The sequence below is a fragment of the Arvicola amphibius genome, chromosome 14 (assembly GCF_903992535.2).
Source record: "Arvicola amphibius chromosome 14, mArvAmp1.2, whole genome shotgun sequence".
NCBI classification, from domain to species: domain Eukaryota; kingdom Metazoa; phylum Chordata; class Mammalia; order Rodentia; family Cricetidae; genus Arvicola; species Arvicola amphibius.
In genome coordinates, this window is record NC_052060.1 from 21,890,069 (window position 1) to 21,962,157 (window position 72,089).

The window sequence follows — 72,089 nt, forward strand, 5'->3', positions numbered from 1 at the left end:
TTGAAGAGTAAACTGTGAGATAATGTTCTAATTACAAAAAACGTAGGAAATGACAGATGTATAAAAGTTTGAAATAACTACATTAACTTCTTAAAATTAGAAATCTCAAAGAAAAATTAAAGGTATTTAACATTTCTAAAAATAAGAACTGTTTCTAAAATTGATGGAAAAATTTCACAATTGACTAAGTAAACACTATTGTATGTTTAAAACTATATAGAAATAACCATACTTAAGAATTAGAAAATTGAATCTGTAATGAGTTAAAGAATGACCTTTATTTACTTCTTTAAGATCATTTTAATGATATTTATTATTAGACATAATATCTATTATTTGTTTTTTTAAGACTCTACTTAAATGTTAACTCCAATATGTGCTTCATTTAGAAACAGCACACTATTAAATGATCTTCCTGTTGGAAAATATGTTATAGAATGTTTTTTAAAGCAATAAACTTGCAAAATTACATTGTTACTCATGGTTTAGGTCTTCACCAGATGTTTCTAGCTTTTTTTACTTTTTCTTAAACAATAAAATAAACTCCTATGTAATTTGCAAAAGTAGCAAGGAAGCTTTAAGCAAAACAATATTCCAGACTGCATGAGAGCAGCCGACCATGTGAGCCGAGCTGCTCACAGGCACTGGGTATTGTTGTGGCTTCCCTTCATGGAGTTCAAGAGAAAGAAGACTCCTTGCTAATGAACATAGTGAGTGTGTTTCTCTGCTTTGATTGACAACTTACATAGGTGATAAGGTTGTTTTTCTAATGTGCTTTACCCTTCCCATAATGCATCTCATATCTTATGCATACCCAATTACACACAGGCACAGACAACAAGGAAGAGTTTCTCCCTAAGGGTTCACTTTAATATTCAGTTTTTCTTTGTTATCATGGAACCAAACAAAGTACATCTACCCTTGGATCAGGAAATATTAGGACAATGTTTGAACAGAGCTGTTCATGTTTTATTCTTGTTCTATGCTTACTCCCTTGTTTCAGAAGGATGTATTCATGAGCTTGATGCAGGCGGACTTCTCTGATACTAGTGGGTTGTTAGGTACACATGTTAGATGCAAATAGCACTCTAAAGATGCCAAGTAAATTATGATAATATGACTGTGTACATAGAACAGACTAAGTAAATTCCCATGTTATTAAACTGTTTTGTGTGCTTTTCTGTCTCATTTTGTTATAAAAACTACCAAATTGTTTTTTATAACAGATAACATATTGCTTATATTAAAAGAAAAGCCTTAATCATGTTTCGATATCTAAATACATTGTTTAAACAAATGAGTATTCAACCAAAGAAACTAGAAATGTAGAAAAGGAAAAGATCTCCTGAGTAAAGTGGGAGCATGGGGACCTTGGGAGAAGGTTGAAGGGAAGGGAAGAGGCAGGCAGGGGGGCAGAGAAAAATGTAGATTTCAATAAAAATCTATAAAAAAGAGGAAATAAAAATATAATGATACATCAAACTAAAGATTAATTCAAAACTGAATGGAATAAATCAGAAGAATATATAATTCAATATATTTTTATTATTCCATAGTTCATGTAATATTTTATAACCTGGTAAAGTATCACTTGGAAAAGTGATACCTGGATAATAGATATAATAGGTTCAAATAAACTAAGTAAATGAAACCCACGAAATGTGCTCTGATATAAAACATTTAAAATCAAAATCATGCTATAAATTATGTAATAATACTAAAGCTCATAAGCCTAGTGTTAGTTGTCCTCAAAACAGTTGATACATTAAATATGTTCAGTTTCATTATTAAGAATAAAGCATGGTTGGGAAGTGGGCTGGAGAACAACAGGGGGCAGAAGGAGAGGTGGGGGGAGAACAGTGGATAGAATTTAAATAAATTAAAAATAAATTAAACATTTTAAAAAGAAATAAAATTTGATTAATTAAAAATACAATTATCTATGACCTATAAATAAAAGGACTCCAGTGGTGTTTGTAATATACATTTCAAAATGTCTTCAAAACATACAAAAAACAGAGTCATATTCAAGGAGAATATCTAGTAAGTGGTTCCAGAAAACACTAATAGAAAAGTAACACAGTGTTTATGTCAGTGAATATTGTGTGTAAATATATTATAATAATTATTTTTATTTTTTGAATTTGTAATTGCATCATATCTAACATTTCTTTTATTCCCTTCATTCCCTCCATGTATCCCTTCCTCTCCCTTAAATCCATGACCATTTTCTTTAATTATATATAGAAATGTAACATGCATATATTTCTAAATATGTACCTACAACCTGCTCACTCACTCTAACATTACTTGCATGTACATGATTTCAGGACTGACCACTTGGTGTTTGGCTGTCTGAAAAAGACATAACAATGACAGCAATGAGCACACTAACATGGAAGGAGGAACCTCACAGGGCCTCAATTCTAGAGAAAACTACAAGCCAAATGATTGTTTTTCCTATTCTAAAATATTATTTTACATGGGAGGGGTGAGCTAATGACATTCCAGGGAAATACTTTTTCAAATGTTTCTCCAAATAAAAATATATGAGGTCCTCTTAACATTTAAATTTAGTCTTTTCAAATAAAATTCATTCATTAAAAGTGTAAAATTGAAGAAGCACAAGAGTCCACATGTACAACACACGCATGCATGCACACACGCGCACACACACGCACACCTACACACACACACACTTTGAATCAGGCTGCAACTGCTTCTTCGTGTGGTGACTGTTTACAGTTGGTCTATTTTCTATGCAATGCCTCCTTAGCTTTGGACACATTTTCCCCTAGATAAACATAAAAGTGCATCCTAATTAGACTTCACTGGGGTGGTTTGAATTACTTCATCCATTCACAAAAACAGATAGAAAAACGATTACCTTGGGAGATGAACAGAATGATAGTTTAGGTTACCATGGTGATTTTTAGTTTGGGGTTAGATTTCATGGAATTTTCAACCACCCAGCCTCAGAGCCAGGACATTAGTGATATTCATGAGCAAGCTGTTTATTTTAGTGCCATTGCGGCTGCATTTCTGCTTTTATTTCTTAAAATATTTTTTCTAACAGTATTCTACCTGCAAAATAGCTTAAGACACTACTGAATTATTTAAGAGCAGAAATAATTTTTGTTCAATATTGTAAGGTTATTGTCTTCCTTTACATTTATAGACTATTTGTTAGGAACATGACTCCTCAACTAAGGAATTGCATGTATTTCTAACCCATTATTTATATGTAGACCATCATTTATTTCTTGAGAATAGTCTATATAAATGACCTGTAGATGTTTACATGATGTCATTACAAGCACATCATTTGAATACCTATTTATTAGATGCTTTCCTCCAACTTCAAGGTGCCTGTAGACGATATGCATGGCTCTTCCCACTAAAGAATTAGAATCTATTGTATGGATTCTGTAACATGTAGCTGGAGTTTTCTCCCCCCTCCCCTGACAGTCTTTAAATGGCAACTCTGAGGCTTAACATTAATTGCAAGCTGCTTGACCTGTTAAGTCATGCTTATTATTAACTAGCTCTTATGATTGAAATTAGCCATTTTCTATTAGGCTCATGACTTCTTGCCTCACATCTTGGTACCCCAGGAGCTACTGGTATCTCCCCTACTCTATCTTCTTTCTTTCTGTATCACTGGTTGGATTTCCCACCTGTCTCTATTCTGCCTGGATATTAGCCAAATAATCTTCTTTATTAACCAATGGTAACACTACGTATTCACAGCATATTGAGAGATATCCCACTTCATTTACCCTTTTCTGTCCAAACAAAAAGAAAGGTTTTAATTTTATTATTTTATTTCATTACTTTTAAAAATACCAATCCAAATTCCTACTTTCTCCCCTCCTCTCACTCCCCTCCCACTCCCTCCACACACCCTTCACCCACCCTCTTCCAAACTTAAGAGAGGGCAAGGCACCCTGCTTTGTGGAAAGTCAAAGGCCCAAAGGTAATACTAAAATTGCACATAAAAATAGTTATCAAGAAAGAATTACAGTTATATTATTTAGTCTATCTGTATTTGGTGAATTTAAAGAAAATACTTTATCATATAGCCTATCTTTGTGAGTCTAAAGTTTTATCAAATTTATCTTTTATCATAACTAATGAAAACTTTAAATATACTTGTCTAGTCCTCAACTCGATCAAAGACCCTAAAAGACATATTACCTTGAATAAACTGTAAATACATTTTAAGCAACTTCCAAAATTCCAAAAATAACAGAGATATCTCATTGCCTAGACAGTATCCCAAAGTTCTTCTGCAATATTAGGACATCCATTTTCAGCCTATAGGCCTAGAGTATCTGGAAAATTTCTCAGTGAAGCAGAAAATTTGAAACTGTTGCACTGATAGTGGCCTTTTGTCAACCAATTTCCTTTGTGTCCTCCAGAATGTCTGGCCACTTCTTTTGTGAAGCAGGAACCATGAGGACCATCCCATACTGTTTCAACAAAGTTTGATAATCATTTTCCTTTGGTCCTACATATCCAGTTCATACAGCATACATACAATCAAGCAGTTCAGGCAAGAGTAGTTTCTTGTCCAAACAGCTAGCCTTGTCACGTCACAAAAGAACTCCGTAAGGAGTTTCTTGGATTCCCATCTTCCTCTTGAAGTATATTGTAGTGCCAGTATTTAAAAACATTCTTCATTTAAAACATTGAAAAGAGGGGCAAACTCCACAGGAGTGGGACTGAACCAGCCATATAGGACAATAGGGGCCTGAGGAAGCAAGCTCCATGGGAGCAGAAGGAGCTAATCCAGTCTCAGGAGCCAATCCAGTCCCTGGACACTGACAGATCAGGATTGAGCCTGGGACCTGGTCCAGAGTCAGCGATCTCCACCCGAACAGATACAGTGGAGTAACTGCTGAGCCAGTGAGAGAGAGACAGACCTCTGAGGATCTGGACGTGAATCTGGGATTTTCATGGAAGTAGACCTAAGCCAGGACGCCTGTGGGTCTAGGCATGAGTCTAAGACCTCGCAGGAACTAGGCCTGAGCCATGACTTCTGCCAGTCTGGGCATGAATCTGGGATCTCCAAGGGAGTATTCAGGAACCAGAGATCTGCAGGGCCAGACATGAGTCTTGGACCTCAGAGGAAGTAGGCCTGAGCCAGGACCTCTGTGGGTCTGGGCATCGGTCTAGGACATCAAAGGGAATATGGAGGAACCTGGAACCTCTGTGGGTCCAAGTTTAAGTCTGGGACTTCTGAGGGAGAAAGCCTGAGCCAGGTCCTCTGTGCTTGTGGGCACACCCAAGCCTGGGAACTCCAAGGCAGTAGATCAGAGCCAGAAACCTTTGCAGGATCAACTCCAAGCCAGGGACTTCTGCAGGAGGGGATCTAGACCAAGATGTACAGAAACAGGTCAAAGGTAGTAGGCTAGGCCAAAGTAAGCCTGAGATAGCAAACTCTAAGTGAGCAGAGAAAAGCACAGAACACTGAGCTATCTCCAGTTACACGGAGTAACATGGAGAATTTTGGCATTGACTATACCACAAGGAACAACCATATGAGCTTTGGATTCACTGGCACCTAGAAGATTATTCAACAAACTGTCAGACAGCCTCAACCACACCTTTTAGAGGAAAAGATGGGTAGAAAAAGTAAGAATACATGCAACACCACAAAGAGCAACACAACACCAGGAAATCCTAAAGATTCTACAACAGCAAGACCTGAACAACCAAATATAGATGAAACAGAAGAAAATGACTTAAAAATTAACTCAAGAGAATGTTTGAACTCTTAAAGAGGTAATGAGAAATTCCCTTAAAGAAATGGAGGAAAAGTCAAACAAAAAATTGGAAGATATCAGCAAGTCCCTTAAAGAAAATAGAAAACACTATTCTGAGTGAGGTAACCCAGACCCAAAAAGATGAACATGGGATGTACTCACTCATAATCGGTTTCTAGCCATAATTAAAGAACATCGAGCCTATAAATTTGGGATCCTTGAGAAGATAATAAGAAGGTGAACTCCCAAAAAAAGATATAGTAATCCTCCTGGATATTGGAAGTAGACACGATCGCCAGGCAAAATTGGGAACTTGAGGGTTGGGCAAGACTGGGCCAAGGGAAGATGGGGAGAGAAAAGTGTGAAGGGGAGAACGGGGGGAGCTCGGAGGAATGGGGTGCTTGGGATATAGGAAGGGTGGATATGGGAGCAGGGAAGCATATATCTTAATTTAAGGAGCTACCTGAGGGTTGTCAAGAGACTTGACCCTAGAGGGGTTCCCAGGTTTCCAGGGAGATGCCCCCAGTTAGTTCCTTGGGCAGCTGAGGAGAGGGAGCCTGAAAGGCCAGTTCCTATAGCCATACTGATGAATTTCTTGCATATCACCATAGAACCTCCACCTGACGATAGATGAAGAAAATGACAGAGCCCCACATTGGAGCACCGGACTGAGCTCCCAAGGTCCTGATGAGGAGCAGAAGGAGAGAGAACATGAGAAAGAAAGTCAGGACCGTGAGGGAACAACCATCTGGCGACAGATGGGGAAGGTGACTGAGCCCCACATTGGAGCACTGGACTGAGCTCCCAAGGTCCTGATGATGAGCAGAAGGAGCGAGAACATGAGGGAGAAAGTCAGGAACGAGAGGGGTGCGTTCACTCATGGAGACGGTGGGACAGAACTAATGGGAGATCACCAACTCCAGTTGGAATGGGACTGATGGATCATGCGACCAAACCCGTCTCTCTGAATGTGGCCAACAGCGGGGGCTGACTGAGAAGCAAAGGACAATGGCTCTGGGCTCTGATTCTTCTGCATGGACGGGCTCTGTGGGAGCCTTCTCAGCTTGGTCGATCACCTTCCTGGACCTGGGGGGAGTTGGGAGGACCTTGGTCTTAGCATAGAGTGGGGAACCCTGATGGCTCCTTGGCCTTGAGAGGGAGGGAGGGGAGGTATGGGTGGAGGGGAGGGAAGGGAAGGGGGAGAAGGAGGGTAGGGAAGGGGGAGGAGGATGGGAGGGAGGGGGGAGGAGGAGGGAAGGAGATGGAAATTTTTAATAATAAAATAAAGGAAAAAAAAGAAAAAAAAAAAGAAAACCCAAAAAATGAAATCAAACATATGAAAGAAACTATTCAAGACCTGAAAACTGAAATAGAGACAATAAAGAAAACACAAGCTGAGGGAATTATCTAAACAGAAATCATGAGAAAACAGTCAGGAACCACAAATGCAAACATGAATAGCAGAATACAAGAGATGGAAGAGAGAATCTCAAGCACTGAAGATACAATAGAGGAAATAAACTCATCAGTTAAAAAAATCATTAAAACTAACAAAAGCTTAACCCAAAATATCCAAAAAATATGGGACACCATGAAAGGGTCAAATCTAAGAATAATAGGTATAGAAGAAGGAAAAGTTCAACTTAAAAGCACAGAAAATATATTTAACAAAATCATAGAAGAAAACTTTCCCAAACTAAAGAAAGATATTCCTATGAAGATGCAAGAAGCTTACACAACACAAAATAGACTGGATCCAAAAAAGTCCTCTCACCAATAATAATCAAAACATTAAACATACAACGTAAAGAAAGAATATTAAGAACTGCAAAGTAACATATAAATGTAGACCTATCAGAATTACACCTGATTTCTCACCGGAGACAATGAAAGTCAGAAGGTCATGGTCAAGCGTTATGCAGATATTAAGAGACCACAGATGCCATTCCAGACTACATTACCCAGCAAAACTTCCAATCAACATAGGACAAAACAAAATATTCCATGACAAAACTAGATTTCACCAATACAGCCCTACACAAAATACTAGAAGGAACACTCCAACCCAAGGAAGTTGGCTACACCAACAAAAACACAGACAATTGAAGGTCTCATAGCAACATATCCCAAAGAAACGGAAAATGCACAAATTAACATCACCAAGAATGAAAACTAAATCATCTCTTGCAGTATTTTTCACATTCTGGTGGCTACCTAGGCCAGGGGTCTTTAAAGGTTGCTGTACTGAAATTCCCACTCTCTAGATTATAAAGAAATGAGCAGAATAAACTTCTGTTGTTTATAACTTAGCCATTCTATGGTAATATTCATATCAGAAGAAAAATGAGGCAAGACATTGTGGAGAGATGATTGAAGATTAAATTGCTTGCCTTTATTGCAGTTTATTAAAACGTATTTGAATTAACCAAACTTTAAAAATGAAAAAAAAATCTCATATCTTAATGAATATATTGAGAAAATCATTTTATATTCTTATTTAAATTACTCTAGGTGAACCCATGTTCAAATCCATTAAGTACTGCATAGTACCTTAGGATCTCACACATACTTGACTTACTAGTATACAATGGTACCCGAGGAGCACAACGTCATAAAAGTAAATTTTTTTATAATTTTGATTTTTATTAGAGAATATATCTAAAATACATTATCCATTAAGTTATGATATACTCTGTATCACAACTATACCAATTTTACACTTTATTTGCATCTCTAAAATTCAAGTCACTAAGTTACAACATAATTCAAATTTAAGATAACATTGCTACAAATATATAAGCATATTAAAAGTTTTTTTCTCTAATATAACATCTTGAAACAGTGAACATTTATATAATTTATAATCATAAAACTGTAACTATTTTACCTGATTTGTTTAAATTATCTCAGTTTGTCTCATGATATGGACTTATAACCAGTCATTCTAGTTTCCTATGTTTTAAAAATAGCATTTTAACAAACAAGCCTGAGTACTCATTATCCTATGGCTGTGAAGAAAGGCAAGAAACCACATCTGTCTTTTGCATTAAATTGCTATGACTGATTGGGTGTGCCATAAGTCAGCTACTACCACACTTCCACCATGGGAGACACCTGAGTCTTCTTCACATTTGATTAATAAGCGCAACAGGTGAGAGATGCAAAGGTGGTATCCAAATCACCAAGGTAGAATTGTGCTCAGCTACAGAGAGGCGGCCACACTTCTATTGTTTGGACTCCCGCTACAAGACCATTTTATTTAAAGGATGCTTTGATCTTTCTGTTCTTCAGTGGTTGAGCTGGGCGCCAGTTGTCCACCATTGGTTCTTCAGGTTCCCCCTCTGTGTTGAAGTTCAGTCCACGGAACTGAGACATCTGCTCACTGCTGATGGTGATGGGTTCCTTGAGCACGATCCAGGTTACACATTCCAGCAGAGGCGGAGTGGTCAGAGAGCCAGGGTACGTCCAGTATTCAAAGTTTCCAGGAAGAAGGGAGCAAGGATCAAAGTTAGTGAAGGCAGCACTCTTCCTTTTTGTTTTAATGGCACTCAGGACATCAAGAACTTTCTGAAGGCCTTGTGTAGCAGGTCCAACCTTCAAAAAGATACCCAAAACAGCCAGTCCATCTGGTTGCTGTGCAGCTTTCCCAAAATCACCATATTTGGTGTTCCAGTGAACCAAGTGAAGCTCTGCAGCATATTTTGTTTTGTTCACAGTGTGCTCAGAGCCATGCCCATCGGATGAGCCCCAATGAAAGTGAAATTGGATCAATCTGTAGGTGCCATTGAGGGGTCCTCCTTTCAGCACTGAACAGTCCTGGGAATCATCAAACACAACGTTGAAGGAGTGGCCATTGTTGAGAATCTTCTTGGAAGTAGCTTGATCATAGCATACACTCAGAGGCCGGAGGGCAGGGTCATACTGGGCAGTCTTGGTGTCAATGTCAACCGGGGACTGCCACTCTCCATTTGCAATGGGGAAGTCTTTATACCAGTGATCTGGTCTGTTGTGCCCGCTGTATCCCCAGTGGTGGGATATGGTTGCGCCAGTGCTTGGGGCAGAGCAGCAGCTGTCCTCTCTCTAGCGGTCTGGCAGTGTGTCAAAAGTAAATTTTTTAAACTGGCAATATACAAACAGAAACAACTATCATGCAGTCAATAAACAGGTTTCATACTAATAAAAAGGAACTTGAAAATGTTGATGACTTTCAGTTAATTATGCTTACTTGAACGTGTTACATAGTTAAAATAAAGCCACGTAAGTTAAGTGATTTCTCTGAAAAAATACTTTATAAACTATTGGTTACAACCAATCACCTTACATTGCTGAGATTTATGTATTCAAGCATGGGAAACTAAGAAATAAGTTGGTACCAGGGAATGTGCTATAGCTTTGATAGGCTTGACTATGTTGGTTTTTAGAAAAATATGGAAGATTTGGGAACTTTGGACTGGGAAAGCAGCTGAACATTTAAGCAAGAATTAATGGGCCATGTTAGTATGAACTTGGAAGAATGTCGTGCCTAAAATAAAATGGACTATGTAAGTAGGCTTCAAGAGGATTCAAAAGGGAACAACAGTAACACCTGTAGGAAAGACCCTTCTTGTGTTATTTTAGCAAAGACTCGGGCTGATTCTGCATTAACTTTCATGCCAGAGATGTCAAGAAAGCCTAATATTGACTCTGTTGAAGTGATTATTGGCAATAATTCTTTTACAGGTCTACAATGAAAATTAAAAAAAACAAAATAAAAACATGCAGTTGAAAAAAAGAAAAAGAAGGATCATGAAATGTGACGTTAGAGTTAAGACTTGTCTTGAATTGATGAGACTATTAAAAAGAGCCATGATGTGAACTGAAATAAATGAAAGGGAGTACTCCTGGAACTACTCCACCCAGCTAATCTTCCAACTTGCACATGGTAATTTCTGCTCCTAAACAACACCAAATCAAACCCTCTATGAAAGCTATTCAAGGGTGAGAGGGACCACTCAACTTGATAGACAAACATGACAGTGTCATGCATGAGCTTCAGAATTTAAAGACATTAAGTATTCTGTGACTAAATGGGATGAGGAATATTACTCTATGGATAGGAAAAGTCGCTGAGGCCAGGCATATGGAAGAGGTCCTTGAAGGGAAGTTTGGAGAAGTCATTGCATACAACTATAAAAGTGGACTCAGAGTGGGATTGAAGACCCAAAAATGTTAGAGATGCCAGCACCGTGGTATATATGAAAAGGAGAGGTTAGCATAAGAGTGGAGGTAACCTGTTGTAAGAGGCTGCCTGTTCATTTCCCAGCTGCCCAGACTCCCGAAATAATCACACAAAATCGTGTTATTTGCAATACCGTTTGGCCAATAGCTTAAGCATATTTCTGGCTAACTCATATCCTATACTAACCTATCTCTATTAATCTGTGTATTGCCACATGGCTGTGGCTTACCAGGTAAAATTCTATCTGGTTGGTGTCTGTCTCCAGTGGGAGCTACATGGCTTCTCCCTGACTCTGCCTTCTTCCTCTTAGCATTCAGTTTAGTTTTCCTCACCTAGCTAAGTTCTGTCCTGCTATAGCCCCAAAGCAGTTTCTTTCTTCATTAATGGTAATCACAGCATATGGAGGGGAATCCCACATCAATAACCTGTAAGAGGATTATTTTGCTAGCATCAAGCAAGAATGGGAAAGCTATCTGTGCCCTTTGGCATCAGATATAGAATTTGCTCTGCTAGATTCGAATCTCCTGTAAAGTTTCAGTCTTGACTTTCTAGCATATCCTGGCTGGGGTACCACTCTTACCCTTTGGAATGATAATATATATTCTGAGCCATTACATGTTGAAAGCATATAATTTGCCATTTGATTTTTATAGGGAATCATACTTACAAGACTGCCTTGAGTCTTAGAAGATACTTGAATTTGGGGCTTTAAAATGGTGTTAAGGCTCTAAAAGAGTATGGTAGCTTTCTTTTCATTATGTCATGGACATGAGCCTGTGGGCTCAGGGAGTGGAAGGCAATGGTTTGAATGAGAATGGTTCTTCTTTAAATACTTGGTCACCAATTGGTGAAACTGTTGGAAAGTTTTAGGAGGTGTGGTCACTTGTAGAAGATTGGTCACTCAGGATGAGCTTTGAAGTTTCAAAGTATTCTCAGTCCTTTTTCTCTCTGACTCATGACTGTGGAGCTAGATGTGAGTTCTCAGCTGTCTTTTGCTCTGCCATCTCTTGTTGACTCTAATCCTTTGGCGCCATAATCTAACCAAGTGTTTTGGGTTATGAGTTGCCTCAGTCATGATGATTTGAATAGCATGCAAAAGCATTTGAGTCCCTGGTAAAGATCTTTTTGCTGTATCATGACATTACAGAATGGTAAATTAGCATAGATGATACCTGGAAGTTTGTCAGGGACCATTTTCCTAAGGATAGATTTGACAGGGACCATTGTCTTTACAGGGATAGCAGAGGTCATTGCCCTAAGGATGTTTACGGAGATCCCACCCCTCATCCCACTATCTTGAGAGCTATCCGTTAAAGGAACCCACCCCTTACTCCAATGCTAATGGATCACATCTGTTAATGGAACCCACCCCTTACTCCAATGTTAATGAATCACATGCTTCGGCTTACACCAGGTGCTGGCTGATGACCTTCAGTTACCCCGGCAGAGTTCCTGCCTATACCTACCTCCACCCCATTCAAGGGTATATAAGCTGTAACTTTCACCCCAATAAACGGAGACCTTGACAATAGAATCTTGCTTGGTCTCCATTCCTCTTCTTCAGCCCATGTCTTGCAGGTTAGCGCCCCTTCAGAGGACCCTGAATAGCTGACCCTGCCGGCGGGGTTACATGGAAGCAATATACCAAATAGGGCATGGCTTAAGCACATTATAATGATAGCTAATGCATTTCTGCAATAAGCATGTCATTTCATTTATGAAAATAAAGCTTTCATGATTTAATTTCCTCTTAATTACATTGCAATGACAATGAAATTTCAACATAAATTTTGAGGAGAAGCACCATAACAGTTGTGGTATGAGTTGATTAGGAATTGGATTTCAAGTGGTTTTTGTGGGGAGGCGGAGAAGGAACTCAGTTGCAATACAATATTTATAATGGGGACTACACCTCGGTGGTTGCTTTGCCTAAAATATTACCTCATCACAAATAGTGGGGCTATTTATAAAGTCCTAAGAATCTAATGTATTATGACATATGAATAACAAAGATTTTGGCAGAAGAAACAATAAAAGTCAATATTGGCATGAATTTTTTTTAAAAGGAAAAGAGAATAGCTGATTTTTCTAGAACAACAGGGCAATTCTTCAGCTGATGAGCTGTATTTAATAATATAGAAAGATAGATTCAGGACGGGCAATGAAAAGATGGCAAGGACTCAGAAATACTGACTCATGTTGTCACTGAAACATGAAGATGTTGCCTGGCAAGTAAGGAGTGTTCTTTAATTATATCTCATTTCAAGTTGGGTGCCCAGTTTCTCCTTTTAAGTTAAACTACTTTAGACTTTTTTTTAAAAAAAGATTTTCTCAATTTTTCATGTTACTATGGAAACCTTCACATCCTTTCAAAGGTGACTTTTCTTTAGGACTAATAGATTTCATAGAATTGGAACACTTTATCTAAGGTGGGTCAATTAATTCTACCATAGACTATGTGTTTGGGCACTAGGGAAGTCGAGTCTTTTCACACAGGTGAAAGGGTGACAGTCATCTCTGGAGATTGTGCAGCCATTATTCTTCTGCTTACGAGAAGGACTGCAGTGAGAAAGTAGAATAATAGTGACCTGCAGGGAAGGATGGCTACGATGGACCAGTTTTCAACCAGCTTCACTGGATGGATTACAGAGGGCCCAGATACGTACGTTAACTATACCTAGGTGTGTCTGTAGAGTGTCTCCAGAAGATAAATATTTGACACAATATAATGTAAGCAAATTGTCTTTTCTAATGTTAACAGGAATAATAAAGAATTAGCATCCACTCCTCTTGACTCTAGGTTGTCATTAGATCAGCTCTATAAATCTGACTTATACGGTAGATTGCCTGGGGTTTGGGCCTTTAGACACGATCTACATCTTGACTACAGGCTGCCTTGAGTTTCCAGTTTAGAAACAAAAGCTAGTCTAATTTCTCAATTTCTGTATTTGCTCAAACCAATATTGATCACAATTCTGTCTCCTGTACAGTTCCTGTTGTTTTAGACAACAATGTTTATTTTCTTAAGCTTTTCTTGCTCTATCAAATATGACTAATACTAATTATGTCAAAGTAAACTCTATTTTTTAAAAATAATTCTTAATATTTTATAAAATATTTATGAAAGAAGACTATAACAATTATCCATGAGTAATATTTAAATGTTCCTTGTACCATGTGGCTATTTATATGAAAACCCTGAAGTCTGTAATGTTGCTTATTCTAACACAGATTTGGAGATGGAATTTGGTGACCAATTTATTCAAGACCAGCTCTGAGAAAAATGGAGGAGCCCTCTCTGTCTAAAATAACCAATTTTAAGGGTTGAAGGAAGACAAAAGGATTCTATGGAGCATGAAAGGTTACCCGAGACCATGTGTGGGGGTTCCCAAAATAAATGGAGATTTTGCTTATCAGAGTCATCTCATTCTCTTATTCTTTCAGGGTCACATGACTCTCATTCTCCTGAGGTTAGCTTTTCTGTTTTCATATTAGATAAAAAATATGAATATTGGGCCGGGCGGTGGTGGCGCACGCCTTTAATCCCAGCACTCGGGAGGCAGAGGCAGGCGGATCTCTGTGAGTTCGAGGCCAGCCTGGTCTACAAGAGCTAGTTCCAGGACAGGCTCCAAAGCCACAGAGAAACCCTGTCTCGAAAAATCAAAAAAAAATATGAATATTGGGCCAGGGCAAAGAAGATTTTTGAACAGCATCTCATGAAAAAGATAGGTTTTTAAAGTTCCAGAAAAGATCTTGGAAGAAGTACAAAAGCCCCAAATTCAACAGCACGCAGTCCAATTCTGTTCCAAAATATCTAAGCTAATGAGTTTGTTTGGGTTGTTGCTGTGGACATTTAACTATACTTTAGAGTTTCAGTCCTTCCATGGATCAACCTGCACTGGTATATTCTGTCGATCATTTACTCCATAAGAAAACAAAACAAAGCCCAGGCTGCTTTGTAATGAGTAGAGGTGCTTGTATAGGTGTGGAGCAGAGAAGATCTGCATAAGATGAGACAGATCCAGATCCAGGTAGGATCAGGAAAAGGGTCGGAAACAGCTTCTTCTAAGGAGTAACTAAAACTACGGAAAGGCAAAGTGACTACAAAACGGAAGTAAGTAGCACTGAGCAAGAGGCTTCATTCTAAGCAATGTGACCCATCTTCGGGCATCATAGGTTATACTTACAACATAAGTAGAATGGATTATCACGAAAGGTGGTTTGGATTATCACATAAGGTGGTTTCTGGAAGCAATCAAGAGAGATGAAAGGTATAAGATTCATGAGGCTGCTACTGGTGCAAGCAGCATGGGGCAAGGTGATGGACTGTTTTACAGTGCCTGAGTTTCGAGAGCAAAAGGGGTAAACTCTAACATAATCATAAAATCCATAGGACATTAAATAAGCAAACCACTGTCAGTTATTTATTATCATTATCGAGTGCTATATTTCATGCATAACTGCATGTGCCTTACGTTCATACATCTGACAGCACAGTAAATTTATTTACACCATTACTGTGAATATATGAGTAATACATTGTGCCTCAACTTTATGACAGCTGCAGTGTCACTGCTGAGAGATTTTCTCAGCCCCTTTATCAGCTTATGTAACAATCAGGGCTTATCTCTAACAACATGTTGCATGGCAACACAACTTTATATATACATTACATATCATATAAAAATCATATATTAAAGCCATATTCAAATTTATATATATATATATTTACATGTTTTAGAAACTTGCTAAATTATCATTGAGCTTAAATACATTTTAAAAATAATATCATGTTATTTTCTTTGAAATTTAGCAGATTAAATAGTTACAGGCAAACATATATATATGTAAGCAAGTTTGATATTTGGTAAAATAAGCAAAGGAAACTATAGTAAATTTCTGAGATTTTTCTTGATTTTTTTTAGACAATGATTTTTGAACTGAGTATAAGATGAATATTGAATGAATAAACTACGTCCTATGTATGACTGAAGAATTTCTACCCTGAGAAGCCGCAAGAGAACTAATAGAATATTAACATTATAGAATGTACTTTTTAAATTGTTTAAAATACCAGTTAAAATTGTTATACTAATGAGAAATTGAATTTAGGAAATGATCATTAAGTTCAAAAATATTTTATAGAATAGCTACATATTGGTTTGATTTTAGTTTATTTTTACTAAAATGAACAACAATGAAATCAATAAATGTAAATATAGTAGAAACAGGACCAAGAAAATTTTTCTTATGTCTGAAGGACGTTATGAAAGAACTTTAATTACATGTATACTCCACTGTCAATTAATTTGTTCCTGCTATAGCCAATAAGGCATCAAAACAAAGGAAACCTGAAGCCATGCAGAATTAACTAGAAAGCTATTGCACTTCAAAGAAAAATGTGACCTGAGAATTGTAAGCAATGTAACTACAAAAGCCATTCATTCATTCATTTACACAACAAGAACTCAAGTATTTACTGAATGTCTGAGTGCCACACCATATATTGTATAGGTTAGTACACAAAGCTCCAGGTTGAGTATTTGAGACTGTAACTCTAAAGCATTTCTCTGTGTGACATCCTACTGCTGCCTGAGCTCCTATCTATATTGTGTTATAGACTATGATGTCAGCAACCTACAAGGCAGGTACTTTTATATGCATTTGACACAAACGTGGGAGATACTGATACAATGCTCTGTGGCATGCTAAAGTATTGGCTAACTCACCCCAGGTGGAGACTGATGACAGAACCAGGTATGAATATTACGAAAGTCCAACTTGCTTACCCGATGTGTTTATGGAGGTTATTTATATGGGTATAGATAGATAAGGATGACAAACAGCAGCAGAGATGACTCAAAGACAGTTTTTTTATTATTAATTTATTTTATTACTTAAAAAATCAATCCAAATTCCTACTTCTTTCCCTCCTCCCACTTCCCTCTCACTGCCTCCACATACCCTCCCCACAGCCCAATCCAATCTTAAGAGTGCAAAATCCAAGGCCCTCCCCACTACATCCAGGTTGATCAAGGTATACATCGAAAGAGAATAGGATCCCCCAAAGGCAATACATAAAGTTAGGGACAAATTCCAGTGCCATTGTCATTGGCCACTCAGTCTGCCCAGCTGTCAACCACATTCAGAGGGACTATTTGATCCCATGCTTGTTCCTTCCCAGCACATAAGGAGTTGGTGAGCTCCCATTAGCTCAGGGACATTGTCTCAGTGGGTGAACCGCTCATGGTCTTAACTTCCTTGCTCATACTCTCCCTCCTTTCGTTCTTCAACTGGACCTTGTGGGCTCAGTCCAGTGCTCTGATGTGGGTCTATGTCTCTGTTTTCATCTGTTGTTGGATGAAGGTTCTATGGTGATATTTAAGATAGTCATCAGTCTACCTACTGGGCAAGGCAGTTCAGGCACCACATTAAAATCCTAAATAGCCTAATTCAAAACGGGGTACTGAACTAAACAGAGAATTCTCAAGAGCAGAATTTCAAATGGTCAAAAGATACTTAAGGACATGTTCAACTTCCTTAGCTATCAGAGAAATGCAAAACAACTTTGAGATACCATTGTACACCTGTCAGAATGGCTAAAATAAAAAAAAAACCACTAATGATAGCTTATGCTGGAAAGGATATGTTGTAAGGGGAACACCCATCCATGTCTGGAGGGAATGCAAACTTATGCAGCCACATTGGAAATCAGTGTGGCGGTTTCTCAAAAAATTATGAATCAACCTACCTCAGTATCCAGCAATACCACGCTTGGGAATATATCGAAAAGTTGCTCAATCATACTACAAAAGTATTTGTTCAACTATGTTCATAGCAGCATTATTTGTAATAGCCAGAACCTGGAAACAACCTAGATGCCCCTCAACAGAAGATAAAGAACGGATAAAGAAAGTGTGACATATCTACACATTACAGTGCTACTCAGTGGTAAAAAACCAATGACATCTTGAATTTTGCATGCAAATAGATGGAATCAGAAAACACCATACTGCGTGAGATAACCCAGACCCAAAAATTGGAAGCAGAAATGATCACCTGACAAAATTTGGGAGCATGGGGGAGGCGGTAGAAGGAAGGGGAAAGGAAGGCAAAAGGGAAGGGTTGGGGAGAGCTTGAGGGAACGGGATAGTTGAGATGGAGGAAGAACAAATATGAGAGCACAAAAAGAGATATCTTGGTTGAGGGAGTCATTTTGGGGTTAGTAAGAAACCTGGCTCTTGAAAAATTCCCAGGAATCCACAAGGATGACTGCAGCTAAGACTCAGAGACAGTTGTATTACCAATACCTACAGAAGCATGGATGGTAGCCCATGAAAGCCGGAGCACAATACACAACATGCAAGCAGGTCACCATGCTTCATGAGATTTTTTCCCTGTGACTCAGCTGTTCTTTTCATCAGTTCATCCAGTCTTTGTTTCTTCTTGGCAACCTGGCTAGTCTTTGCTCCTTTCAGACTGCTTGCCTGACCTCTGCTTCTTATAGACTCTTGTTGGGAGACTCTTCTCTGCAATTTCCATAATCTGAGATTGATTATCAGCAGTCTTTTTTTGCTTATGTATTCTTGTAAAGGGAGGGGGCCTAATAAATCTGTTCAGTTTTTGGGACTTCCTAGAGTTATTCAGAGTTATTTTCAAATGTTTATTTTTGTCTTACTGGGGTTCTATTCAGAATGGAAATTTTACTTCCCCTTAGACTATCATTTTATTTCATCTCTGTATAAACATTCTAACTTAAGATAGTCTGTTGTTTAGTTTTCCTTTTATATCATGTCTTAAGAAGTTTTCCTCTAAGATGGAAGGCTTCAGCTTCAAGACAATTGCTACACAAGAGTGGCCAGTGAGATCTTCATAGAACGTGGCCTAAAAATCTGGATTCACTCAAATACTGCCAGGATGATTATTCCCCTACCAAGATCTCAAAGGATATGTCCACAGCTTTAAATAATCACAAGGAAGCATTACAGGTTCGTTCTATTATTAATAGGTCTGTGTCCAAATAACCCAGCATGGAACTACTCTCAGTAAACTTGTTTAAACTGTGAGTGTTTCTTGTTATCAGAATTTGTAAATCTACTGCCTTAAAATGGAAAGGAGAGACAAACTGATAAAAAAAAGTCTGGCCAAACTTGGAAAGAAAAACTTGCAGGTTCTCTCTGTCATTTCTGTTGCAGTAGTTACATTTAATAGGCAAGATGAAAGAAAAGCCAGGGTATATGCTTATGTTCATTTCAGTCAATGGAAATGGGTGACATCTTTTCCTGGGATGCAAGTGATTTGGTTAGGATCAGCAATTCAACATCTTTCCCCCAACTTGGAATTCTTAGGAGAACTTTAGTTCTCTGAGGCTCCTTGTTTCTATTGATCAAGACAAAGGAGGTTATTTATTTTTGTCCCTTGGAAGTTACACCATGTATAGACTCCAAGTAATAGCAATCATTCTATCCAGCACTGGACACATATGCCAACCTCTGTATTTAATGCTTGGAATGATGCAGTTGATCTTCTCTATAACTTTATTATGATCTTTCTACAGATATGAAAGTTCAAACATAAGTTTTCTGTGACCTTGGGAATTTTCAATAACAACAAAAATTTGATTCCAGGTGAGGGGACTTAGCTGTCATTATGCACACTGCCCAGGTCAGTGTGAAAGTGCAACATCTTAAGCTCCCTAAACAGCTCAACATTGGCAGGTCAATCACCTCAATTAGAAGTAATCACTATTCATATCTTCCTCTCAATATAAAGAAAATGAAGTCTATGGAAAAATATAGGAGCAAGAGGTAGATGTTCGCTGTCTTTCTCAATAATTCACCTTATTTTTTGAGGCATAGTTCATTGCCTAAACACCTGTCTAGCCAGCCCCGGGGAACTCCCTAACTCTTCTGCTCAGTATAGGGATTGAAAATACAAATCCCTAATCCAGACATTTATGTGCATTCTGGGAATTTAAATTAGGTCCTTATATGACAAATTCTGTACTTATTTTACAGTCTCTCCTGCCCAATAGGCATTAGAAATTAATGAAACTCTTTGAAGTGGGAATTTCAAGTTTGCTGTCGTTCTTACTTTGTTATTGATTCTTTTAGTCCTGTAAACTGTGCTGCTAAGTATGTGTTGTAAAAACAGAAATTGAACCTTTCTTATAGTTTACCATAATGGTTTTCAGGACAAAGTTACAAAATGAAGACAAAAGTCTTTATAGCTAGGCATTAAAATGATTTGTTACGTGTTTGACACAGAAACTGAGTAATACATATTAAGTACCTCTTAATTAATTTATTAACTATGCAGTGATATTTTGTTTGCGTTTTAACAAATAAAGCTTGCCTGAAGAACAGAGTGCTGAGTTAAACCACTAGAGGCCAGGCAGTGATGGCACACACCCTTAGTCCCAGGACTCAGGAGACAGAGGCATATGGATCTGTTAGTTCAAGGCCACCCTAGACAACATTAAATTGATGATCCAGCCTAAAAGAAAAGCAGAGCTCACACGAAGGTGATCCCAGTGCTGAGGATCACACACCTTTAATCCCAGCACTAGGGATGTGGAGATAGGAGCCATATGACTGGGCAGAGAGAGGAATATAAGGTTGGAGGAGAGAGGAGCACAGTGTACTCTGAGGCAACACTCTGAGGCGGCAGTCTGCTGTTGTAGTCTGAGCGTGCAGTCTGAGGACAGGATTACTCTTTTGGTTTGAGCATTGGTAGAGGTAAGTTGCACTGCTTCTCTGATTTTCAGCATTAATCAATATCTGACTCTGGATTTATATTATTAATGCCAATTAGAATCGTGCTACAAATTAATTAATTTTACATTCTTCTGCTGTTTACCTTCCCTTCTCTCCTTCCACTCTCTCTCTTCCTTCTGTTCCCACCTCCCACTCCACTCCTCTATTTCCTTTAAGAAAAGGGCAGGTCTCCCACAGATATTAACAAATATGGCTTATCAAGTTGCAGTAAGACTAAATACCTCCATACCTCCATATGAATTAAATTTGGGCAAAGTGATCCAGTATGAGGAGTAGGGTCACAAAACTAGTAAAAGAGTCATAGAAAGTTCCTACTTTCTTTATTAGAAGTCCCATAAGAGGGCATTGCTACACAACTATAACATATGACGAGTGTGTAGCTCATTCTCATGCAGGCTCTTTGGTTTTGGTTCAGTCTCTGTGAACCTTTAGGAGCTCAGGTTGATTTTGGGCTTTCCTTTTTGTGTCCTTGATTTCCTCTGGGTCTTACAACCTTTTCTCCCCGTCTTCTGAAGAATTCCCCAAGCTCTACCTAATATTTGGTTAGGGTCTGCATATGTTTCCATCAGTTGCTAGATAGAGCCTCTCTGATGACAATTATGCTAGGCACCTATCTATGAGTATAGGAGAAAATCATTAGACATTGTTACATCGTCATGCTTTTTCCTCCAGTCGTGTTTCATTCTATCCTAAATCTCTAGATAATCCAACCTGTGGGTAGTGGTGCTCCAGGCACTGCCAAGGGTACTCTCGTGGCATGGAATTTTAGTTCGACCAGTCATTTGTTGACTAATCTCTCAATTCTACCACTCTTCTGCCAACACATCCCATACGCAGGACAGACTTTAGGTCGAAGGTTGTGGCTCGGTTGATTTCCCACTCCCTCCACTTGTAGTCTTACGGGGTCACAGAAGATGGACAGTTGAGGCTATATATCTGCCTACTTTGCTAAGAGTTTTAGCTGGGATCATCCTTGCATATTCTTGAGAGATTCCCTTCTGCCAGGTTTTTACCTGACCCTGAAATGCCCTCCTTTCCAGTAGTTTCTTTCAGTACACACACTCCCAGACACCAACCTGATCTATCATGTTCCTCTATCCACACTAGCACACAGTACACTCCTGAAATCTCTTCTATTTCCCCTTCCCAGGGGGAATTCAAGACCCCCCCCCTTCACCCTCTTTGTTATCAAGTCTCTCTGGGTCTGTGGATTATAATATGGTTATCCTTCATTTTACAGCTTATATCCACTTATAAGTGAGTACGTAACATGTTTGTCCTTCTTATTTTGGGGTATCTCACTTGGTATGATTTTCCACTCATTTGTCTTGAAATTTTATGATATCATTTCTTTTAACAGCTGAGTAATAATCCAGTGTGTAAATGTTCCATATTATCTTTATTCCTCGTTTGATCATTTGAGGTTGGTCTGTTGAGAATTCTCTGTTGAAATCTGTACCCCACTTTTTAGTTGGATTATTTGTTTTGTTGATGTCCAGTTTCTTGAGTTCTTTATATATTTTGGAATTCAATCTTCTGTCAGTTGTAGGGTTGTTGACTAACTCTTCCCATTCTGTAAGTTGACATTTATATTACTGACCAGGTCTTTTGACTTACAGAAACTTTTCAATTTCATGAGATCCCAATTATTAAGTGTTGATCTTAGTGTTTGCATAATCAGTGGATTGGTGTCCTGTTAAGGAAGTCATCTTCTCTGCCAATATGTTCAATGCTATTTCCCATTTTCTCTTCTATCAGGCTTAGTGTATCTGGATTTATGCTGAGGCCTTTCAATCATTTGAAGTTGAATTGTGTGCAGGGTGTTACATTTGGATTTATTTGCTTTCTTGTACATGTCAACATCCAGTTATGACAACACTATTTGTTGAAGATACATTTTTCAGTGCATAATTTCACTTTATTTTGAAAATCAGTTGTCTTTAGGTGTATTAATTTAAATCTGAGTCTTTGATCCACCTGTCAGTTTCATTTCAATATCACGTGGTTTTTACTGCTGTAGCACTCTGGTACCTCTTGAAATCAGGACAGTGATACCTCTGGAAGGATTTTTTTAAATGTATATTACAGGATTTTTTCAGCTATAATTTTTTTCATACAAAGTTTGGTATTGTTATTTCAAGGACTATAAAGAAATATGTGGAGATTTTAATGGGGATTGCATTGAATCTCCAGATTGTTTCTGGTAAGAGAGTCATTTACACTATGTTAATTCTACCAATCCATGAACATAGGAAATCTTTTCATTTTTTGATATTTTCTCTTATTTCTTTCTTCAAAGGCTTGAAGCTCTTGTCATATATGTCTTTCACTTGCTTTCTTAGAGTTACCCCAAGATTTTTTATATTATTTGAAACTATTGTAAAAGGTGCTGATTCCTTGATTTCTTTGCTTTTCCATTTATTGTTTGCATACAGGAGGCGACTAATTTTTTCCAGTTAATCTTATATCCAGCCACTTGTCTAAAGGTGTTTATCAGCTGTAGAATTTCCCTGGTGGAAATTTTTAGGTCACTTACATATACTATCATATCATATGTGCTTTGACTTCTTCCTTTCCCATTTGGATCCCCTTGATTTCCTTTAGTTGTCTTTTTGATAGAACTTTAAATATGTTGCATAAGTATGGGAAGAGTGGAAAATGTCTTATTCCTTAATTTATTAGAATTATTATGAGTTTCTCACCATTTAATTTGATATGGGCTATCAGCTTGCTAACTATTGCTTTTATTATGTTTAGGAATGCTACTTATATCCCTGATCTCTCCAAGATTTTTTTTGTCTTTTTTTTCTCATTTTTTTTATTAAAAATTTCCATCTCCTCCACTCCTCCTCCCCTTTCCCTCCCCTCCCTTCCACCCATACCCCCCACTCCACCCCTCTCCAAGACAAAGAGCCATCAGGGTTCCCTTCACTATGTTAAGTCCAAGGTCCTCCCAGCTCCCCCTAAGTCCAGGAAGGTGAGCAACCAAACTGACAAGGCTCACAGTGAGCCCGTCCATGCTGTAGAGTTCAAGATTTTATTATGAAAGGCTTTTGGATTTTGTCGAAGACTTTTTCAGCATCTAATGAGATTTTCTTGTGATTTTTTTCATTTATAGTATGTTTATATAGTGGATTACGTTGACAAATTTTCATATGTTGAACTATCCTTGTATCTCTGAGATGAAGTCTCCTTGGTCATGGTGGATTATTTTTTGATGTGTTCTTGGATTTTGTTTGCCAGTATTTTATTGAGTATTTTTGCTTAAATGTTCATGAGGGAAATATGACTTTAATACTGTTTTTTTGAGTCTTTGCATGTTTAGGGTACCTGTTGCCTCATAGAAAGAATTTGGTAGTGTTCTTTCTGTTTTTATTTTGTGGGATAATTTGAATATTGTTATTGCTTTTCTTTGAAATTTTGTTACAAATCTGCATTATAACCATCTGGCTCTGGGCTTGTTTTGGTTGGAATACTTTTAGTGACTGCTTCTACTTTCTCAGGGGTTATAAGTCTATTTATACTGTTTACCTTATTTTACTTTAAATTTGGTAAGTTGTATCTGTCAAGAAATTTTTATATTTCTTCTAGATTTTCCAGTATTGTGGAGTACAGGTTTTTGAAGTATGACTTAGTGATCCTTTGGATTTCCTCAAAATCTGTTATTATGTTCCCTTCTTCTCTTCGCATTTAGTTAGCTTGGGTAAGGGTTTATTTTGTTTATTTTTCTTAAAGAATCATTTTTTTCCTTTGGTTCTCTGTATTATTCTCTTTGTTTCTATTGATTTCAGCCCTCAATTTGAATATTTCTTACCATCTTCTCTTCTTGGGGATATCTGCTTTTCTGTTGCTATCGTTCTAGTTCTTTTAAGTGTATATTTAAGTTGCTAGTAACAGAGCTCTCAAATTCTTCATGAAGGTACTTAATGTTATGAACTTTAGCACTGCTTTCAATGTGTTCCATAATTGAGGTATGATGTACATTCATTTTCATTGAATTGTAAGAAGTCTTCTCTCTCTCTCTTTTTCTCTCTCTATATATATTCTCTCTCTCTTTCATTCTTTCTTTTTTTTCTCTCTTCCTTTACTGAGTGGCAAATCAATAGATAATTGTTCAGTCTCCATAAGTTTATTGATCCTGATTTTTTTCCTCATTTTTTTTATTAAAGATTTCCATCTCCTTCCCTCATCCTCCCCTTTCCCTCCCCTCCCTTCCACCCATACCCCCACTCCACCCCTCTCCAAGACAAAGAGCCATCAGGGTTCCCTTCACTATGTTAAGTCCAAGGTCCTCCCAGCTCCCCCTAAGTCCAGGAAGGTGAGCAACCAAACTGACAAGGCTCACAGTGAGCCCGTCCATGCTGTAGAGTTCATGTTCATTGCCGTTGTCCTTGGTTTCTCAGTCCTCCTTCACTGTCAGCCACATTCAGAGAGTCGGGTTTGGTCCCCTGTTCCATCAGTCCCATTCCAACTGGACTTGGTGGTCTCCTGTTAGATCTGTCCCACCGTCTCAATGGGTAAACGCACTCCTCACGTTCCTGACTTCCTTGCTCATGATCTCCCTCCTTTTGCTCCTCATCGGGACCTTGGGAGCTCAGTCCGGTGCTTCTATGTGGGGCTCTGTCATTTTCTCCATCCAATGCCAGGTGAAGGTTCTATGGTGATATGCAAGATATTCATGAGTATGGCAATAGGATCTGGACATTTCTGGCACCCTCTCCTCAGCTGCTGAAGGAACTAGCTGGGGGCGTCTTCCTGGACACCTGGGAACCCCTCTAGAGTCAAGTCTCTGCCAACCCTAGAATGGCTCCCTTAAGTAAGATATATAATTCCTTGTTCCCATATCCACCCTTCCTATATCCCAACCATCCTATTCCCCCAAGCTCTTCCCATCCTCCACTTTTCTCTCCCCATCCCCCCTCCCCCCATCCCACCCCACCCCCATGTAAAAGCATCTGTTCAACTATGTTTATAGCAGCATTATTTGTAATAGCCAGAACCTGGAAACAACCTAGATGCCCTTCAGTGGAAGAATGGATGAAGAAAGTGAGGAATATATACATATTAGAGTACTACTCGGCGGTAAAAAAAACAATGACATCTTGAATTTTGCATGCAAATGGAGGAAAATAGAAAACACCATCATGAGTGAGGTAACCCAGACCCAAAAAGATGGACTCACTCATAATTGGTTTCTAGCCATAAATAAAGGACATCGAGCCTATAATTTGTAAAAAATCCTAGAGAAGCTATATAAGAAGGTGAACCCAAAGATCCTGATTTTTCTATGTTGTTTTTTTAAATCCAGATTTAATCCATGGTGGTCTGATAAGATACAGGGGGTTATTTCAACCTTTTGTATCTTCTGAGAACTGCTTTGTGCCAAGTACATGGTCAGTTTTGGATAGGGTTCCATGAGCTACCGAGAAGAGGGTGTATTCTTTTGTGTTTGTGTGAAATGTTCTGAAAATGTCTGCTAAGTACATTTGAGTCATAACATCTATTACTGCCATTATTTCTCTGTTTAGTTCTGTCTGGATGTGTCTGAAGAGTTGGGTGTTGAAGTCCTCCACTATTGTGTGGTTTTTGATGTGTGATTTAAGCTTCAGTAATGTTTCCTTTGTAAATGTGGCACCCATTACATTTGGGGTGTACATGATCAGAAATGAAGCATAATCTTGGTGGATTTTTCCTTTTATGAGTATGCCCTCCTTTCCACTAGATTTTTTTTTCAGAAAAATCTACTCTCTCTCCCCTCCACCAACTTGATCTGTCATGTTCATATCCACATTAGCCACAACAGTACACTCCCGAAATCTCTTCTATTTCTCCCTTCCAGGTAGATCCAAGCTTTCCCCATGACTTGTACCCTCCCTGTTACATAATCACTTTGAGTCTATGGATTATAGTATGGATATCCTTCATTTTACAGCTAGTATCCACTTATAAGTGAATACATGTTCATCCTTCTTATACTTTTATGAGTATTAAAAGTCCCTCTCTATTTCTTTTGATTAATTTTGGCAGGAAGTCAATTTTGTTTGATATTAGGTCAGCCACACCATCTTGCTTCTTAGGTCTTCCTGACTGGAAATATCTTTCTAATCTTTTATTCTGAGGTGATGTCTATTGTTGGTGTTGAGGTGTGTTTCTTGTGCAGCAGAATGATAGATCTTACTTTCCCATCCATTCTGTTAGCATATGTCATATATTGACATATTGAATTCATTGATATTGAAAGATATTAAAGACTAATGATTGCTGATTCTTGTTATTTTGGATTTGGTGGTGGTGGTGTGTATATGTACACATTTCCCTTCTTTGAGTTTTGCTGATATGAGAGTATCTATTCTTTGTGTTTTTGTCAGGGTGGTTACCTTTTTGAGACTGTAGTTTTCCTTCTAGTACTTTCTGTAGGGCCCGGTTTGTATCTAAATATTGTTTATATTTGACTTTGTATGAAATATCTTGCTTTCTCCATCTATGGGGATTGCCAGTTTCCTGAGTATAGTACTCTAGGCTGGCAGCCATGTTCTCTTAGAGTCTGCAAGCCATTAGTCCAGGCCCTTCTATATTTTAGGATCTTCACTGAGAAGTTAGGTGTGATTCTAATATATTTTCCTTTTTATATTACTTGGCCTTTTTCCCTTGCTATTTTAATAATCTTTCTTGGTTATTTATGCTTAGGGTTTTGATTATTACGTAGCAATGGGATTTTTCTTTTCTGATCCAGTCTCTTTGGCATTCTGTAAGCTTCTTGTATCTTTGTAGGCACATTCTTCTACGGGTTGGGAAAATATATTCTGTAGGTTTCTGAACTGGGTTTCTTCTCCTTTTTCTCCTTTATCCCTATTATTCATATGTTTGATATTTTCATGGTGTCCTAGACTTCCTGTTATTTTATGTTAAAATTTTTTGGTTTTACATTTCATATATATATGTGTATATATATATATATATATATATATATATACACACACATATATACATATATATATATATATACACGCACACATATATGTATATATATCCCCCTTTCTGTTTTCAGCATCTGAGATTCTCTCTTTTGTCTCTCATATTCTGTCAGTGATGTTGCATCTGTAGTTTCTGTTTGCTTACCCAGATTTTCCGTTTCTAGGATTCCCCCCCCCCAGTGTCTGTTTTCTACTCATTTCTTTATTTTCCTTTCCCTTTTGTTGGCTGTTTTATTCCTTTTTTATTGTTTTTATTGAGCTATATTTTTTCTCCACTCCCCTCCCTTTTCCCCCCTTCCTCTTCTGCCCTCTCCCATGATCCCCCTGACTCCCAATTTACTCAGGAGATTTTGTCTTTTTCTATTTCCCATGTAGATTAGATATATGCATATCTCTCTTAGGGTCCTCTTTGTTGTCTAGGTTCTCTGGGGTTGTGAATTGTAGGCTGGTTTTTCTTTGTTTTATGTCTACTCCCGCCAGCAATAGCAGAGTGTTCCTTTTACCCCACATCCTCTTCAGCATAAACTGTCATCAGTGTTTTTGATCTTGGCTTCAGATTGTTGGAGGTAGGGAGAAACAGTGATTGTGCTCAGGAATGACTGTCAGGCTGTTGTATGGGTCTCAAAATCCATTCAGTCTGCAGTGGAGCTGTCTTTGAGCTTTGCTGTGGCTATAATTACCATTCATTTATTTTATTGATAGTCACAGAACTGTGGGAATCTTGGAATCAGAGAAAGATTCCCAAGTATCCTTGCTCCATCTTGGTTTCTCTGAGCAGCCTAGAACGCGAGGGCTTCCTTTCATTTCACGTATCTCCAGTAATCTAACAGCTTTTCAGAGTCAGGGTGGCTTTAGGGAGGTGATTCTCTTACTCTATCTTATTTTTTTGTAAGATGTGGGGTAGCTTGGTGTGTCTCTGACCTAAGATGTGTTCCATATTGCTATGTGCCTTGCTTTTTTACCCATAATCCCTGATATCCATCTAGTGTTATGGGAGATCCCTAGATGATGGGCTTTCTTTCTGACCGCCCTGCAGAAGCAGTTGATTTCTTTCCTTCTACTTTCTTTGGAGCAGCCAGCTTTCGTAGCAGATAATTTTTACTCGAATGTCTTTTTCACAAGAGTGACCTATGGTTTGGGGCAAGCTGAAAGGACTTCTTTTTACTTCTGTAATGTTAAATGGATATTGCTTCCTATGGGTACCAGTGGAGGTGAAAGTATCTTGTCTTAGCTCTGCTTGTCATCTCCATTTGCTCCAGCAGTGGAGAGCAACAGGAGAGAATTGACAATTGGCTATTGATTTCTTTTTATCTAGGGCTTGCAAGCTTTTAGAGTCCAAGTATCAGTTCCTAAGGTGTTAATATTTGACCTGCTGTGAGTTTTAGGAAGTTTTTAATATTTCAGTTGTTTTGCTCTTAACGCTTTTATGGCCATCCTTTTGTAAAGAGTACAATATTTCATATTTTTGGAACCTTTTCAGGTTCTTTTATTCCCCTTTAAAAATATCTTCATGTTAATTAGAGATCTCAGAGCACTGGAAACACAAAGTTAAAGGTTTTTTTAGACTATTTGAGTCTTTAAATTAGGAGCAATATTTGCTTGCTATTTTCATACAGTATACACTTTACAGCTAGAATAAACTTGAAATTATAGAAAATATTTAACTGACTAAAAAAGAGTAAGAAATTTTCAAAATGTAACTTAATATTTAAATATCTTTTATAAAAGTTACCAAAAAACTTACCATAGTTATTAACTATTATTTGTATTTAACTCTAAAATCATGTTCAAATTTAATGTTGAATAAACATTGTTATTAAGATTGAGAAAGGTTTTTCTAATAAAGATAGAAGTAATTTTTTTCAAATTATAATGATAATTGATGATTTTATAACTAGAATAAATTCTGGTAAAATTTAAATTCCCTTTCTGTGTATTTATCTGAGCTTAAAAAATGAAGGTTTATGATGTGAAAGAATTCTTCTATAATAACTTCTGTTTTTCTTAGTGAGACATTGTTATTTGTAATGCTCATGTAATTATATGCCAGTGTAACTGAAGGATGTAATGACATTTCTCTTTGAAAGCATTTAAATAACTCAGGAAATTGCTTCACTGTTCTGTTTCCTGACTTAAAACCCACTTTTGCCATGTTCATTTTATTATACAATCTGTCTCAACTCATCCAGGCAAAATATATTCCACGAAGAATAATGTGCACTGAGTGTTTTACAGGTTGATAGCCATATAATTGTATCCAGTCTTGCATTTACATTTTACATAGACATTTAGCATATTATACATAAACAGTTGTGTTGATAAAGTGCATGGTAATAATGTCTGGATAAGATTCACACAGGTTTATTTTTTCCTACTTTTAGTTATTTCAGTTGACTTAAAAATCTGTTATTCAAGAATTATTATTTAATTTATGGAATATAAAATATTCATGAATTAAGAAAGAATGGAAAATAATAACTCAATTGAATTGTGAAGTACAATTAGTTTCATTAGGGCATGAAATAACAAAATAAAAACTGGATATTTGCCCTCATTAATTTAAAGAGCTTGCATAGTCTATAGCATGAGGGTATAGTCTGCCAAATTAGTGTTATTCCAGAGGACACGCTAAGTTCCTCTACTATTGGGATGGATGCCTTTCACACACGCGTTAAAGTAGCCATAGGTATAATCTTTATCTATAAACAGTCCTTTCCTCCTGATCTCAACAGTGGTCACTGGCTGAAACTTGAGTTCCAATCCATGAGAAAGGCCTGTGTTCTCAATTTTATGTTAAAATAATTTTTGAGTCCTGATTCTTATTCTTCCAGAAAATTGATCACAAAACTGCTATCTGATGTCATTTGCTTTTTCTTTGTATGAGTTTTGAAAACATTATGAAGGACCTGTGGAAGAATGTGTGACGGAGGAGTGTCTATGTGTTACTTTTATTGGTTAATAAAGAGACTGCCTTGGCCCCTTTAATAGGAAAGAAAATTAGGTAGGCAGAGTAGACAGAACAGAATTCTAGGAGAGAGAAGGCAGACGCTTCAAACAGTCGTCATGCCTCTCCTCTCTGAGATGGACGCAGGTTAAGATCTTTCCTGGTAAGCGACCACCTTGTGGTGCTACACAGATTACTAAATATGGATTAAAGCAAGATGTGAGAATTAACCAATAAGAGGCTGAAACTAATGGGCCAAGCAGTATTTAAAAGAATACAGTTTCCGTGTAATTATTCTGGGTAAAGCTAGCTGGGTAGCGTGACACAGCCCGCCGTTCCATCTACAAATGTGGACACAAAATAGAGGCTCTGAATCAAGGGTGAATCTAAGATAACAGACTTGCACATGATAGTAATATCTAAATAGAAACATTGCTAGGATGACATGTCTTTACTTCTCCTTTGGAAAATAAGTTTTCGCATGTGTTCCAAGAATGCTTAATTCTGGCCCTAACAATATATTTATTGGGCTCCATTGTAAATTAAAAATCAAGTTTGGGGTAGTGAATGTTTTTTTTTTAAATTATGCCGCTATAAATTTACTGAAAAAGTTTTAATGGAAGTGAAGTATAATTATTTTGTTTACTTGATGTACTTTACTAAATGGGTGGTTTAAAGTTTTCTAAAGTGAAATTCTCTTTCTGTCATTTTTTTTCTGTCTATGCCTATTTGTAAGATGCTCACCTCATGACCAACTGATAGCCTACTGGTGAAAGCTCATGTACAAACATCCTGCCTTCTCAGTTCAATCTTGTCCCTGTTTTACTCCTTAGTACTTTCGGTAAATTCAAGGAGATGGGATTGAACTCTGTTGTTAGTTGAGGTACATTTGGTCTCCTCAAGTGTTTCTTTCTTTAAGACTGCTTCTCTAAAGATGGGGTTGTGGGTATGGAAACCGGTGTCAACTGGGACTTAGGTAATAGATATTAGTATGATTCTAGACAATGTTTTTTTTTTTTCTTTTAAATGTCAATGTCTAGGCAGGGTGGTGGTGGCGCACATCTTTAATCCCAGCACTCCAGAGGCAGAGGCAGCTGGAACAGAGGTGAGTTCTAGGCAAGCCTGGTCTACAAGAGTTAGTTCTAGGCTCCAAAGCTACAGAGAAACCTTGTCTCAAAAACAAAACAAAACAAAAAAACCAACAAAAAACAATATCTATTCCTATCACCTCCTTTATATAGTGTCTATGGAAACTCCTAAAGTAGGAAACTGAATTGTGGAGATACATTGCCTTCTCATGAACACGGGACTAAGGCTAATAATAAAAGTCACTGGAGTGCTCTAAAGAGAATGCCCTGGTGGGTACAAAACAGCATAACCCAGTGAGTAATGCCTTCAACACAAGAATGAAATGACTAGAGTTCTCCCCCTTGTGGCCAGCTGAGAAACCTGTAGTGATAAGTCCCCAAAACTTGTCAGTATTATTTTTTGTGACCTCATTAAAAATTGTAAAATAAAGAATATTCCAGCTACATTTTATTTTATGTATAATCACCTTCACTGCCTATTCCAAAGGCAGAGTTTTCCCATGTTGTGCCTTTTTATTAACTTTTGAAATAATTCCAAGTGCTACTTTATTAAGGAAGAGACTCTTAAAATTCCCACTTTACTTTCCGCTAACAATTGTTACGAAAGTAGGAAAATTCTAGTGGACTTATTCAAATTCCTCTAGACTAATGGGCAGGGTAGTAGATGAGGATATTAGCACAGAAGGAGAAATGTAGGTAGGATTACTCATGAAGACTCAGCATCTATAAGCAAAGCTCTGTACAATTTCAATAAGGACAGAGAGGGTTGACTTTGAAAATTCCAAGAAAAAGCCGGGCGGTGGTGGCGCACGCCTTTAATCCCAGCACTCGGGAGGCAAAGGCAGGCGGATCTCTGTGAGTTCGAGGCCAGCCTGGTCTACAAGAGCTAGTTCCAGGACAGGCTCTAAAAAAGCTGCAGAGAAACCCTGTCTCAAAAAACCAAAAAAAAAAAGAAAAAAGAAAATTCCAAGAAAAGAAGCACTGCATTGATATAATTCATATTTGAACAAAAGATAAAGGAACTTCATATTTTATTGGACTTTCTTAAGTTTAAGCTTAAGTTAAGGAGGGCTGAATTACAGTTGGAACAATGCTGACAGCTTTACACCTCAGATCAAAGTTACCAGCTCAGATTGGCATCCTAATAACCATGAGCTTCAGGTGGAGAACTTGGCAAATTATGAGAAGTCTCTTTAAACTCACTCAGCCATGTCAACTTAGAGAGACTATGGAATGAGAAAAGGCCCAGCAAGGCCTCTTATTTAGTATAGGTGATTACTGCCAAAGCTGAGGAGCTGAATTTGAAATGCATGTTGTAGAAGGAGAGAACGGATTCCTGCATGACCTTGTGCAAGCTTTCTAAATACTTCATGGCACAAATGTGCAAGCAGACCTGCAAACACTCGAGCAAATAAATGACTAAATACATGCAATGAAAATAATTCAAATAAAGACACAATAGTAGTTATTTATGTGGTCATGACCTTCACAACATGAGAAAAGGAATTAAAAGGGGGCAGTTCTTTCTAAGGTGTTTCTTGGATAAACCCAGACAAAGAACCCAAGGGAGGCCACATACTCTATAAATTCTTCAAGAAAGTGAATGGGTCTCATGTCATAGTGAGGTCCTAGACTGAAAATAAGGAGCAAAGATATAAGAAAGAACGTAGGTTGATGGGGATCTCTTTTCTCAAAAGATAAAGTCTTCCCCTTAACAGTACCGTGTGCTTCCAGTGGCTGATGTTGTGACAGAATGAGGCATCATCTCCCCATCTCCTCTCTTAACCCTGTTGTCTTATTTGCAAAATGTTTGTCCTCCACTTTCTAGCCTTTTACTCTTTCTGTAATGTTCAGGAAACACACAGTGTCCAGAAAACTGGACTACAGTACCATCTTGATTTGACTCTCTTTTTATTACTTTTTTCTCCCATGTAATATTTTTATTGTTTGAGGATTTCACACATGCAAATAATGTATTTTGATGAAATACTCTTTCCCAAATGTTTCCCCTTATTGCCAATACCATCTTTTTCGGTATGGTATTGTCTTTATTATTATTTATTTAAAAAAGACAACAAATTATCTTTTTTCATCATATATACCCAACCCAAGTTCCCCTCCCTCCCTTCCTCCCATTCCCTCCACCAACCTCACCCACCATACCTCCCATGCACTCTACCTCTCCCCAGAGAGAGCAAAACACACCACACTGGGGAAGGTCTAAGGCCCTCCCTACTATATCTGGGCTGAACAAGGTATCTATCCAAAGAGAACTGCTTCCCCCAAATCAGCACACGCCGCAGGAACAAATAAATCCTGGTGCCATATCCAGTGGCCACTCAGTCTGCCCCAGCCACACAATTGTCAACAACATTCAGAGGGACTAGTTTGGTTCTATGCTGGTTCCTTCCCTGTCCATCTGAAGTTGGTGAGCTCCCATTAGCTCAGCTGTTTCAGTGGGTGAACCCATCATGGTCTTGACCTCTTTGCTCATATTCTCACCCCTCCCACTTTTCAACAGGACCCTGGGAGCTCAGTCCAGTGCTCCTCTTCCCGTCTCTGTTCCTGTCTCCATCAGCTGCTAGATAAAGGCTCTCTGGTGATATTTAAGATATTCATCAGTCTGACCACAGGGCAGGGCCAGTTCGGGATCCCTCTCCTCTATTGTTTACGGTCTTAGCTGGAGTCATCCTTGTAGCTTCCTGGGAATTTCTAGAGCCAGGTTTCTTGCAAATCCCACAATGGCTCCCTCAATCAAGACATTGTTTTCTTGCTCTCATCTCTGTCCTTCCTCCATCTTGACTATCTCGTTCCCCCAAGTTTGCCGTAGCCCCTGCTCTACTCTTCTCTCCTCCCTTCTCCTCCCAACTATGTTCCCAATTTTGTCAGGTGATCTTGTCTATTTTGACTTTTCAGGTGTTGTTACTGTTCTTTATTTTCCTCTTCCTCCTTATCTTCCTTCTCTTCCTCCTCCACTTCTCTCTTATCCTCCACTTCTCTTGTGTGATTGAAGAAGGTGGTTAATTAAAAATTAGATTTTCTCTTTTTTGCCTTTAAATAATATGAACAATTAACTCCATTAGAAACAAGTAAGAAAAGTTATTTTTACGTTAATATAGCACATTCTTTCAACTTGTTTGTTTTACCTTTGCTATTACATTCGCAGCGACCTACAAGTATTTAACTAATGCTACATGTATTTCTGCAGTATTTGAAGCATATGTTTCTGTATTAATATGTACTCATTGGAGAAAGCATAATATATATTATCTTTAACTGGGCACTAAATTATTAGTTATTTTCTTCTTTCAAAGAATAAAATGGAAAGCTTATCTTTAAAAAGGTAATATGTTAAAATAGTGGATTTAAAAAATAATCAGAATTATTGATAGTAAACACTGGTAGACACATAGCAATGGTATCAAGCACTGACAAGAAAGAAAGACGGTCTTTCAAGGTTTATCTGTGACTACATCACAAGGCATAAAATTGCCGTTGGTCTACGAAGAGTCTATGTGAATCTTAAGCTACATGGGCAACCCATGGAAGAGAAGTAATCATGTGGAAAAAGAGAGAAGGAGATAAAAATAAAAACAAGAGTGAAAAGAGAGTTGATGTCACTTACTTAGTTTGATAGGTACATGACAATAAGTAATAAAAGCTCCAGAAAGTTTACTGAGGGGATAAATGTTGGTGCTGAATTTCAACACTACACCATCGGTTTACGGAGACAGAAGACTTAACCTCCAACTTACCAATATAGGAAATGTTCTTGGCTATAAAATGGAGGCAAATATCCATATCTGACTGAGCAGTTTAGAATATTTAAAAAGCAATTTGAATATAATGCAGTATACAGCAATAATGACATATGTAACTATTTTTGTTGTCATTCATAATAGTAAAAAAAGAAAATATTATATGGACCCACATTAACATAATAAGTAAGAAATTTTAGAAATTCTACTCGAGATATGATACCTATGCTTCAAAGATGGCCTGTTTTAAAATTTTATAAATAATACAATTAAAGTTTGTGTTTTTTCTCAATGTCATTGGTTAGATCTAGCTCTCTTTTAAATTAAGCTTGAATTTCTTTTGCATGTGTTAATATACTTTATAACATGAGCCCATATATTATCAATTTTTAGAAGCAATGTATTCATTTCTCCCACATACCAACAGTAGTAATAGACTCTTTGCTGTTTAAGAAATAATTTCCTCCTTCTAAATAGTATCAATTTACATGTAGTTTGGAAAATGATTTATTGTAAACAAATCTCCCCTTTCTTTAATTGATTAATGTATTATGTTTAAAAGATTTGAACTCAGCCAGATAAAAGAATATTAAAAGAGTAAAAATTAGAACAAATATGAGTGAAAGTTAGGTAAGTTAGCAGATACTAGAGAATGAGTTAGGTATGACAAGTTTGCGCACTGTTGTTATTATGAAACACACTAACTTAGGTAAAGAAGTGAGATGGTTGATGCTTTAGACAGTGGCAAAGTGCTAGGTTAGATATAATTTATTATATCCTTAATATTCAAGCATTGCTAAGAATGTAAATCACCCATAAGGTAACTGTAAGTATAATGAAAAAAAATATGAGAATAGAAGGTCATTTTGATGAAATAAAAAATAAAAGATAGATAACATTTTAGGTTGTATTATGGATGCATGGCATGTAACACCCTATTTAATTTGTGTATTTGAAAATTTTCCATAATTAAATATTAAGCTATTGGAAAAGCTGAAGCTTAATTTCAAATATTCTATTAGGTCAAAGTAGAGTAGATATGATTGTATATAACCTTATTAGAATTCAGCAGAAAGCCTACAGCCTATTTTCTTGATATTAGAGCATTAAAGAAATTGTTCCCCTGAGCTCTCACAAAAAGGACATGATATGATGTATTTGACACTTTCAGTAAATATAATAGTGCATCTTTAACAGATGTATTTTTTATTATAGTCAAATTGATCATGAACAAGTAATTGAGCAAGAACAATTGTAAAAGCAACAAACGAAGAAATAACATTCCTAAATTGAGTACTTTGATCAGTCAGTTAAAAAGTTGAGAATATTTGTGAAATTAGGTACAATATTAAAATACACAAAATTATTTTCATTTGGATACATGCCCAAGAATGGTATAGTGCGATCATGTGGCAGATATATTTCTAGTTTTCTAAGGAGTGTTCTTACTGATTTCCAAAGTATCTCTGACAGTTTGCAAGACTCCTCTAGCAGTGTGAAAATATCCCTTTCCCCCGATATCCATACAAGCATTTGTTATAGTTTTTAAATTATTATCTGAGCATATTCTGATTGGATCAAACATGTAGATGAAGTGACAGAGAGAATGTAAGAGCCAGAGGCAGTGGATAATGACAAAACATTTTCTAGATACACCAGTTCCTTGCATACATGAAACCAAGCATGTGTGGCAGCATGCACAGACCCTGTGCAAGCCCAAGCTGGAAAGAATCCAAGAATGGGAAATGGGCATGGAGTCTCAGTGCTGGTCATAGAACTATTGGCAATTGAGAGCTTCTGAGATGATGTGGGATTTCTCTCTGTATGCTGTGAATATGTTTTATTACCATTGATTATTAAGGAAGCTGCTTCAGCCTATAACAGTGCAGAATATAGCCAGCCTGGAAGAGATATACAGAAAGAACTGGCTGAATTAAAAAGACACTATGTAGCTGATGAAGGAGATGACAGGACCTTATGTGGTAAGCCACAGTCTCATGGTGATACACAGAATAATAGAAATTGGTTAATTTAAGATGTAAAAACTAGCTAGGAATATGACTAAGCTATTTATTAAGCAGTATTGTCATTAATATAGTCTTTGTGTGATTATATGGGTGTGTGCATCTGGGAAATGAAAAAGTAGTCTCCACTACACTGAGAGAAAAGGAGAGCCATTTTTTAACAGTGTAGACCCTGGTAAGTCTATTACATGCTAGTGGAGGATCACGCTTCTAACAATACTAAGGCAGCACAAAGTGTCCTTGGTGGATTTCAATAAAAGAGATGTTTACAAAAGACGGTTAGGAGGGGTGGACTGGACAGAGTTGTGTGACAGAAAATGAATATGATGAAAACACATGATGCCTCATTTTCAAATACTAGAATATTTTAAAAGATATTTTCAATAGCCATCTATTTTGTCTATTTTGCTGTAGTAACTGAGAGATCTGGTTTTGAGATTGAATTAATGTTTCATTTTCTTCTTGTAGTCATTGATTGGTCCTCTAAAACTTGAGCCAAAGAATATAGAGTTTATATTTTCTGTTGAGAACTCTGTGAACATGACAGTTTACAATACCAAAAGGAACCCTTGAGTTTCTACACACACACACACACACACACACACACACACACACACACACACACAAATAACAAGTAAATAAATGAAATAAGATAAAAAGCAGATAAAAGTAATAGAGACCAGTCTACAAGATAGGAGTGGCTACCACACAGCAGATCCTGGGACTCACGGGAAAGCTTTATTCTCTTTCACGCATGTTTTAATACTTATTTAAGCAGAATTCATCCATGCTTTATAGCTACAATTCTCTGAGTATTTTAATTTCAAGTTGTAGAGAAATGTAGTTATGAGTGGATTGTGGCACTGTGCACTTCAAACTATGATGCCTAAAGGTAGTTTAATCACCTTCAGACTTACGTTAACTATTCCATCTTACTGCCAACCCACCCAGCTGTAAAGAAATTATAATTACCTATTACAACGATTTAAATCTAAATATATTGGATAAAACTCAGAAAAAGACACTCCCCATTTTACACTTGAATTGCTTTAAAAACTTCCTTCCCATCAGTGTGCTAAATCCATGCTCTGTCATAAAGACTATGGTCTTTTATTATTTTTCTAACCATACCTTCCATATTTAGAAACTGCAGGGTTGATATATACTTTATAATCTGAAGAGAAGAAAAAATATTCCATTTATTCTGCTATTCTTTTTTAATATGATATGCCAGTGTTCATTCTCCACAGTGTGAACTTGTGTTTTATTATGTTTATTCATTAGTAAAGCTTTCCTCATTTTAGTGTTATGGGATGAAATACATTTCAAAGTAATTTTAGGCAATGTGTTGTACATTCCTACGTTGTTACTCCTGTGTTAAAGTATCTGATAATTAGTTTTTAAATAGGATCTTTATAATATTAATAGAAAGAAATTTTGTCCCGAAAATTAGCCTTATATCACAATTGATTTAATCAGAAAATGATGAGAGATTATTTGTAACAGATGTAACTTTCTGTGATTCTCACACTCCTATATTTGGCATAGACATATCCTAACTGTGCCAAGAGGTCCTAACAGTTTACAGAGGATAATTTTTTTGAAAACCCACACTTTATTTGATCACTCTCACAAACTTTGATATTCCAAAGCTTGGGGTTCACTTAATTTCTCTAAGTGCTCCATGATTTAAAAAAATGTAGCAAGTCTGTCTTACCAATGTGAATTCAAAGTTGGTCTCTGCACTAGTCAAAGCTCATTTGTATTTAGATAACTAGCTTTATCTGTTATCTATCTATCTATCTATCTATCACCTGCTAGTCCAACAGTAGATGTCTATACCAATAGAAGCTCCAAGAATCAATCAATATCAATCTACAAATCTGAGCACTTCAGCTGGTCTTAGAAGCTCCAAGAGTCCATCAATGTGAATCTACAAAGCTGGGCACTTCAGTTGGTCTTAGAAGTTCCAAGAATCCAGAAATGTCAATCTATAAAGCAGGACACATCAACTTGTCTTCAGTATGCTTCATATTGAAAAGGAGTAGGCTGTAGTGCCAGTAAGGGAATTGACTTGCCAATGTAAGTGAGTGCAGTCAGGCAAAGAGCAAAAAACTTCCTTGCTCCGTGTTCTTTATATAGGCTGCTAACAGATATGGCCTTGATTAAAGGTGGTTTTTCCTTTCTCCAAAGATCCCAGTTAAATGTGTGTCTTCCCAGTTCAAATAATTTAATTAATAAAAAAATCCCTCATAGGTGTATCCAACTGCTTGGATTTTACCTAATTCCAGATGGAGTAAAATGTATGCTATGTAAATAAAATAAATATTTATTATTAATTATTATTATTATTATTATTATTATATTATAAACTACAAAGCAATGATTTATTGCTTCTACTTTTAAAAAATTTATTCTTCACTTATACATTATATCCCAGAGTTTTCTAACCCTTTGTTGCTCCTAGTACCCTCCCGTAGCACCTTTTACCCCAGATCCACACATCCTTTGTTTCCCTTCAGAAAAGATCGGACACTCCAGGATATCAATCAAACGTGGCATAAAGACAAGGTACATACCCTATCATATCTTAGGTGGGTGAGGTAATCAATGGGAAAGAGTCAGAGACAACCCCCATAGCTACTGTTAGGAGTTCCACAAAATCGCCAAGCTACACAACCATAACTTATACATAGAGGATCTAGTGGAGATGCATTTAGGTTCTTTGACTGCCTCTTTAGTCTCTGTCATATCAGTTTAGTTGAGCCTGTGGGTCATGTTTTCATAGGGTCCTCAACCCTTCTGAAACTACAATCCTTCCTCCACATATTTCTCAGAGTTTCCCTAGACCTATGTGATGTTTGGTTTTGTGTCTCTCAATCTGCTCTTATCAGGTGCTGGAGGAAGGCTCTCTGATGTTTTTATATTTGTTATTATTATTGTTGTTGTTATTATTATCATATTTGCCAGCCACGTTTGACTATCATAGGTCTCTTGGCTATCCATACCAAATGGTAGACTACAGACTGGGAAGAGAGAGATCTTCACCTATCCCATGACTGAAACAGGGCTAATATCCACTATATACATATATATATATATATATGTATATAGTGTATATTATATATACATCCTCGAGAAGCTAGGCATCAACAGAACAAATAATCCAATTAAAACATGGGTCTAAACAGAGAATTCTCAACAGAATTCTATAAGTGCCATGAAGCACTTATAGAAAGGTTCAGTATTGTTGAATCAAAGACCCAATTATTAATCCACACATGTACAAACACCTGATTTTTGTCAAAGAAGCAAAAAATATAAATTGGAAAAACGAAAACATATTTATGTCCCGTCGGGTACCAGTGGTACCGGCAGTCGAATAACCAAAATAGTCCTTTTATAATAAATCAGTTTTAATAAAAGGGGAAATAAGGGAATTTACAGAACCAAGGGTCCAGCGGAGTAGAAGGTAACGCGGGGGATAGAAAATGGGGCTCCTTCCGGCGCCCCGATCCTATTTAAGGGTATCCTACTCCCCTGGGGCAGCCACGCCCCTGAACGCAGGGATTGGGCCAGCTGCCCCAACATATTTAACTAATGGTGTTGGCATAACTGAATATTAGCATGTAAAAGAATGAAAATAGATCTATGTCTATTTTCTGTCTATGCACAAAACTCAAGTCCAAATGGATCAAAGACCTCAACATAAAGCCAACCACACAGAACCTCATAGAAGAGAAAGTGGAAAGTACACTTGAACCCATTGGCACAGGAGAACACTTTCTGAATATAACCCCAGTAGCACAGACACTGGGAGAATTAATTAATAAATGGTACATCCTGAACTTGAAAATCTTCTGTAAAGCAAAAGACACGATCAACAAAACGAAACAATAGCCTACAGAATTGGAAAAGATCTTTGCCAACCCCACATTAGACAGAGGACTTATCTTCAAAATATACAAAAAACTCAAGAAATTGGTCATCAAAAAAACAAATAATCCAATAAAAAATGGAGTATAGACCTTAACAGAGAATCTCAACAGCAATTCAAAACTGGCTGAAAGACACTATAGAAAATGCTTAACATCCTTAGTCATCAGAGAAATGCAAATCAAAACAACTCTGAGATTCCATCTTACACTTGTAAGAATGGCCAAGATTAAAAACACTGTTGACAACTTATGCTAAAGAGGATGTGAACTAAAGGAAACACTCCTGCATTGCTGGTGGGAGTGCAAGCTGGTACAGCCCCTTTGGATATCAGTATGGCGATTTCTCAAAAAATTAGGGAACAACCTTCCTAAAGACCCAGCAATACCACTTTTGGTATATACCCAGGGGATGCTCAATCATGCCACAAGGACATGTGCTCATTTATGTTGATAGCAGCATTGTTTGTCATAGCCACAACCTGGAAACAACCTAAATGCCCCTCGACCAAGGAATGGATAAGGAAAATGTGGTGCATTTACATACTGTTACAAAAGGACATCACAAAATATGCGGGCAAATCGATTGAATTAGAAAAATATCATCCTAAGTGAGGCAATGCAGACCCAGAAAGAAAAACATGATATAAGTGGAATTTAGTTGTTAAATAGGATAACCATGCAACAATCCACAGACTCAGAAAGAGTAAGGAAGAAGGAGGGCATGGGGGGGAAACACATGGATTGTCCTGGGAAAGTGAATTTGGATAGATTTTACAGCTGGACTTAGGGAAATTAGAGATGGAAACAGGAGGTACCATATTTGATTGGGGAAGAATAGAAGAAGAGAGTATTGGGAGAGACAGCTGGAATTTGGGACCATAGAGAGTCCATGTGGAAATCTATTGCTGTGGAAACTCCCTGGAATCTACAAGGATTATCCTAGAGAAGAGTACAGAACCTGAACCTGACAATTTCTGTAGCTAGACAAGTCACTCAGTGGTGGAACTGGGAGACCAATCCGGCTATAAAACCTTCAACCTATAATTTATCCTGCTTGCAAGATTTGCTAAGGCAATGGTGGTGCAGAACTTCTGGGAGTATCCAACCAATGACTGGTCTAACTTGAGACCCATGCCAGAAGAGGGATCCCATGCCCAGCACTGCTTAGAAAACCAGGAATGGAAGGTTAAATTATTGCTTCTTTTGTGGCACTCAGGAGTGGAGTATTTTGTCTTCTATAGAATGTAGTGACAAACTTGCAATATGGTTGTCATTTTCCAGGCAGTTCTCTGTTCTTCTAAGGACTTACCTTCTTCTTTTTATAACCAATGAATAGAAGATACTATTTCCCTTGAGTTGGATTTTTTCTGCTATTCTTAATTGTTTGAAATGAATCTTATGTTTATCAGGTTTAGAAGAAACTCCGTGAAGAGCTGAACTTGAACTCTGAGGTTCTTGCTTCCAGCTCCTATATATTGAGATTATAAGCATGTGCCATGGTATAGGTACCTGCTTTTTTGTTTGTTTTTGTTTTGTTATTACCTTCATTTTTTATATCTTTTCCTTTTGTCAGTTTCTATGTGCCTTTTGTAGACTGTAAAAACAGCTCTTTTAATAGGTCATTTTCCAAACTTAGTCCAACACTGATAATATGATCACAAAGCGATATTTTCATTCTAATCTGCAATGAGAAAGCAGCTTTGATATAGTTGAGCAATTCTCTAACTTTGTGCCCCATACTGGTCAGGTGAGATTTTATAGTAAATTTCAGATAGAAAAAAGCTGAAGTTGGATCATTGGCATCTTAATAAACCATGCTTTAATTGTTATTTGTTAACACATGTACTGGTTAGAAGGATTAATGCCTAATTAGCATAATAAAGTGCCAAAGGGTGCATCTAGTATGCAGATAGGGATGAAAAGAGCATGTCTTCTCTGTAGTGACTTTGTAATCTATATAAATTTAAACGTGTTTCTTAATTAAAAGTTAGAAAACTCCAGGTATTATTGAGTATGTGACTAAGAATCTATATTTCCTTATGAGTGTCCATCTGAAGTCTAGTTAGCACAATAGTTAGAGCTAAATCTGATCATCAATATCCAAATACCTGAAAATAGATACACTGTAGCTCCTTATTTTGCATAGACAAGCTAATCCTAATATTGTTATGGTACACTAAAACTTTATCAATACAGATTTTTTCATTGTTGATTGGCATACAAAATATTATAATATCCAAACATTTCATAAATAAATGGACAATTATAAATATAATAATGCATTATGCATATACTTTCCTCAGCTAACAATTTGTTTAAATATTTATATGATATAATTTAAATCACAGTCATAATCGCTTTCTAAATATTGAGATAATTATGCACATCATCACCTCAGAGCTATCTTTAAGCACATCATTTCGTGTTTTTGTGTTCATATGTGTATTGTATGTGTGAGTATAGGCCTGTACATGCTATGCCATGGTATAAGTGTAACCAATTCTTTCTTCCTACTTGATGTGGGTCCTGGAACTCAAACCAAATTGGTCGTGCTTTTATAGCTGCACCATCTCATGTGCTCCAAAATCTTTCTTTTACAGATGAGAAAACTGAGTCAAAAAAAGACTGATTAAGTTGTCCAAGGTTACACATCATAATGATCAGGGACTCCATCTAACCTGGCTGCACTGTGATCACTCATATTTACTCTGCTCACTCCCTGAGTGAAAACAATACTAATAATTTATACACTATTATTATGTGATTCAGCTAGGAAAGTATTTAGTCAAACTCGGCATTACAACTTTTATTTTAAAAAACAGCAATTTAAAGCTATTATTCTGGATTACTTCTGGAGGCTTCTTATGTTTACATTTGAGTTGTTCATCTCTTTTAAATGATAAAGACAACAGAGAACAGAGGAATCCGTGGTGATATCACTTGCAATTAATGTATATGATAGTCACATAGGAACAACACTGTTTCTTAGGGAACAGCTTTTTGTAATTCTAAATGAGTTTTACATATAACCAACCTAAAACACTAGGGTCTGGTGCTTACAGATTGTCTCAGTAGCTCAATGCAAACAAACTAATTGGAGGAAGTTTTGTCTTTTATGCTGAATGGTTGGAAAATATAACAGAGAAAATCTGCCCTACAGGGTAGAGAAGGGGACATGTTTATACTTAGTCTTATTGGGCTTTTTGTCACTTTAAAGAATCACTTCAGCAGTGTGTTCTGTGTGACTCATGGTTGTCAACCAGTTTCTTATCTCTACAGAGTAAGCACAAGCTGAGATAACAATTATTTTTTCCTATTAGTGGAATTGCATTGGATATTTATAATATCTTAAATTTATGCTTCCCTCTTGTATAAAGCAGGAGATTTATTAAACACTGATATACAGAAAATGATAATGCACTAATTTTACAGAACATGTGTCACTAATATGCCAATAAATTTAAGCAGCGATACAAAGCATTGAAGGTTTTCTTGTGTTATTTTCATCTATAATCTTCAGTAGATGTAACATGGAAGGATTTTCTTGTTGTTTTTTGTTTTTAATCTATGCCCATCAGTACCTCATGAGTTTTGCTGTTGCCCAGTTAATTTTTGGAGTCATTCTTCACAATACTTATAGAAATTATCATTTATCGTTATGCTGACTGCCTAGTACTGTTCCAACCTTATTGGAAATTTACTTGGGCAATGTCACTACCTGGTGTCCCTTTAGGGTTGTAGAGAGAACAGCCCTATGTCTCCAGGTGCCCTTGAGAAGAGACAGGGCTCGATAGCACCCAGAGCTTTGGCCGGGCTTTCCCATCTCACCCACTCCAACTATGTTTCATGCATCACTTAGTTCCTTCACATCTGGTCACCTGTCGGGGCATTTGCTGTGCTAATCTTTACTGATTATGTCCATTTGGTTCCAGGAATACTTGCTACTTTGAACTGCCAGTCCCACTGAGATCATGAAGCACTATCTTCTATTCATTAACCTGGGCTCTGAGACTCCACATTCCTCTTTTTACTTATTGCTGACCAGTTGAAATTTGTATTCAATGTGAGGTATTCTCCATGACTTTATTGTATCTCATTGTTTAAGGGTTTTCATAGCTGAGTGTTAATTTGACAAACATACACAAATATATGCATGAATGTATACACACATGCATGTATATAGTTATGACTATAGACCATACCTATAATTATATTTGCATGTGAAATACAACATTCTTATCAAATAATGTAATACACTTCATTCCCACCACAGTTATCTATATACCATAACAAAAGGTTATTCAAGGTTAGAAGTACAGGTTGGGAAGTGGTTTATATAATAAATAGAATTGTGGGTTCAATTTGTTAAAATGGTACTGTATTTCAGCATAATCTTCGTCACCATTGAATAATTAGTGCCAATATAAAGTAAATTACTAACATCTTAAGAGATGTCTTCTCATTGTGAGAGAAAAGATTCTCTCTGATTTGCATCAGTAGTTTTAAATGTGGCTCTACGCTAATCTGTAGTTAGGCTAATTGTCTTGTCTCTGCTAAAACATCCTAATAAGAATCTTATGGGGTTATGGTCTAGTGTCTTTTGTAAGGGAAGGCACTCTGAATCCTACCAAAAGAGTAATGTATGTACCAATCATGCCACATTATTTTATTCATCTTTCATATTCTACATCCCAACCTAAGTTTCTCCTTCCTCAACTCTCCCAAGTCTTTCCCACATCTCACGCATCTCCCCTCTTCACCAAATGTATACCTTGTCCATGTCCCCTTAAAAAAGAACAGGCCTCCATGGATTTCAAACAAACAAACACAGCATAATATGCTTCAATAAAACCAAGTACATACCAAGACATCATGGCTCGTATGATTTGACAGAGACTGAAGCAGCAATCACAGGTTCTTTGCCTATATACTATGACTTCCTGATTAGGGATTTAAGGACTCTTAAGCATGTGATTAAGAGGGTCCCTCAGCCTTCTCTTGGGTTCTTTTTATCTCATTGTTTGCCTTGTCCAACTTTGATGTGATGGTTTTTGTTTTATATGACTACATTTTATTTTGTTATGTTTTGTGACTTTCTCTTAGAAGACTGCTCCCTTTTTTAACAAGACAGAAAAGGAGTGTATTTGGATGTCAATAGAAGTGGGGAAGAAGGTTAGGAGAAATGGAGGAGAAACTGTAATCAGGATATATTATATGAGAAAAATTATCTTTATTTTTAGTAAATAAATTCCCTTTGTTTTCAGTAAAGAAAGATCATTCTAGAGTATACTCAAACATATTTACTCTGGAGCAACTCACAGAAAATTCTGACGGCTTGTGTAAATGAGTGTAGGCTTTTGTGCCACATGCATATGTAACTTACAGAAGTATGAACTTTATAAAACTCTTGTGCTATGATAAATGCAGTTTGCATATTGAAGCATTTATTTGGAGATAAACTAAGTGCCTGTCAGTGATGGCTTGCAAAGTTTGACTGCAAAGTCAGGATTTATGTAATATACTGACCATCAAGTGACTTCCAGTGTGTTTTTTGACTGGTCATACTCATGACGGGAACACAGGTCTTCAACTGAGTGAAAGGTTCAGGATAATCACAGATATATAGGCATCTTCAATGGAATTGGAACTGATACCTCATACAGGACCGAGAATTTCAGGAAAGTTAGTTCCAATCCAGGCATGTATAGCTTCTAAAAACAACCACCTATTCTTTTCTCATCTGTGTTTATGTATTCAACTCTTTCCATCCTTATTCCATTAAATATTAAGATACAAATTAAATATTAGGAATGTACATGATAATTAGGCTTTATTGATGTACTTTTTCTGGTGTTCAAATTTTTAATGATCTAGCTGTATACGTATACACACTAACATAACTAAAATATTTGATTATAAATTATTTAATTATAAACAGTTGCCCCCAAACAGTTTAAAAAGACTTCCCATAATTATTGATACTCACACTCCAAATGAACCTATATGCTGAGTCCTAAATGATACACCTTTTGAAAAAGCAATTTATGGTCACAATCTCTCATAAAGTTTGCATTTGTCTCAGATTATTAACTAAAATATACCTCTTATTCCATAGCCAGCCACTATCCAGGATGAGTGATTAATAAAAAAGCATTCCCTAAATCCATAAAGGAAAATTGGACTCAAATCTTAATCTGAACAGAAACCCTGTTTGCACATTAGAACCCAAATCCTAATCCTCCAGAAACTTGTCGGTGGTTCTTGGAATGACATCATTGTCTTGACTCAAAACCTCTGTCTCCACATTTTTTAAAAGTGATTGATATTTCTCTATGCCATTAAATGAAGAAGCTTATAAATGATTTTCCATTAAATGTATTCACAAATGGAACTAAATATTTAGATTCCCTAAAATGGAGAGGATGCATTTTAAAATTAGACTTACTGAAAAAATGTTAAGTTGAAACACTTTTAGCTCTGTATAATTCAATGGCCAGATTCACTTTCCATAGGTAAACTAAAACTGATGTAATCTAGTCATTTTTGTCTACTATGAAGCTGGCTAAATATTAAGACAGTGCATCAATTAAATTTGATTCGACTTATACAATAGATATTTAAACATGAGAGTTTTGTGGGTTTTGTTTTACTTTGGTTTGAAATAATTTCAGGGGCAAGGAATGTAGAGCAGACAGAAAGACACAGGACTCCAAAGTATTTCTGGATCCAGGACCTAAGCCTATTACTCATCCAATACCATAGGTGATCTCTAATTTTAGCTTTCTAGATCCCTGCTAAAATTTGCCAGTATCTGAGGCATAGGTATGAAAGAGAGGAAAAGATATGGAGGAGAGACGATTGTGTATTACCTTTTAAAGCATGCGCTTCACTGAACAACCACTTAACAAGTCTGCATTCCTGTAGACCAGGGTGGCTTTGAACTGCTTGCCTCTGCTTCCCACCACCACCTGGCTTGATTTAATTTATAATGTGAGAACTAATGAGATTAGATTCCTGCCTCTGATCAGAGAAAATACATGAGACTTGGTAAATTTCTTGTTCCTAACTGCAAAGTTTCCCCAACCAAGGAGAAGAGTCTCAAGATGATGGTAAACATTAGCCATCCAAGTCAGAAGTCAGGACCAGTTTGTGAGTGGTTTTCTAACTGGTTGAGTTGTTTCAAAAATTCTCTTATCTTTTTTTTTTTTTTTTTTTCGAGACAGGGTTTTTCTGCAGCTTTTTTAGAGCCTGTCCTGGAACTCGCTCTTGTAGACCAGGCTGGCCTCGAACTCACAGAGATCCGCCTGCCTCTGCCTCCCAAGTGCTGGGATTAAAGGCGTGCGCCACCACCGCCCGGCAAATTCTCTTATCTTTTAAATTTTATGGGTTTACTTATCCTTCATATTAGATATCTGTTTCTTTCAAAAAAAAAAAGAATTCCTTGAGAATTTCATAGAAAAATATAATGTATTCATAATATAGACCTCCTTTTCTCTTCTTTCAGCTTCCTCCTCTACTCAACCCCTCCATGTTTTCCTCACAACTGAATATTGTCTTAAGCAAAAGAAAAGAAAGGAAGAGAAAGAAAAAAAAACACTGAATCCACTTGGTGCTGAATATACATGCTTGGGTATAGGACTGTTTGCATAAGATCTGCACTGGATTTAGTCAGCCAAATTCCTAGTGAGGATGGGCATGTGACACATGAAGCCCAGTGCCTAGCTGAGTCAATACTGTCCATTGATGGCCTAGGAGAAAGGACAGTTGTTATAAGAAATCTGGTCTCAGAGAGGCTACTTACTCTTATTTCTTTTCAAAATTATTTTATTTTAGGTGATAATAATACTGTTATATTATAATCCCCTTCCCAGATGCCTGCCAATTTTTCCTGTTATAAGATAGGATATTTGCATATTTTGTCCTTCAAAAATTAACACCATTAACTCTGACCTTTACCTCCTTACGTATTCCACATTTCGCGAATCAGAATCAAGTAAGTTTGCTAGCAAAATGGATCACCACTTTTAAGGTTGGTACGAAGATATAAAAGGAAATTGTTTCAGAAAAAAATGAATAAACTAGAATAATGGAATCTATAAACATTTGCAGATATTCGTTCACTGGGCAATGCTGTGGAATAAATTGTAGCAGAAAAGCCTAATAGTCCCCACAAGGAGAGTTTATCTTTTTTTAAAAAAAGCTAAAAAGCAAAAGAAATAAATATAAAGGAATTCAGCAACACACTCGCAAATTGTTAAATACTATAGTAGCTCTCAAGATTGTGTTATTGCAAGAAAGGGTTCCTTTTATTTTCTGATAAGCACTGGGCATTAAGTTAGATAACCAGAGTCTTAAACATTGTCAGATCTAAAAAACCAATCTGGTTTTGCAGCTATAGTTTTGGGGAAAATATAAAACCTTCATGTATGTTTTATATAGTAAAGGGACAAAGAACAGACATTGTCGTCTGTGTGTGTGTGTGTGTGTGTGTGTGTGTGCATTTCATTTATCCAAATGCATCACATGACCTCTTTGCTAATAGATATTTGTGATTAAATACTTGAAAGCCTATTAGTGTGGACTCTAGGTCAAAATGACAGGTGGTCTGCTGTATAAGTCTCAGGCTGATGCTTGGGAGATACTTAAAAATAGGTCAATGTGAGAAGATACAAGATAGGATGAAATACTGAAAGAATCTATTTGAAGGCTTATTTAGTACTTTGGTAATAACAGAATGTTTCACCTTAAGAGAGCTCTGGACTTGCTCAGCACGTTTTAGTTCATCTCTGTCTGCACAGGTGTGACCCCACCGGCCTCCTCCAGCCACTCACTGCTCTCCTCCAGTTCACAAGTCAGGTGTGAGCACAGCTTCTCCACCTTGGCCCTAGCTGTGTGTTTGCCCTCCAGCTCCTCCTCCAGCTCCTCCTCCAGCTCCTCTTCCAGCTCCTCCTCCAGCTCCTCCTCCAGCTCCTTGATGTGTGTGCCTAGTTAGGATACAAAGGTTCAGACCAGCTTTCTGGATTCTTCCATTGAGTTATCCACTCCAGAACTATAAAAGACTCCTAGGTACTAGGTTTCTAGCAGTGGTTTTTAGTCATTGGGTACAGGTGGCAATGGCTGGAGACATTTTTAGGTGTATGGACTTGGTGGAGGATGCTATGTAGGTAGAATCAAGGAGTCTTACTAAGCACCCTAAGAATGAACGGTTCATCATTAGGAATTCAGCTGATACCAAAGTTTTGAGGATCTCCTAAAAGCATCTGAGACTCAGCTTGAGCATCTACAGCCTAAGTGCTGAGGATTTGGGTTTGGAGGAGAATCCTGAGACCTCATGGGATTATGAACCTCAAATAATCCGCCATTTCACCTGACTCTGCTCCACTAACCATAAGGCAGAAAGTAAGTGTTCATGTTTTCACAAACATTTGCAGCGAGCTGTCTTGAGAACCATCAAATATTCTCGTAATTATCTGAGTTAATCATGAAGTTTAATTCAATGCCTTCCTCGTTCTTCATGGATTCCTTAGTTATGCTCAGGCCTGAGCTCTAGCCTGATTGTCCTTCCAAAGCCAGGAATATGCATGCCCTCGAGGTGCCCTCTTCTCTGTATCCCACCTCATTGTTGTAGCATTTGTCCTGGTCTTGACTAAGAATTGGAGAATGCCCCACCTACCATTTTGGTCTTTTGTCTCTGTAGGGAAGATCTGTGGGATCTCATTTTTTTTGGAGTAATGGACAACTTTACTAGATCTCAGAGTGGGTCCTGGAGTGGGAGAGAGGGGATCTACACTTCTTCTCTCAAGGTGGAGAGGGTTGGACTTGAAGCTCAGGGCCTACATTAAAGCGGGGGATGTTGTAACCTGGTGTCAAGACCTGCTGAGGATGGCAGCATTACTGTCCTCAAAAGGCCAAAGACCCCAGGAATGGCTCAATATTCTGGCTAAAAACAAAAAGGTGTGTCCAAGAAGATGGGAGGACAAACCCCTCATGGATGTGGGTAAGCCTTTATTTACAGCCTTACTGTTTCTGTGCAGTGAGAAGAATATTGAGTATAAGGGAGGGTAGGTGACTTACTTCAGGATGGTTATGGGTTATAGGCTGTATTAGAGGTTGGGGTTAGTACCCAAAGATTGTAAACAGAGTAAACTATGGGAGGGGCCTTTGTGAGGGCTTGCCTCAGCCCTATACAGAACGGGAACAGAAAGGCTCAGAGGATCCCTCTCAGTTGCTCCAGAACAGAAAGGCCAACAGGCAGAGTGCATCTTGGGGAAAAAGAAGCCATATTTCTAGGTATCATTCTTCCTGAAACAGCTTTGTCGAGAAGACAACACATTCTTCCACAATAGTGGGAAGGCCAGTTTCACTGTATTGAGGAATCGTTTGGTCTTGAGCTGCCTGAACTCGCAGAAGTTGTCTAGAACTTTAAACAGCTCCCACAGCCTACAGGATCTGACTCCCCTTGAAACACTGGGAAGAAGGTCACCTGGTTTTCCTTCAGTTTCTTCTGCAGCTGAAGAGCCAGGGTCTGCTCATCCTCAGTCTTACTCTTCTGCTGGTTGATGTCGAACTCTTTCCTGGAGTGGAACAAGCATGGGATTGATGATCTTTCTTCAGCTGGGCCTGTTTCTTTTATTGTATTATACCAGAACCTGTCCCTGGCCATGACAGTGAAGGGGGAGAGACATGGTGGCTCTCTTTTCCACTGTGTCCAAGCAGGTGGAAGTGCAGCACTCTGCACTAAGGTCACCAGGCCAGACACCCCCCGCATCCCAGGTCATTCTTCTTGAGGTTTTCTTTCAGCTGAAGCTTGTCATTCTCCAGATCCATGATGCTCTCCTGGGTCAGCTTCAGGTCACCCTCCAGCTTCCAGTTTGCTTGCTCCAGATTCATGTGCACCTTCTTCTCCTGCTCCAGGGATCTCTCCCGCTCCAGAGAGAAGAAAATGAATAAATGGTGGAAAAGCTAGAATTGACAGTGTATGTCTTAAACTTGAAGTCCAGTGGGGTTAGTACTCAAGCCTGAGTAGAAATCCTGAAAAGACAAAGGACTCAGAGATGTAGCTGATGAGGAACAACACACCACAGAAAATCTCCTGGGGTCATAGACATTAGATGCAGAGGGAAGATTTCCTCACCTGTGGGCACTGATTACAAAGTCTTGACCTGAGAGAAGGAGAACAAGGTTCTTGCTACTTACATCTTCCACCTGCTGCTCCAGCTTGATTTTAGACTTGGTCAGAGTGTTGAACTTGTCTTCCTCAGCTTGAAGGTCATTCAGGGCCTGCTGGTGGTACTCTTGGAGACCTGTCTTCTCTTTTGTCAGCTTGGCAATAATCTCATCCAGCTCAGTCATCTCCTACATTAGGTTCTTAACCTGCCTCCCCATCACCAATGAATAAAATAAAATTTAAAAAACCCATCATGTTGCTTTTAGGATCAAAGAATGTCACCCCAGAGGCACCTAAAAAGATGCTACCAACTAGGCCCATACTCTGGTCTTGAAACCTTCAGGAGACCTGTGCTGAACCAGAAGAAGCTGGCCTTACTTTGGTTCTCTGTTGCATGCTTTTCCTTCTCTACCTTGGCCAGTGTCAGCTCCAGGCTATCAATGTCCTTCTTGAGCTCTGACCACTCATCTTCCAGCCTTGCGTTTCTCGGTAGTGAGCTCAGCATTCAATTCTTTTTCATCCTCCAGCCTTTTGGTCATCTCCTTCACCTTGGCCTCCAGTCAGATCTTGTTGATCATCTGATCACAGAACTCCTTTTCATCACTGAGGTTTTCTTGTTCCTTCAGGAGGAAGAGAGGAAGCTAATGATTAAAGAGAAGAAAGAGGCTTGGTCTTTTAGAGGGCTGGAGCTTTGGATTCCCAGACTCTAGAAATGAGGTGGGCAATAATCCAGGAGACAAGGGGGGTAGAAGAGAAAGTCATGTGGCCACATGTGACAAGATGGTGCAGTCCTTGGTACAGAGAGGTGTGGGGTTGTGGAAGTATGAGCAAAGTGCGGGGTGGGGAAGCTAACAATGGCTCTTGGGCCTTGCTGCCTGCACTTGGAGCTGTAGTTTGTTTTACTCCTGAAGCAGGGACAACATCTTCACCTTCAGCTCCTTGCAGTGAGCCTCAGACTTCTCTAGTAATTCTTTGGCTCACTCAAACTCCTCCTTCATGATGGGCATCCCCTTCTCCGTCTCTGCTAGATTTTCAAGTAGAGCTTCAGTCATGGCCATCCATGAAGGTCTGGATGTTTCACTATATAATCAGCAGGGTTTCCCTGACGAGAAGGTGTGGAATTAGGAAGAACACTAGAAAAAAATCTCCTGAGTCATTGGTCTCCTCAACCTAAGCAACTTTGTAGAAACCAAGGACAAGAGGCATCGTAGCCTCACTCCCATGTGTCCTCCCAACCCAGGATTTCTACAATGAATAAGAATTCATGACTTAGTGATTTCAACAAAAGGGTGGTATATATTCCCCTACTAGGGCAGTAATTGTAATAGAAATCACTGAGAGTGTCTACTGTGCTCAATGTTTCATTTTCAGGAGATTTTCAGATAAGCTACAGATTATGTAGCATTTTATATCTCAGAATGCCTGTGATATATATATATATATATACATATATATATATATGTATGTATGTATCATGAAGAATAAAAACAAAATAACTGCTTGCAAAACCCACCCTGTGAGCAGGAGATGGAGCATTCAGACATTGAGCTAGCAGCCTGCTCCTCTCCCCACCCTTCTCGAGCCTCTACTAGAAGCAACCATTGCTGATGTCCATCTTGGTCTTCATTTTCTTACTTAAAATTCTTTTTCTGAGGGTGGTAGTGCACACTTTTATCCTAGCACTCAGGAAGCAGAAGTGGGCAGACTGCTGTGGACGTCAGCCTGCTTTACATAGTGACTTCCAAGCCAGCCCTGAATACATAGTGAAACATGGGTCTCAACACTTTAAAATTTGGGTGTGTGCATGTGTTGTATGTAGACACATGTGTGGGTGTACATGCCCGTGTATGCCTAGAGGCCAGAGGACACTAAGTGTCTCTGTCACTTTCTGCCTTATTCCCTTGAGACACTGAAGCTGGGATTCACCATTTCTGTTAGGCTGGTATCCAGTCAGCCTGAGTGATCCTCACACCACTATACTGAAAAGAATCATTTGGTTTTCAGATGTCTTACTTTAAATGAATGTCTGATGTAGTCATTGAAATTATTTTGTAGCAAAAAAATAAATTGTTAAAATATGTCGTAAGTAAAAGTAACATTATTTATAGTGGACTTCTTTATGGCAGATTTCCAATTTAGTTATCATATTATGTCTCTAAATTCCCAATACCCACACAAATATGGAAACATAGAAACTACTTTGAAAACCTCCCATTTTTAAATTAATAATATATTTATAGGGATCATTGAAAGGAGAGAAAGTGTTATCGGTAAGGGCAGCCTGCTATTATTATCCCTAAAAAGTTCTTGAAGGCCTCAGAGCCTGAATTTTCTTTAATCTAGGCTAGGCTAAATTAAACGCAAGATAGATCAGCTGTGTTTGTTTTTAATTTGCAAAGGAATTTAGTGTTCCTGAAAGTTGAGGGGCTAGCAAATCAGGTTTCAATCAATGAGGAGTATTTTGGAAGTCTCTGCCAGCAGCATTAATGGGAATGAACTACTGGTATAAACCAGGAGTTTCTGGGAAGTTCCTAACATGAATGAAAGCAAAATTCATAATAAATCAGGAAGCTGAAGAGTTGGTCAGACAAACAGGTTTTAATTCATAAAATATTTAGCTGAAGTGAAGAACTTCTAGAGTTAAAAAAAATCATCTTAGAGCCAGAAGGTACTAGAAAGAGACTATTTAAAAGTCATTCTATAATTACATTAATTACTTTATAAGATCACATAGTTTAGAATTTCAGTTCCTACTACAAAACATTATATGAACATATTTTAATTTCCCTGATATGTTATGTTCCTCAGCATAATATAATATTTACTTTTTATATTTACAAGTATTAAATTTTTACTGTATTCTTAGTTTATGTAACAAACATTAGCCAAGAAGGTTTTATCACTAAGCTTTCTCTTCCTAAATAGATTTATGGCATATATTCTTGTTAAATAAATATTCAATATTCAATTTAGCATCTGTTTGTAACTAACTTCTGAGATTATAATTAATTTTAAACATATTTTTTAATTAGTGACTTGCAATTTTAAGCATTTAGCTGTCTTTCATTTTACAATTCATACATATGTTTAATTTGATTCTCCCACAATGTTTTTAGTTAAAGATTATAGAGCTTCCACGAAATGTTATAATTTCTATTCCTTTGTGTAGTTTTGCTCTCCTGCAGTTGTCTGACCTATGCATCAGTCAATGTTATTTTTCACTAGACTCGATGTATACAAACTCTACAGGTACATCTTTGTGACTCTCCTTTGGTGGACCTTGTGAATATTATACAATAATATCCATTACCCTACAATTCCTTATCTGTGAGAAACCATGCCCTCTAGGAAGTTCTTAAGAAAGAGTATGGTTGCCGGGGAGGGGGTGGCGCACGCATTTAATCCCAGCACTCGGGAGGCAGAGGCAGGCGGATCTCTGTGAGTTCGAGACCAGCCTGGTCTACAAGAGCTAGTTTCAGAACAGGCTCCAAAGCAACAGAGAAACCCTGTCTCTAAGCTCACCCAAAAAATAATAAAATAAAAAGAAAGAAAGAAAGAAAGAAAGAAAGAAGAAAGAAAGAAAGAAAGAAAGAAAGAAAGAAAGAAAGAAAGAAAGAAAGAAAGAAAGAAAGAACATGCTGGAAAAGATAGAAAGAAGAATTTAAAGAACAAAATGAAAGTATAATGATGTTCAAGTTCCAAGTATATATTTTCTCTGATGCCATATAAGGAACAACTTAGCTGGATATAGAATTCTAGTTTGATTTTTTTTCTAAAATTTATTCAATTCCTGCTCCCTCTCTCTCCCTCCCCCCTCTCCTTCTCTCTTTATTTTTGTTTCTCACTAAAGCATGAGCTTGCTAAACAGCTAAGGTAGTTGATCAGAAAGCCAGGGGATCTTCTCTTTCTGTTTCTATAGAACTATCATGTCAGGTACAAGTTTAGCTCCTTGTCCTGGGATCATATTTATGTCATCAAGACTTCACAGCAAGCATATTGTAGACTGAACTACCTTTCATCCCTTGTTATTTCTTGCCTAGTATAAATTATAAGAATAATCAATTCTTTAGTACTTTGTAACACAATTTCAAAAAGGACACATGCATTTTAATAGTTTTGTATTTACAATGATCTAGTAGTTTTGCAAAGAGAAATCTGAGCAGAGAGATGCTTTCTATATGGACTATTAAGCAGTAAGTTTTGGAGATTGATGTTCTATCCAGGCAGCCTAGTAATTGATTGTGTAGGAATAATCACTATGGGATTTCCCAACTGTCTTGAAATAAGTATAGTGAACTTTCAATAGGAGGACATCTTTTAATTAATTAATTTATATTTTAATCAATGGATGTTTTGTCTACTCATACATCTGTGTACTACATGTATGCCTGATATCTATGTAGGCCAGTAAAAGGGGTTGGATCACCTTGGGACTGGAGTTACAGTTGTGTGCCACCATGTGAATGCTGAGAATGTGCCCTGCAAGAGCTCCAGGGCTTTGACCCAGGACGTCACTTTTAACAGTGAGAAATGTTATTGAATGATAGTTTTATTTCTTTATTCTATTAGGTATATTTTGTATTGTCTTGATTAAACCTATAAAATTAATTTTTACATTTATCATGTTAAAATTGTTTTAAATTGGATTTTGGATAATTCTATGAACCTTCCAATATCCTTGCTGCCAATAGTAGTAGCCTCAGAAGAGTAGGATTTCGGTGACCCCATTTTTAACTTTGAAGGACCATTTCTTGCTTACAAGGTACTTGTTAAATATATAGCGCCTTTATTTAGGTTATGAATGGAATATATTCTGCTTCATTTGAAGAAACAAGTTGTGGACTTATGCTTCTTCTCTCTCTCTGCCTGGTTTATATTTTCTAAAGATTGTTTTCTTCTTTATAGTATGTGTGTTTTCAAGTTGAGTGTTTTCTTATACAGGCAAGATATGTCTATTCCTGTAAGACAATTAAGGGACAAACGACATGTCACTGAGGACATTTATTAATGTTTATAGATGGAATGATAAGTTTCTTCTTAGGGAATTTTTGTCCTGTTTTTTTGTTAGAAGTCTTGATATGTTTATCCTAGTTCACAGAACAGATGAGGCATGGGTGAGCTCACTGTTCCTCTTCATATCTGTGTTGGTTGTCTTACCGAGCTCCATGCCACAGTTTTGTTGAGTCTAGTGCCAATAATGCAAATGTCTATCTTAATCTGTCCCTCAACTTAGCATTGCTTTTCATATGTGTCTTTTTCAAAGTATTGACTCCCTGACTCTACACATTTTAACGAGATTTCCCTGTTCCATACATTAGTTCTTACGTTATTGAAGTTATAGGAACAAGTCAAATGATGTTATGAATATCTTTTGCTGTGGGAAAGTTTCTTATGCAGCTTCCTCATGTACAGCAAATTCATTTTTCATCCTCCCCTCTGTCACCCTGCTTATGAAAACATCTTAAAAATCATCTAAATTTTGTCCAATCCTGTGTTCCTTGTGAATCAAATTATTGTTTTATTGATCTAAGGCTACTTTTAGGATTAGATCATTAGAATTCTCAGGAGAGGGCAGAAATACGTATACAAAATCAATATGTACTCTTAAATATTTGATATTTTTAATGGTTGTCCATATGTTTTATGTAGGTAAGATGACAGAGCATATAAGAAATGGTTCACCCGGACTACAGTTATAGCCATGTGCATATGGCTGTCTAACTCTATGACAGAAATTTTTGGACTTTTGCCCTTTTTGTAAATTATTTAAGGAAACTTTCATAGGAGTATGGATTAGCACCTTTATTCTAAAAATATTACTTTTACATTATAGGAAATATATTTATTTTTATGAACTCAGTTAAAAATACTCATTTTTATATTAGGCCTGGTCCATTATACTGTATCTTTGGAGATAATCAAACATACATAAAATTATTAACCATTTAATAATATTAATTTTTCTGTATTTTATGAAAAATGGACATGAGCAAGGGATTTAGAACCCGCCTGTAAAACAAACAGAGACTAGACATAAGCTCATCAGTAAAGCACCTGTCTACCATATTCAAGGCCTTGGTTTAACCCTCATCACTGTGAAAGCAAAATAAGCATTTCCACTGGTGGGTAATAGAAGCCTATTGACAAATTCTAACAGAGCAGACTACATACTGTAAAATAGGAAACTGAACAATACATCCTTGAGTATATTTCTTGATGTTTCAAAACGCAGTTTGTGAAAAACACCACAGAGATGTGATCATTTCCATTAGAGAATGTATCCTCTGAAAATGGGACACATAGTACCTAAATGTCACAAAGCTCTTTTCAACTTTTTCCCCCATCATAATGTCCATCAAAGTCCAGAAAGATACAGTGAATATTTAGTTTTGACTTTTGAGTAGGTGTAACACCAGCTCTTCATCCTCTGCTAAGGACAGGCCTGTATCCAACGGTTCTAATGTTTCCCACTTGGCCTTCCTTCCATGACGACTTCTGGGTTGTACATTGTCTATTTCAGTGGTATTCCTTTCCCTCATTCCTTGCTTCTTCTTGGTGTCACTCATCTTGTGTTTTATATCTTTACTCTCATATTCTTTAGAACTCCCGTGCTTGTCTGGATCTGGAAGTGTGCTTGGATCAAGTCCACCAACATCTCCATCACTCCATTCTAGAAAGGTTTCATCTTCACCTCTGGTCTTTCTTTGTCTTTTGTTGACTTCTCTTCTGGCTTCTCTTTCTTTTAGCTGTCTTTCCCGATGCTTTCCTTTAATTTTTTTCTTATATTCTTCTTTTGTTAAATTTGTCCTCTTCCTGATGCCTTTCCTTTGCTTTGTCTCAGTTGATACCCCCCGGTATCATCTTCTTCCTCCACATCTTTTGAAGCAGATTTTTGAATCTGTGGCCACTACTTCAGCAGTAAATGTTATTTTCTTGTTCACTTTAACATTTCTCTTCATTACTCCCTTGGATTCTGCAACTTTGGTTAATTTTTCCTTGACACTGGATTTAGAAGATTCCTTTGTCACCAATGTTGATTTTCAGCATCATGCCCATCTTCCTCATCATCATCTCTGTCTAAGAACTGCATAGGACCTTCGTTGACCTCCTTCTGTGCGTCTTCAATATTGAGAACAGATTCAGTTTGAGGCTGTCTTGCTTTTTCCAGTTCCTCTTCCATTTCTTCATCATCTGTGTCTTCATCCCATTCTTCACGCTCACCACTGGCCAATTTGTGTTCTGTCTCTTCTAGCCTTTATTCCACTTTTGTGAAGGATGGACATTTTCTCACTGAAATAGTTCTAAATTCTTCTACTTTGTCATTGGTGAGGGAGGGAGCCCTGGACTGAATTGCTTCCGTGACTTGATTCCTTCCCACTCCTTTGGTTGGCTGCGTCTCCCACTTTCTGAAGAAATCTTATCCGTGGAGCTACAGCAAGACCAAGAGACAAAGCATATTCAGTAATAGGTAACTTGCTCACATTAAATTCTTCTTTATCCTTCATAAATTTTGATCTTGGGCTAAAGATGATTATAGTATTTTTTTCCAAACATCAATACATTTTTCTAGATTGATTTTGTTCTCCTTCACCTTTACTTTCTTCAGCAGAGCCCATGTGCAAGATTCTACCTGCTTCATTGAGAACTAACATCTGAAGATTGGTGGCATGGAAGCATATTGTTTCATCCATGTGTTGAAGAAGTCGACTTGATGTACAAATGAGTATATTTATGTTGTTGATCCTCTCAGCTTCATGTTTCAAATTCTTTCCACCAAAAATGAGACCAGCTGAAAAGTCATGATTCTTTCCTACTATGCATAGAACTGCAAATGTCTGATAGGCCAGATCTTGAGGAGGTGAAATTATCAGAACCCCCAAATCATTTGCTGAAGTCCACTGCAGGCGATATAAGGCTTCTAGCACTGGGATGAGAAAAGCCAAATCTTGTCAGATGCAGTTTTGGCATCTCTAAGCACATCTTTACCTTGCAAAGCCAACCCTATGGTCTGCTTCTGCATCTCTGTTACCAAGTGATAGCAAGCTTCTTGTAAACTTTTCAATTTTTTTGACAAAGGAAAATCTGAAAATCTTATAATTTAATTTACATTTATCTTCTCGTAGTTCTGCATAAGGCGGCTGCTCCCCTCATGCTTGACCTGCCATTCTGACTTCTTCAGCTGCTTCCTTCACTTCTTTTTGTTCAGCTGGAAGCTGTGTTTTTTCTTCCAGCAATTTAAGCTTTGCACCAGATTGGGTCAGGTTAGCTGACCCAGAGAATCAACCGTTTAGCCCATGGTAGCAGAAACCAGGACCCATGTCGCCCACGATACAAGACACCTTAAGTCTTAAGGTACCAGACAGAAGATGAGAAAACAGCATGTGCAGAGTGCACAGGAGTAAATGTGCTATTATAGATATACTTGCATCTCTAGAATTTTGGCATATAACCATATGCCAAAATGTATTTGAACACAGAATGTTAAATGGGTCACCAATGTGTATGATGTGCAAGGTAGTTAGATGAGAAAATGACATATGGTCTCTATCACAGTTATGGAAAAAATGGAAATTGGACTAGTGACATATTGATGCAAAAACTTATGTATTGTTAAGAATGAACTTGCATGAGTTGATCACTGTCCACATTATGCTAATAGTTTTTCCCAAAAATAACCCTTTGTTTTATCTTTGCATACATCTCCACATTTCTCTGAGATAGACTTTATTCTCACTGTGCACAAAACTTCATGTCAAGGCAGATAGAATTTGATAAGTGAGAAAGTAAAGCTGGTGAAGGGAAATTCCCAGGAATCCACAAGAATGACCCCCAGCTCAGACCCTAACCAATAGTAGAGACAGTGCCTGTATTGGATTTCCCCTGTATTCAGATTGATGACTACCTTAATTGTCATCATAGAACCTTTGCTGTGGGATAATGCTCTTGTACAATGTAAAGGTTTATCATTCATATTAGTTAAATTAAATGCTGATTGGCCAATAGCCAGGCAGGAAGTATAAGTGGGGTGACCAGACTAAGAGAATTCTGGAAAGAGAATAGGCATAGAGGCAATGACCAGTCAGATCCAGAGGAAGCAAGCAAGATAACAATGTCTCACTGTAAAAAGGTACCAAGTCAGGTGGCTAAACATAGATAAGAATTATGGGTTAATTTAAGTTGTAAGAGTCAGTCAATAATAAGCCTGAGATAATAAGCCAAACAGTTTATAATTAATATAAGCTTCTTTGTGCTTCTTTGGGACCAATTGGCTTTTTGATCAGGCAGAACAGAAACTCACATTAACAAACCTTCCTCCAGCAACTGATGGAAGCAGATGCAGAAATTCACATTTAAGTACTGGGCCGATCTCCAAGAGTCCACTCTACACCAGAGAGAGGAGTGAAAATATGATCATACAGGTCAAGACCATGATGGTGATACCCACAGAAACTGCTGACCTGATCTTGTTGGAGTTTAACTTTGGCCTGACTGCAGAGAAACCTGCATAGGTGCAAACTAGGCCCACTGAATGTGGGTAACAGTTGTGTGGTTGGGGGTCGTCTGTGGAACCCCTGGCAGTGGAACCAAGATTTATCCCTAGTGTTTGAACTGACATTTTGGAACCCATTCTCTTTGGAAGGATACCTTGCTCAGCCTAGACATTGAGGGTGGGCTTAGGTTCTGCCTCAAATTGATGTGCCAGACTTTATTGGCTTCACATGGGAAGCCTTACATTCTCTGAGAATAAGGGCTGGGATCTGGGGTGGGGAAGTTGTTCAGGAGCAGGAGGAAGGGAAGGAGTAGGAACTGGGATTGGTATGTAAAAGAGAAAATATTGTTTTAAAAAAGAAATTTAGAAGAAAAAAGGATAAATTCAGAAAAGGTTATATATACATCTAGTTATAAATAACCATTCTTTCCTTCCACATTACTTAATTCAAAGCCACAGATGGAAGAAAACAGTGTTATATTTTCTCCAACCTGATATATTTAATTTGATGCTGATGGAACTTATGCTTTAAATACTGGGCTGGCTATATCTAAATTACAGCAAATTGTAGATACAACATTTGTATACATTCCAAGTATATAATTTAAGTATGAGAAATATATAGACAAATTATCCCTAATACTACCCTTAAGTTTTGAGAAAATAATGGCAAGAGATAGTGATGTGGAAAATAATTATGAAAATATGTGCAAGTGGGAAGGTTTAAGGTCATAATATAAATTCTAGTATAAATCACAACATGAATCTAAAGTTTTGAGGCAAATCTGGGTTATACAACTCATTATTTTGTTTCTTTCAGATATCACTCTGTAATTCTATATTAGGATTAGAAATCTCACTTCTTCCACCTCAGCCTCCTGGGAGCTTGGGTTTTGAGCATAAACCACAGTATAGTCTCTAGTCTTTTATTTTATAGAAAATAAGAATTAGTTTCCTATTTTATGGCATATTGTACTCTAGATGTTTACTTTTTTCAATCAGTTCTATGTCTTCAGAAATCCTATGCAGTCAATGCTTTGACAGAGACTCAAAATGTTTCTCTTCAGGTTGCATAGCAATTAGAGGACAAGGGTTAGGACCTGCAAACTATGGTTATAGACATCTATGTTCTTAACTGCTAGAAATTTCCTTTCTTAACGAGATACACAATGATGGGACAAGATGGGGCTCATGAATGAGACATCAGACTCAACTTAGATACTGATTGAAATCAGGATCTGGAATATATTTCAGGGAGCTTGTCTTACATATTAAGTGCTTATGAATTGTTCCTTTTTGGAAATGGAATTGTTTACTTTATGTCACACATAACTTAGGGTTGAATATGTGGGGAAGATTCTGAAAGAAATATATGTTTAACTTATTATTGTTACTATTCTCTATCTGTTATTTGTATAAATTGGGCAATGTACTTGATAATTTACTCATCCCTTGTCATATAATATTCATAATACTGTAAACAACAGTGCTTCAAGTATGACTGCATCTGTTTTACAGAGGCTCATAGTAGAGGACAGAATTGGGACAATGAACCAAAACTATAGAGCAGTGAAATTGCATAATTAGGTCATCCATACTATATCTTTACCACTTCTGGGTAACAATTTTTCACCATAAACTTTGACATTTTTAAATAAGTGTTATCAACAAAAACGTGGTTTTACTTAGACTTTGTTGTTGGGAGCTATATAACACACGTTCAGAACACTATATGAGTGAATTAATTATTCAGTGGGTCTCCAGATGGGGCAAAAAACCCATGGGAACAGTCTCACTCAGAAAGGACCAGTGGACTTTGGGACAGTGCAGCCTGCATGTTCTCTTCTCTCGTAATCTTGATGTTTCTCTTGGCAGTTTTCGAATAAGCAGTGCTTGGTGAATGGTGCCTATGGTGATATTTAAGATAATCATCGATCTGAGTACGGGCAATGGCAGTTCAAGCACTCTCTCATCTATTGCTTGGGGTCTTAACTGGGGCCATCCTTGTGGATTCCTGGGAATTTCTCTTTAGAGCCAACCCCAAAATGGCTCCCGCAATCAAGATATGTCTCTCCTTGCTCTCACATCTGTCACCCCTCCATCTCAACCATCCCATTCTCTCAAGTTCTCCTCAACCTTCCCTTTCTCCCTCCTCCTCTTCCGCCTCTCCCCCCTTTACTCCACCTCCCCCACCACCCCACCCCTGCTCCCAAGCTCACAATCCTGTCAAGTGACCCTGTCTGTCTCCAACCCCCAGGTGGGTGCATATATGTTTTTCTTTGGGTTGACCTAGGATGTCCTTTGTTTATAGCTAGTATTCACTGTTGAGTGAGTACACACCATATTCATCTTTTTGGGTCTGAGTTACCTCACTCAGGATAATGTTTTCTACTTCCATCCACTTGCATGCAAATTTCAAGATGTCCTTGTTTTTTTTTTTTTTTTTTTTTTTTTACAGCTGAGTAGTACTCTAATGTGTAAATGTGCCACACTTTCTTTATCCATTTTTCAGTTGAGGGGCATCTAAATTGTTTCTAAGTTCTGGCTATTACAAATAATGCTGCTATAAACATAGTTGAACAAATATTTTTGTAGGATGATTGAACGAACATCTTTTGGGTATATTCACAAGAGTGTTATTGCTGGATCCTGAAGTAGGTTGATTTCCAATTTTCTGAGAAACTACCATACTGATTTCCAAAGTTTTTGTACAAGTTTGCATTTCCACCAACAATGGATGAGTGTTCCCCTTATTCCACATCCTCTCCATCATAAGCTATTACTAGTGTTTTTGATCTTAGCCATCTGACAGGTGAAGGATGATATCTCAGAGTTGTTTTGATTGGCATTTCCCTGATAGCTACTGGCCAATCAGCATTTTATTAAGCCAATATAGGTGACAAATCTTCACAGTGTACAAGAGCATTATTCCACAGTAGTACAGTGATTTCATCTCATGAGAAGCAAGCCTGTTATTAGTTTATCCATTTATTTTTTGCATACTCTGCTTAATCTCCACCTCTGATCTATTTTGGGTGTTGGGATACAGAAATGTGGCAAAATTTATATCTTAGTTAATATGGGCAACCATGTTTGTTTGTAGTGTATAAATAAAGACTGCTGGAGCTATCTGTGTCTAACCACTCGAGCAAAACTCTTCCAGTGGCTTGAAAATTTATTTCATCATGCCAAGCCCCTTATGTATCTCAACACCTGAACACAGGCTATGGCAGGACCACAGTTCTCTTTGCCAATTATTTTATTCAAAACACAGTGTACTGCTCATTTCTGGAGTTAATATGGACTTTCTTAATGAAAGTGACAGTTTAGAAAACACTTGCCAATACAAAGCAAAACAAGCACCTCCCCATGTGTGCTATGCATCATTAGGTGAACATTATCATTTCTGAGTTGCTTTGTGTATTTCCCCTTATTAAAACATATACACTGCTAATATTTACTCAGGAGATGAATTATTTTGCAAGTTAAAAATATAATCAATATATTCAGTCACATTTCAACCTTATATGACTAAAGGGAGTATTTTTTGCTAGAAAAACTCTTTGTAACAATATTTATACTTTAATTTTTTGTAAGATCTCCAGCCAGCTTTAGTGATATTAAAATATTTAGGTAATTTAAAAATATGGAGACCAAATAGAATAATGCATGAAAGGAATAAATAAATAAGCAGACAAATTATATCTAAAGGCAGACTGATAGTGGGAGCATTTGCTAAAGGTTTGACCAGGGAAGCTTAAAATCCATTTGAGAGTTTTTATTTGTAGTGGAGAGATACTTAAACAGGGGAACCTCTCTGCCCTCAGATGAAGAGAGGAAGGAATGATGGAGGTATCAGCAAACTTGCCAAACAGTAAGCCACAATTAAAAACTACTGAGGAATCTGGAAGGAGCACTTAATGGCCCTATTCAACCTTTGGCTCCCTTCCCAGCCCCAGCTTGTCTGTAGGCAAATCCCACACTCATTCCCAGAGGAAAACATTCTAGCAGGTGGGCATGTCAGTTTAAACACTCTCAACCTGGAGGGTATGTCTAAGGCACTTTGCGGGGGATGAACTTGTCAGAGGATTTGGTGAAATTACCCTCCAAACTACCAAACTGGAGTGGGAGTCACATTGACCTTTATGTTAGATTTTTCTCTGTAGTGTTAAAATTAAGACTTTACCAGAAAGGCATGCATACGTTTAGTCTGTTGCTTATTTCCCTTTTTTAATTCTTGAAACACTTTTACATTAATACTAAAATTAGTATTTCTGTTCAAGACTCTGTGTGAATTTTTTTTCAGTATTTCTCTGAAGTTCAATTGTGTCTACTTTTAGAAATTTTTAATTTTCCTCATGCATTTCATTTATTTCCGACAAACATATTACCTTACATTAACATTAACATGTTCATTTATAAACGACAAAGGAAGGACATACAGCTCTACAGAGAATTAATTAGCAAGTGCTCTCACGGTATACTCCAGTGTTAATTAGAAGCTAAACCGTCTTCTTGCGAGTGACCGACCCTCTGATTTCACTACAGTGTTCTATTTCAGAGAACCCAGAGGGAAGAAACTTAAAAGCACATTCAATCTTTTCTTTCTGGAAATGAAGCCTGGAATCAAAGCTCCAATTCTTCTGTATTTGGCTTCGTGATGATATATTTCTTTCATTTTCCCACTACTTTAAATTTCTGTCACAGTCATTTTCTTCACTTTTTAGTAAAGTCATAGCCAAACCACTACATATTTTTTGAGAATAAAAATGATATCCAAATCTAAACTTTATAGATCTAAGTTAAAAATTCCTGATTACTTTTGGAAAATTTTATTCTATCTACATATCTGTCACCTACTTATCATCTCCCTCTGTTTCATTTATTATCTCATCTATTTTTATTATTTATCATCTCTCTATCTCCTATCTATCTATCTGTCTGTCTGTCTGTCTGTCTGTCTGTCTATCTATCTATTTATCTGTCTGTCTATCTATTTATCTGTCTATGTATGTATAATCCATCTGACTATCATCTATATATCTAAACTTTTTGTTTGTGTTTAAAATGTAGATATTTTGCTCATATGTACCTCTCTTTTTAATTTAAAAAATAATAATTGTGATATATTCCCCATTCTCCCTTACATTTTTGCCTGTCTTTTATTTACTCCCAGTTGTGCTAATTCCTTAATCAAAACTAGTATCCTTCCATCCTTCATGTGTTTTGTTTTATTTTTATTCTGGCTTATTCTTTGGTAATGTCAAACCTGAGAAGATGTATTTAGAACATATCCATATTCTCTGAGACATCTGCATACTTATCCTAATTTCTTCTATTCCTCTCTATTTTCTTCCACTTTTCCTTCTCTTTCTCCTATATATAACTCCTTGAGTCTGATTAGTTGTGTTCTTATGTAATATGCACTGGTGTGTGTGTGTGTGTGTGTGTGTTTGTGTGTGTGTGTGTGTGTGTCTCATTCACAGCTGCTGTACGTTAATGATTGTAATAGCTATATTGTATCAAGAAGTCAGCTATTCATAGACTTCCTTTCCATCCTCTGGAATCTAACTTGCTTGGCTCATATAGTATTACTTGCACCATGCTTTCAGTGTTGACCGTTTGGTGTCAGATAATCAATTGGTGTCTTCTTCCATGGATAATACTATTTCTAGCACTCTCAGCACTTCTTAGCTGGCTATAGTTCTTTGTATATGGTAGGAGACTCATAGGTTTTCCTTGTCCACTTTGGCATGACTATTAGTGTCATCCATCTTCAGGTCATACTTGAATAGTCATGTTGGTCTGGGTAAACTTCATGACTATAGTTTTGGACATTATTAGAGACACATTCTGATATCAAACTCTCTGATCTTCTGGATCTTACAAGCTTTCTGTCCCCTCTACCACAATGATCTCTGAATAATTTTTCTAAGATGTTGTCTGAAATTTGAAGAGAGAGTTATAGATAAAGATTCTTGACTAGGCATTCAGAACTCATTTGTCCTCTAAACTTTGATCATTTGTAATGATCAAAATGATTTGTAATGGTTATTCACTAACTACCTCTAATCTTTGTGAACAACGGAAATTTTCCATCTTAAATTTAGAATTTTCACTGTAGAATTAGAGTAGAAAGGAAAGTCTTTATTATTATAGAACAAGCTCACTATTAGCCTTCCCTCTACTTCTGTAATGAGATGTAGATATAATAAAGAAAAGTTTATTAAAGTCTCAAGAGTACAGCATTGATTTGGGCTAGTTTTGCTATCACAGATGGCATTATGAAGTGAGGTATGTAGAGATGAAACTCTTGGAGAGATGAAACTCTTGGATAAAGTGGAGACATAAGAGGAATATCTTCATCAAGTGAAAAGCCAGTGTCCCCAGTGACCTCCCAGTATGTTACTCTCTTTAAAGACCTCTGCATCTCTTAACACTGCAGGTTGGGAGTTCGAGGTCCTGATACATGAATCTTCTGTGCATCTTTTCAAAGTCTGAGCAAAGAACAGAATATTTAATTCTAAGAACATTTAATGAAAATACTTGAATTCTTATTTAAGTTGCTCATTTATTATATAGCATTTAGACGAGTTCTTTGAAAAGCTTTTTTTTTTCAAATAATAAAGGTCATCCTTGTGCATTTAGGAATTTAAGTGAAGTGACAAGTATTTTGTTTCACACATTTAGTGCCATAGTTTTGAACTATTTCATGAGATAAGACGCTGACTTCAGATGACCTGGATCCAACTCTCTACTCTTCTAGCTAGTGCATTTCTATTTCTATGTAAACAAGTGTTTTTTTTTTAAATCTTGATCTGTTCCTTAGATTCTGTGAGAGGGTGCATGTGTAATTATTTAATCAGTCCATTCTAGATATCTCTTTACCATAATACATTCAGAGAGAATATAGCAGTGACTAAAATATTTCACCATTCCTTATAACAGTGGCCTTTTGAAAAAAATGTACCTTTAATTTTCATTTCCTCATTAATTTCCTTCATATCACCACAATTTCCATAATTTTATATAACAGGATTTTTTTCTTGTTGTTCATATGTCATATTTATAGCATTGTACTTATTTATGAGCTGAGTAGGCAACATTTCTACAATATTTCCCAAACTCTGGGATGGAGGATTTTCATCAATCTACTAATGGATTTGTCTATACAGGGACACCTTTTACTTTTCCATTAAAAAGCACAATTGATACCTGCTTCTTTTCACTCAGTATTGAACATATAAGTGTCTGTTTTTTATATGCTTGTCCTGAATTAGGGTTTTTTTTTTTTTTTAGAAATTATTCATTGTTCAAACTCTTTAGGTGCCATTAATATACTTTTTTCTGCTAGTAACTTGAAAATGTTCATGCAGCTTTCAAAAATTCCTAATTTATTTCCACATGGGAGATCATATATTGGAAAAATCTAACTCAGCATGAAATATTTACAATACAATTATTTTTCAATAATAAGTGTCCTTAAAATGTTTTTTCACAGAAAGCTCCCCACCTTCTTATAGCTTCATCTGACAGGTTTGTATTCAACCTCCCACCTTGATTGCAACACTGAGAATTATAAAAAGAACTGTGATGTTCTAGAAATAGCTGCTTGTCTGCTGTGGTTGTTTTCAACCGTGGATGCTGAACTCCAGCATTACATAGAGGGCCCTTCTGCTTTCTCTCACTCCATTCCCCGGAGGAAATCATTCTAAAATATTTGGAAATTCTTTCTTCCAGCTTCGTATCACTGGTCTGGTCCTTAGCAAATAGAGAGCACCTAATTGTAGTTTGATTATCTGGTGTAAATATCAGAGGCTGGAATAATGTAGATCACTTCATGAATTTGAAATCAAGACTAGTACCATTCAAGAAAATATCTAGTGATAGCACCCTACATGTCTCTCTATTTTACTGCAGAATCTCTTGTCTTTGTATGATTCCAGTAATCCTGTTTGTGTAAATCACACAAAGCTTATTTATTGCACAGGAGTAGAAGAATAGAGCTGAACCCAGTAGCCAGAAGTCATGGATTTGTAATAGTCACAGCAGAGAGACTGATGGCAAAGAAGAAATCCCTTTCTTTCCTTAAGTGCTCACTGAAATGTGCTGTTCTATAAAGCTCAAAGTTATGTTTAGTATTTCTTATCTTTACTAGAAAGAAATACAAAATATGACACACTATTTGATACAGATGAGAAAAGTGATCTCACTCTTATTGTAGATGCCCAAAGGACATGGTCAACAACTGCTGACTTAGCTCTAGAGCTTTCTCCTGAGATTCCTTAAAGACATTGTGGTGTCTTTCTGAGATAACGAATATTTGAAGAAATCTATCATTCTTTAATTATATGAGTCTCGGTCTTTAGAGCTTTATTTGAAAGAGTACTCTTTAAAAATAAAATCTTCAGGTCACTTTCATTCATGCTGGAGTACCCTTCACAGCCTGTTAGTACCCAGTATGTGTCAGATGGCAGGTGCGATGTTGGTTACCTGGGAGAATAGAAGGAAATGAGAATCTGCTCGAGAGGAACTTGCGTCTGACTATTCATGTGCAGAAATAAATGGAACTGTTAACTACTTTAATTTTTCTGTTTCATGTCATAAAACCACGTGAGAACGCCATTTCTCACTTACAGTAGTCAAGATAAAAATTAAAACAAATCTATATTCTTGAAGAGCTTGATTTTCTTCATTGACTAAAAAGAAGTGTGTTTTGAGTTGTTTTAATAAATGCTCTTTCACTGGAGTTTTTAAAAATTTCTCCACTTTTACACTGGCAAATTTTGTATAGTATATTGTGAAATAATACAACAAAGTATCTTGCTCTATACGTAGATTTTGCAGTTGCTAGATCAAGCCAGTTATACCAATTATAGCACGTAATTATTTTTGGTAATGAAAACACCTAAATCTTTTAATAAATATTTTCAAGACCATAAAGCATGGCAGTAATCATTGTAGTTAATGATCATTCTCTTAAACTTTTTGTTTCTGTCTAGTTCAGATTTTGTGTCTTTGACGGAAACTTCTCCATTTGGGATACTTATCCATTCCTGCAGCTCATGATAATTATTTATTCTTTGTTCCTAAAAGTGAATTTTTGTATTCCACATATAAATGAGGCTACAGTCAAAAAATAAAAATACTACACGATAAATCTAACTTTTTAATATGTGTATTTCATTGACTTTTATGTTTGAAAATTATTAATTTAAAACTTTACAAAGTATAGCATGCATGATTCAAGTATTATATAAATAATAAACCAGAATTTTAAAAAACAAGGTCGTGCTTGCATTTCTCAAAGACTTCTATCTGCTTTCTAAGTTTCAGAGTTAACATGGCATGTTAAACATACAAGTAATCTCTTATTATTGGGAGCTTCTATGTTCCATGTCATTTTTACCTAGCTAACAACTTCTTGAAAGATAAAGCTTTTATGGGTTTTTGAAAATGTAAGTATATTAGAAGCTATTGTTCATTGTATCATAGATATGATTGTTTTCCTGATAGTATCAGGAAGCAGAATCAAATGATATTATACTAGCCTTCATCATTTCAAAACATCTTAAAGTCAAATTTTAAAATCACCCTGGAAATTCCACTATCTATAAAAGCCAAATTGGCATCTTCAGCTATGAAGTATCAACTTACCACAGCCTCCTATGCACAGTTTTTGAAAACGAAGGACAAGGCTCTGAGGTTGTCCTATCACTTTGAAGAAAAACATGGTGAGATATTTTTCTTTAATTCCCCTTCAGCAGCTTCTAGAGGCTATAGAATGAGACCTCAGTTTGATGTCTCAGCTGAAGGGCAGACAGAAGAGCCATCATTAATACCTGACAAGCCAAGAATGCTGCTTTGGTGCAGTTATAAGGGATAGTGGATGTTTATAATTTATAAGGATGGAAATGGACCGAGATTCTATTTTCTGGGAAGAA

The 72,089-nt window shown here is 37.2% G+C and overlaps 1 protein-coding gene and 1 pseudogene across 1 annotated transcript; both read right to left on the reverse strand.

Annotated features, from left to right (window-relative positions):
- Positions 1–8,979: 8,979 nt before the first annotated feature.
- On the reverse strand, positions 8,980–52,840 carry LOC119800670 (carbonic anhydrase 2-like). The gene is made up of 5 exons (XM_042054137.1): positions 52,685–52,840; positions 52,236–52,450; positions 51,933–52,062; positions 18,342–18,515; positions 8,980–9,848 (listed from the first exon to the last, which is right to left on the reverse strand). The coding sequence occupies exons 1-5, from the start codon at positions 52,838–52,840 to the stop codon at positions 9,024–9,026; spliced, it is 1,500 nt and encodes a 499-aa protein (XP_041910071.1). The 3' UTR covers positions 8,980–9,023.
- A 6,198-nt stretch (positions 52,841–59,038) lies between these two features.
- LOC119800611 lies at positions 59,039–60,951 on the reverse strand (annotated as a pseudogene).
- Positions 60,952–72,089: the final 11,138 nt, after the last annotated feature.

Coding starts and splice junctions, on each gene's coding strand:
- LOC119800670 (XM_042054137.1), bottom strand. CDS start 52,840: ATGACTGAGCTGGATGAGATTATTGCCAAGCTGACAAAAGAGAAGACA. Junction 52,451..52,684: donor TGGAGCAGCAGGTGGAAGAT/GTAAGTAGCAAG, acceptor TGTCAATTCTAG/CTTTTCCACCATTTATTCAT. Junction 9,849..18,341: donor GTGACCTGCTTGCATGTTGT/GTATTGTGCTCC, acceptor CCAGACCGCTAG/AGAGAGGACAGCTGCTGCTC.